This window comes from Panicum virgatum, chromosome 3K, assembly GCF_016808335.1.
Source record: "Panicum virgatum strain AP13 chromosome 3K, P.virgatum_v5, whole genome shotgun sequence".
Lineage (NCBI taxonomy): Eukaryota > Viridiplantae > Streptophyta > Magnoliopsida > Poales > Poaceae > Panicum > Panicum virgatum.
In genome coordinates this window covers 3,747,456-3,802,099 of record NC_053138.1, presented here as the reverse complement: position 1 = coordinate 3,802,099, position 54,644 = coordinate 3,747,456, and the positions used below count along the sequence as shown (strand labels likewise).

Genomic DNA, 54,644 nt, shown 5'->3' with positions numbered 1-54,644 from the left:
AGATCGGCCCAGTTCGTTGCCTCCACAGAAATTTATCCTTTTTCGTCTATTCTCTGAAAATGTACTCGGTCAGGTCATTTTAGTTTGAATCGTTTGCAAGAACAGTTACCAGTAGTAGTTTATTTACGTCTAAAAGTAGCTAGCTAGGTCTGTTTCAAGTCTACGTACACTTGTTTAATCAGTGGAAGGTTAAATAATGAAGACAATAATCCCTCAAGAACGGTACGTCTAAACCCACCATTCCTCTCAAATCAAATACGTATGGTAATGAACAATCAGGCCAACTCTCTTTTGGGGAGAGAGAGAGAGAGAGAGAGAGAGAGAGAGAGAGAGAGAGAGAGAGAGAGAGAGAGAGAGAGAGAAGGAAAACAGAGGAATCCGTAGGTAAGCACTCTCGTTTCGTTCACACTTGAGCTACTAGTCCAACAAGGAAACAAAGGTGTCTGCTGATGAGAGCACGGAATGGTAAAATCAGCAGTACACTGTACACCATATATGATCCTTGGTTCTTCCACCATTCTCCTCCACAGCTAGCTTGGGTGTTTGTTCTTCACGTCATTCCCTGTTCTTCAACGACAGCTGCACACGTACGCATGCTGCCAAGTTGCAGCAGGGACCTTTTCTGACGAATCGGTCCTGCAGCATCAGTACCATTTTCCCGTGGAGACCGACCACACAACCAACAGCAAAGTTCCAAACAGTTTCTTTACACACAAACCATTCCCATCCATCTGCAACTCAAGCCACCGTGTACTGACCACCTAATAATCGATGTGCATGCATGATAGATGTCGGGCCGGTTTTATATTCGCCGCATACATGCATGCTGCAGCTTTCTTACACCTTTTAATTTGGTTGGTGACCATTCCTATCCAAAATATCTACGATCGATCGAGACGAGGACAGAAGCTTTTGCAGGATCAGTAGCTAGCTAGTTGCACGCATGTGATCCATCTCTTTTTCTGCAATGCTATGGCATCTCTTTGGGAATGGGATATAGTAGTATGCATGAACAGAGCGATGACCAAATTATTCTTCGTCTATAGTAGTAGATAGATAGCGTACGTTGCTCTGTGTGTCGAGATGCATGGCCTTGATGATGTATTATCTCTTAGCTAGACAAGCGCATGCATGTCCATGATTGACATCGATCGAACTGCACTGCTTGTATTTTGGGTGTGTTTAGATCCGCGAAAAGCTGATAAAAAGGGTCACATCGGATACTGTAGTATATTGTAGCACTTTTCGTTTGTTTGTGGTAATATATTGTCCTACCATAGGCTAACTAGGATCAAAAGATTCGCCTCACAACATACATCAAAACTATGCAATTAGTTTTTTTTATTTAGCTATATTTAGTACTCCATGTATGAGTCATTTGATATATTTAATGTTTCGATGTAATGGAAAGTTTGAAAATTTTGATGGAAGTGAACACAGCCTTTCTTCGAACTGCATCCCACATGCAGATACTAGAGATCGATCCTACTGATGAAACATGGGCTACCATGCCATGCATGTACTCGATAGAGATAGATATTTCATGCCATCTCGATCGTGTGCATTACTGTAGCTAGAGATCTCGGATCGATCCATCTGCACTTTAGTAGGTGTGGTCGTGTGCAGCTTTTCCGCTGGTCAATGTAGAAAATATTGCATACTTCCAACAAGTCAACAATAAAAGCATTTTGCTTTCATCAGTTGATGAAGACGCAAGCAATCATATACTACATGTCTACATGCGGGTATGGGACTTCTTGTGGCATCTTGAAATAATAAAGTTGCTCGGAACTTTAGGGTTCGACAGCTAGCGACGGCTTTATTTGGACATTGGAATACCGGAACATGCATGCAACCAGCTGCTAGTACTACTACCCCCCGCTAGAAAACGGGCTATTCGTCCCTGCAACGGCTCCATTTTGTACCGGTCAAAAAATCGGAGGCTATTAGTACCGGCTCGTGGCTCCAGCCAGTACTAAAGAGACGGTACTAAATGGCTAGTAATTTTCTCGAAGCCATTTAGTACCGTCTGGAGACACTGTTGTCGGTCAAAATCCACCGGCGAGTACCGACAGGCAACACGAAGAGCCGGGAGGTCGCCGGGGCGCTGGCAGGCACTGCTCACTCGTCAACGACCCGCAATCCTGGCACACGCCGCGGCTTTTAAAACGCAGGGCGTGCCACCTAACCTATACCTGATCAGGAAGGTGTGGACGTGCTTGCAACGATTTGCCTGCATACACAAACACGTGTAAAGTCCGAGCTGTAGTCGGCTCCCCGGGACGACTCTTGCATCGGCTTTAAAGAGCCGATCGAGTCCCGGTGTCAGATTGGATCTGCATATCCAGATGATAATGGATAAAGCAAATAACTGTAAAGCTGCTTCAATCGAATCTAGCTAATCTAATCCACGACGGTAAAAGCTTCACTGCTAGATCGGAACATCCTACACGTAGTTAGGCCTAGCGAGCGTAATAAACAACCAAACCTTAACCAGAATAGAGGCCCAAGAATAAGCGAAAGCCGATTCCCGGATCAATTCCCTGTTAAGACTAAGGCAAAGCATCTAATACGTCGCCGGATCATCCAACCCGTTTGCAAGGCCTAAACTAGCAGATATTACGCCAATTCTTAAGTATAAGAACAAACCATAACAGATTAGATCTACTAAATAGAAAAGAAGTAGTGTGTTGTCTCCGCGCAACTAATTCTATGCAACGAAAATTAGCATAAGATTAAAACGTGACTGCACAGAAACAACATGATATTCGTAGATGATAAACAACCAAAGCACGATAAATCTACTAAAAGCCATGCTACGAATATCAGGATAACTAGCACTACTCGCCATAAAAAACGCTTCAGTACGAGTAATACCAAGGTAAAAGCAAGTACAATGCTGCCCTGATCGCAAGAAGCGATCAGGGCAGCATGGCGCTTACTTGGATGAAACCCTATAATTAGGGGTGGCGGTGCGTCGAGAGTTGTTGTTTGCGAAACGTGATGACGTTCTTCTTTTACAAATATCTCAGGGTACATATTTATAGTCCGGAGACTTGGAAAACAATCTAAACTAACGGGTCCATATCGGACTCTATCTCTAACTCAAACTGAACTAAATCTAAGGATACATGGCCCACACGGCCCAAATGCTCACGCAGGAGCCGATTCGCAAGCCTCCTTCAATTTCTTCATTAAGCCCAACTCACTCGCGGCCCATTAATTAACCTGTTAATTTATGGCGATAACACACGCGCCCTGGTTTTGGCAATGATAATTCCAAAACCACTCCGTCGCTTCACCTTCCCGTTGATGCTTCATTAAAACGCACAACAACCGCCATGGAAGACAACGTCTCTGCAACTGGCTTCTCGTAGAATGTGAAGCTGCCGATCTGTCTTCCACATTTTACTATTTAATCTCACCCCGAATCGAATCCTTTCACCACAAACTATCTTCTTCCTGAAGCCAAACAGCGCAGAAAACCCCAAACCTTCAGTAGCCTTGGCTAAATTAGGAGTCACGTCAACACCGACTGAACTTGAATTCAACTATAACAAGCCGGTACGAATATCGCACATCTACTTTCATTTATTCAAACAACATGAATGTTTCATAACATGTATATATGTATGTAGTGTTTGAGACAGAATCAAGGAACCAACCTCTGCGGATACTACGTATGTGAGCATATGCACTTTTTTGCAGAGAAACCAAGAGGGTAACACAAGAAAACTTTGAAGTACGTATAACATTAGTAACTATTTCTTGTATCTAATTCCATACAGGTACTAAATTAAAATATTGGTGTTTATTTGTTATTGACAGATTTAGAATATGAAAGAGAACCTCATCGAACCGGAAAGAATCAGGGCAATTCAAGAAGCACTCTGTGGATTCCTGTTGGATGAGGTGATAAATCCAAAAGGTGAATTTCATTCCGATCCAAGGATAAGTGTGGCTCGAGCTGACAAGAAACGCAGCAAGAAAGATGCCGGTGCCGATGATGATCAAGATGATTAGAATTATTGAAGAATTTGTCGGAAAAAACTTATGAGAATTCATACTTGTAAATATGATTGTATTTTATCCATGTGTGTATATAATTTCTAACATTTCTTTTATCCATGTATGCATATCATGGTTTTAAATAGCGGGCTATAGCCCCGCTATAGCCTTTTTAGAGGGTTCCCGCTATGCTATTTGTATTTGTGCCGCTTTGACAGCTATGGATGCTAAATTGGGCTATAGCGGTGCTAAATAACATAGCTTTAGCTCCGCTATAGCCGTTATCCTTAATTTAGTGCTACTGTTTTGGTCTTTTGGACAAATAAATATTTGATTGTATGATTTTTATTGCATTATCAACTTAAGTAATGTTCTCATAGCTCTAGAAATATATTTATGTTTATGAAATCAGCTAATTACTATATTTTTGTGCATCTATTACTTGTATTTTTCATGGTTTAGTAGTAAACTGCTATTTGTCATAGCCCGCTATAGCCTCCGCTATAGCCTCTTAGCTTCGAAAAAAATACGCCGCTATTTTTAAAACCATGATGCATATAATTTCTTTTATTTGCTTTGCTCCATATACAAATACGAATTCTAGATACGAGTACGAGTACGAATGCACAAACCGCTGCGAGTATGACTACTAATACTAATTAATTGAAATTGAAAGGAAAAGAGAACAAATACAAATGATCAAAAAGATACCGGTTGGTAATACCAACCGGTACTAAACTGTTTGGCCTAGCTGCTGGCGTGGCCAGCAGTTTAGTACCGGCTGGTGTTACCAACCGGTACTAAACATGCCGTTTAGTACCGGGCGGAAAATCGGTACTAACCGGGGGTTCCCACCCGGTGCTAATTACTAATGAGAGTTTTTCTAGCAGTGTACAGTCCAGCCATATGGTCAATGCTCTGTCACGTATATATAGAGCGTCGCGAGACACTTCACTGGAAATAAAACCTGATGGTCGATCATTTGGTTTCAAGCCATTGTTTTTGTTTAAGGGTCAAAGAGCTAGCGAGGGAAGTGGTTGATCACGTAATCAACAAGCAGCTAACACGCTTTCATTCATTGTATACATTACTAGCGTTTTTTTGGCTTTTTGCCTACCAGCAAATTTAACGACAAGGCATTCTAAACAACTGCGCTAACCGTGTGTATGTATGTCGATCCCATCAGTATATGCTGCTGCCCATATGTATGTACTCCTACATTTTGATCTCAAGTGGCTTGATAGATGATCTGATGGTACCCCATCGAGGCTGGCTCTCTTCACAACACGCACCACGTGCACCACAAGAGATAGACGATGATGATGCGAGATGTGATGGCACCGCACAACTCGCTCGTTTCATGCGATCAGCTGATGATCTCGAGAGCTCTGATAATAAGCTAATTAAGCTGGTACTACTCGCTCGTGCCTAGCTAGCTATCGATCTTCATTTTGGCATAAATAATATATATAATAATTAAGCTGCACTACCAGAACTAGAACTAGAAGTCTAGAACGATGGCAGGTGAACGTCTTTTCTCACTCTGTTGAGGCTACCTAGCTAAAGACCCACAATATTGTGTCTGCCAATTTCACAAATTGCTCCCCCCAACACACACACAAAAGTGAGTCGATTGCATTGACTGGGACGCGAGAATAGAATAATAGATATATATAGAGTAGTCTCGCTCGAAGAGGATGTATGTGCACCAATCACCAATTATTCTTTGCTTGTATATATAGAAGATTAGAAGCTAATAAGCTCGAGGAAACCAAAGACAGTGTGCACGACTCGGGGTGATGGCGCATGGTCACTCGGTACGTATGATCGCCCACGACGCCTGTTTATTCTGAGGCTGGTTGGAGATAAAAAAAAAGGAAGAAGAAAAAGATGATGTGGGGCCCACACGTCAGCAAAGTAGTGAGAAGAGAGGAAGAGGGGGCATTTTGGACCATACAAAAAATACGAAGGCCTACGAGTGGACTAAAGAGCATCAAATATATACAAAATGACACATGTTAAGCAAAGAACGAATTGTAATGGCATATCCAAATAGAAGATGAATTGCAATGACAGATCGGTGATCTTAGAAAATTTAAAATTGTAATTGTATGGATACAATTAATCTTTTTTTTTCTCTGCGTGCGGTTGGTGGAGAATCGGAGTTGGTTAGGTTGATTATATTATTAGGACGCTAGAATAGAATGGAATAGCATACGACCGGTCATGAAAGGAGCAGAATTCTTACTTTATAGTTGTATGAGCGAGGTGTAGAGAACACAAAAGAAGAAATGAAAGAACTTGCTACGTTTCCATTAGTACAGTACTACTAGCTTGGTTGGTAGCATATATCGGTCGATCGATCAGCTGATGGAATGGAATCCGTACCGCAACAGATATTTTTTTCCCAATTCTACAGTATGGACGTCTGGAAATTTTTTTAAAAAAATCGAACGCTCCAACATATGTTGCAACGTTAAACAATATACTTTTTTCATATTACAAATAGTGATTTCTAATGTTGCATCAGAACATCCCATAGATCGGACGTGCAAACGCTAGCAGTGCGGTATCTTTTTTTTAGATCGAGGAAGAGGCAACATGCCTTGCCTCATCTTTGTAGGCGACGAATTGAAGCAGACGACGAGCTTCCACTGCACTTGTACAGGAATATTTGGGTCGCCCACCACAGGTCCACAGCCTTTTTGACTGATGGCATATGTAGCGTATGTACTGTAGTCTGTAGTGGCGTGAGCATATATACTACTGGGCCTCGGTATGCACACGCGGTCCCTGCTCATCTATATATTTGCAATCACCTCATCTGCATGCATGATTGAAATAAAAGATACTAGAAGAACAAAAAAGAAAAAAAACAATGTAAGCAAGAGGTCAAGCGTCAAGTCAAACCACGCGCAGCGCAGGCATGCACGCACGGTCAACCGGTCAACGCTGCGCTGTCTGGCATGCATGTGAGGAGCTAGCTAGCGAGTGCAGTGCAGTGCACAGTACCACTAGTGCTGTGCTGAGACCGCCGGGCCTCGATCTTATCAGTGATCGGGTACTACTGTACTTGATTCCATTCGGTGCCTACAGCCTAAAAAAGTAAAGGAAACGTGCGTGCGTGCCCCGGCCGGCCGTGTTGTGCGAACGAACGAACATCGACGACGCCGTAGTGATCGGTCAGGATCAGCTACAGTAGAGTAGTGCGTGGCTCATCAGTGCTAGTGCTGCAAGCTAATAAAGTGATCGATGCACACACCAGTGAGTGATGAGGCTATTCCCAGTGCAACGTTTCGCTGTGCAGTTTCCAAGGAGGCCACGTCATCCCATGAGGTGTGTTCTGATGAATGAAACAGGGAGCTCCAGTGCATGGTTTGAATTCACGGTTTCATAGACTGTACATAGCATTTATTAGTCACATGCTGTTGTGATCAGGTGTTTCATGTAATTATGTGATCACTTATATTTCTTCTAACTCGATCAAGCACTAGAATACTCGAATTATGATATGCATGAAGGATCTAGCAATATAGTGAAATTGAAATATCAACCAAAAAACATTAAACAAAGAGTAACTTAATAATGATACGAGATATATTGTATCACATATATAAAATATATTACATAGATAGTAACCCAAACTCAAGGATGCGCTTGACTGCCTGCAGTGTTCCAAAGCAGGGCAAAAGCAGGGCAAAAGAAAGATAACAAGGGACATATTTTGTTCCATAGCTGAGTTCCATAGCATGCTCACAAATAGCATGGCAGAACAGAAAGAAATAGCATGCTCACAATCAGCATGATAGATAACAGAAAGAAGTAGCATGTCAGATTGCTCAAGAATAAAACAAAAGCGCATCTCACTTCATCATTGTTACTGAATAGCTTCTTCTCAATCGCCGCCAATGTCTTATCTCTTCTAGCCTTTGATTCTTCTGTCATCTGACTTGTGTCTTGCTGAAGCAATGAATCATAAACTTGCAGCAGTTTTGCTTCCTTTTCATCTTGTGCTGACTTGAGTCTATTTCTTGAGATTTCAAGATGTGCCTCTGTGGTCTTCTCACGCGCCTGCTTGCGCTCTTGCGTTACTGCAACTATCTTGTCTATATTACCTCCTAAGATTGCAAAACCTTCAATAATCTCTTCAGTCTTCCGCTTGCCATTACGTCTTGTGCTTTCCTTGGCTGCATCCCTCCCAATTGGACGCTTAGTCCCTAAGTCATCATCAACATGTATGGGAATCTGCGATTGATTCTTTTCTTTCTCCATTTGGGCAACATATGCACACCATTTAGGTTGATTCTTGAGAGTCCTCCACCAATGGAACAAAGTGAAAGGCTTCTTATACCGTTCTGTATACAGTGCAAGTGCCTCATCCATCAACTGATCATCAGATGCCCCACTTTTATTCACTCTAGTCACCTTAGTATAACATCCATTGAAGTCGGCGATAACTGTCTTCAAGCGTGACCAATGAATCTTCAGTTGGTTAGTGTCCCTTTCACGACCTGCTGCTGCGTTCTTGTTGAACTCTGAAGTGATATCCTTCCAAAATGTATCGCCTTTCTTGTCATTCCCTCTTATTGGGTCATTAGAGTTGTTCAGCCAAGCACTCGCCTACAACAAGCAATCAGATAATCTTAATGAAAGGAACACAATTTAAGTAAGTTTTGAAGAACAAGACTATTACCAATCGAACTTCCTCTTCATGTGACCAATGCCTTCTCTTTGCTGTCCTACTTGTCTCGACAGCATTTTCGCCATCAATGTCAATGGGGACTTGATGTGAGGATTGTCCTTGTGCCGATGGTGGTGGTGGTGGTGACGGAGAGATTTGTGCAAAGTTATGAGTAAGCCCAACAAAATGGAAATTTTGGTCCGGTGCAGAAAATGGTGGTTGTTGGAAGAAATTAACATAACCTCCCCTAAAATATACATAAATGATATGGTCAGAACAGAAACTTTGCAGGTCGCACAAGACATTTTCGAGTCTGAAAACTGATAAAAGTTACACTTTGATGGAGTAATTCATTTACATCGTGATGGATGGCTTAGTGTTTGTTAGTCTGCAATAAAAAATATATTTAAAGCAACGACAAGAGCTTGAAAGAACCAGTACTTCATGCAAGAAAATGTCTGATTGCAGATGCATATGAACACTGACTAAAATTATGAAATGCTTGTGCTTGTACTAGATCATGCAAACTGTATGGGTGTCCACATCCAGTAAATTGCATGTATTCAGCATCATTATGTAACCTATGTGCCAGTTCATTAGGTTAGTTCCTTCCAAATTGTTTAATCAGAAACTCTCGACAGTACTCTCGACTGCACTACCGGCTAAAATCAAACATTGGAGGGAGCGTACCAGGGATTTGAGCATTGGTTTGCTTTAGGGGAATGAATCGCACCACTCCCACCAGGTACGGCTTGCCATCCTGCAGCAAGAGGTGCCGGCGGCGGTTGCCCAGCAAGACCCGAAGTGAACGGCGGCGGCGGCGGCGCTCCCGCTGGAACTGGTTGTGGTGGTGGTGCTGGTGATGGCGGCGGCGGCACCTTCCGCTTGCTCGCTCCACTTCTCTTCTCCCTGGTCGGCATCTGGTTCCGTCGGAGAAGCACCGGCGAGAGGAGCCACGATTGGAGCAGGGGTGGTGCGGATTGGGCCTGGATGGAAAAAGAAAGGGTGGGAGATATACGGGAGAATGGTGGGAGCGAGGGTCTGGGCGCGGGCGGGAAGAGCTCGCCCGGAGGAAATTTTCCCGCCGCCGCACCGGATCTGCGGAAGAAACACGATGAGCCCCAGTGCAGTTTCATCCGCGTACCAAGGCCTGGGTAACGGTGCCGGCCTCGTTTCATCTGGACGAAACTTGTATCCTCTCTCTCCTCTTCAATTTCTTGCCACATCACCGCAAAAGCTGATGTGTCATCACATTAATGCGCATGAAACCCTGATGAAACGTTGCACTGGGAATAGCGTGAAGGCGTGGAGCGATATGATGGAAGCTACCACCAAGGCACCAAGGCACCAAGGCACCCGGGCTGAGTTGAGTTGAGTGCGCTAAGCTAGCTCCGCTCCTCTGGGCTCTGGTGCAGGGCAGTGCGCGTACGTGCACGATCCATCATCGATCGGACCTGCACGTGCATGCCTGTCCACGGCTCGGGTGTTAATTTATTATTAATTTGGCACGAGGTCTATCGGCACCATGCATGTGCTTCCAATGAAAAGGTGTCCGCCCGTACGTTCTTCGACTAGCTACAACAATTACGTACGTAGTAGTAATAAGCATGCATGCATGCATGATGATGGTACAGTACATATATATTATAATAGGATAACTTACTTATCAACAAATAAATACCGTACCGGTTTGAAAACTAGAGGTAGGTCGTTTCCTTTCAAAAACACTGGATGCAGGCACTTAATTGAACAAGAGACTCCACGTGCAAGTGTTGCCACGGTGCTAGACAGTATATATAAATAAAGTCGCTTTATTTCCCTGCTAGGCTGCTACAATCACATTCCTATTGTGTTGAAAACGCCGAAATCCAATTCGGCCTCAAAAATTTGAAAAGCAACAAAAGCCCCCGTCCTTTAATTTATTTGGTCTTAACAAAAACGCAGCTAACATAATACATGATTAAACTCGTACTATCCTCCCCTCCACCACCCGTTTATCATGTTCCAAACCTAAATAAAGGATGGTCGAAATTGAATTGAATTGAGGGCCACGTGATTAACGACGACTAGTCCCCGCCGTGTTACCAGCTAGTATTATTCATGCTTATAGAGCATCCTAGAAACCAACGAGTTTAGTTTAATTTATATGCGCCCCATGCTATTCTACACTCTAGGTGTAGCTACATACACCCAACAAATCACTGAACAAATTTTCGGTAATAACCGCGGCGTGCGATTACTAAACACCATTTTACTGAACCTGATTTAGTAACTCGGTTCAGTAATTTCTGGTCAGTTTGGTCAGTAATTTAACTGCTGGGTGTACAATAAATGCTACACCTAAGGTGTAGAATAGTATTATTGTATATATAGATGGGCTCATAAGTAAACCTTAAAAGCGTAAAGCACTCATATGTAAACTGTAAAAGCGTAAAGTAGCGGTGCAAATTGTTTAATCAACATAGTATATGTATCATTTTCCCTCCACTTGCTAATGTCCAGCATCGTAGCTACGTGTAAAGAAAAGCGCATAGTACACTAGATTGTTAACTCATAAAGTTCCATGATGCGGTTGTTTATTAATGGGCATAGAATAAGACCGCCAACCATTCATTTTCGCCCCGGCCGTGGGATATCGATGATGTGGCGGCAGCAGAGACAATGCAAATCCCTCTCGTGGAGGAAAAGGAAACCAACCTAGCTCGATCGAGCTCGGCCTCGCCGGCGGCAGCCATGGCCAATACTGTTCACGCCGTCGACAGGAACGTACGTTTATTTACACTACACCGGCTGGTGGTGGCGTGCATCACTGCACGACGGAGCGGGACCTCGCTCCGCTCCAACATGATGCCATGTAACATCTCGGTTTGAATTTACAGAAGTTTCGGGTTCAAAACCGGAACATCTGGTTTTACTCTGCTCAGTGGGCAGAGCACGAATCGCGGCGCGCCCCACGTCACCACCGCCGCCGGCCAACCTCGCGCCAAGCGCCGGCCATCCTCGCGTGCCGTGCCGCCCTCCCACTCCTCTCCTCGCCCCTTAAAGCAAGCCAGCCCCCTTTTCCCTCAAACCCTAGCTCCCGTCCCCCCTCCACCATTGACGCCGACCCGAGCTCCACCCCGTCGATTCGTCGTCTCTGGTCGGCCTCTTCTTGATTCTTCGCGTGGGAAGCTTCTCCTCCCTCTCCTCGACCCGTTCCCCTCCTTATCCGGCCCTCTCTCTAGCCGTGCAGGCCGTTCGGCATCGCCCTCCGCCCACAGCCGCCGTTCGTCGTCGCGCCGCCCCGCCGTTGCTCCTCTCCGCTCGTGCCGCCGCAGGTGAGACTCGCCGCTGCCTAGGACAAGCCATGCGCGCGCCCCCTGCCCCTCTCCAACCCAGCCTCGCCGTGCCGCCTCGCGCCGCCGTCGCTGTGCGCGATGTGTGCGCACGCGCGCGCCACGCCACGCACCGTGAAACCGGAACTTCCGGTTTTGGCCTGGCAAGTGCCTAAAACCGGAACATCCGGTTTTGTAACTGGAACCTCCGCTTTTGTCAGGCCGGAACTTCCGGTTTTGTCAATCCGGAATCTCCGGTTTTGTCAGAGTTGCATATCCAAAACGTTGTTTCATGTACATCTTTTCGCGCATATCATTTCATGCAGTTTATTTTATGCATAAGCATAGCATCGCACTAATTCATGCATCGCATTCATGCATTATAATGGCCGGATCGTCGGAGAACGAACCCGTGGAGCCCGCCGAGTCCGTCGAGCCTGAACCCGGAGTCCAGTTCGCGGTCAAGCCCGAAGCTAACCGAGGCAAGCAGCTAAGCATGATTCCTTGCTCCTATTTAATCTGAGTTGCATAGTTATCTCACCGGGTTATGTTGGGGTTATATGTATATTATGTATGTATTGCATTCTTATACCTATTTGCGTGCATTATCCTTCCTTGATTTGTTATCCTCGTTTTTTGCACTTGTTAGTCAGTTAATCACTTAACCTGACTAGATGCTTAGCCCTGCTTAGAGTACTTCTTTTGCTCGCTAGATAGGAATAATTTGGAGGATCACATTTACCAGTTATCCTTGTTGCACTGGTTCGGCTTGGTGGTAAGAGTTTGGTAGTATCGAGATTCGAGTGGAATAGTAGGGCCTAGAGAATGAAGTCACATGGGCATAGTCCGCTTAGATTGATTAAGGACCGAGTGGATGACGTTGGTTTTGAGCACCTTTCCGTGCTACCACATATCCAATATAATGTTACGGATGAGCCAATTACCTTTTTTGACTTGATCATTGAGGCCCGGTTCCAGATACGTGGCCAAGGGCTATGCAGGGAGGCTTAGTGGGTCCCCGAGTGGAACTATGTAAAGGAAAAATTTAGAGATGTCCTCGGTAGAACTAAATCTCCACGCGCAAGCTGGGCGTACCCTCAACGGTTGAGCCTTGTTGGGAACGGATGACGTGAGTACCCCCTTACCCGACGTGATCGGTGGGGTGAGTCGCATGGTCCTCGCGTCGTGTGGGTAAAGTAGTACACCTTTGCAAGGTTTGAATCAATTCGAATTGGTGTACTCTTGGTTATGAGCACGCTCTTTATCTCATGAACTCATCGTAGAGTTACGGTCATGTTGAAGTGGGTTTTAGTAACTCGGGAATCACTATGTTATTTTTAATATGTTCTACTAAAATTTAATGGGGTTCGGGCAACATTAATTAATTTTGCTAGGTGTTAGTCTAGAGAGCTCATGCTTATGCAATAATTACTTAACCTTAAAGCTTTTACTTGAGCCTTTGCATGATCCTTACTTATTTAATCGTGTAAGTCTTGCGAGTACCTTTTGTACTCAGGTTGCTTTTTAAACCTAGTTGCAGGTGAACCGGGAGTGGTGTTCGGCCACTTCTACCCCGCCAATCCAAGTGCGGGGGAGGAGTAGGTCGTTGAGGCTGGGATGGTGTCCTTGAGCAAGACATCATCATCGTAGTAGGTTTTATCGTAATCGAGCTTCGTGAGAGCATGTAAATATAATAATCTTTAAGTTTCTGTATAATATGGTTTCCGTGAGCCCAAGGCTTGTAATGGTGAATAGTTTGAACTTTCCTATGCTGACCTGGTAATGTTAAGTTTTGAACTCAGGTAATGTAAAAGTGCTCTTTGTGGTTCTTTGGCGATGTATTCGATTGTAAACGGTATGTGTATATGCTGATTCTAGGCGTATGTTGGAACACATACTGGGACTACCGGATTTAATATTATTTTAGACGAATAACGTATCGGTTATTCGTGTCTATAGATGTGAGGTAACACGTGGCACGCTCTCTGGCAGGCACGTGTTAACTCTCATCTGAAAGACAATGACAGACGATTCATTTAAAATAGTATTAAATTGAGCGGTTCTCATGTCCCAATGCCAAGTGCACGTCCGTGTGCCGATCGAGTTGGCCTGGGTCTCAACTTCCAACATTCAAAAAAGTGGCGCGCGCGTGCATCCCGTCCCTTTGTGACAGATATGCTCATCACTTGGACTGCTTGGATTTTTCTTTCAACTGAGGCCAAGGTTAACCTAACCGGTGGGAACTGGTCCGGTTTGACCGGTTACCGGTCAAACCGGTCCGGTCCGGTTCCGGTTCCGGCCGGTACCCAACCGGCCAAAATTCAAATTTTAAATTTGAATTCAAAAAATGAAAAATTCCCAAAAAATTCCTAAAAATACTTCAAGGTGTGATGAATCTAATGGTGTCAAATTTTCTCAAAAATCCATTCATTTAGTATAGTTTGTGGGAATTTAAAGTTAAATCAAAAAAGAAAAAGAAAAAAAATGGGCCGGCCCATGAAGGCCCACCGATCAAACCGGTCAAACCGGCCGGTAAACCGGTCAAACCGGTCGGTAAACCGGTAAAACCGGCCGGTAAACCGGTTGCACGGGAGCGTTTGAATTTCAAACCGGTCAAACCGACCGGTAAACCGGTAAAACCGGCCGGTAAACCGGTCAAACCGGCCGGTAAACCGGTCGGAACCGGTTGCACGGGAAAATTTGAATTTATTTGAATTTGGATTTGAATTCAACCGGTTTCCACCGGTTACCGGCCTAACCGGTCCGGTAAACCGGTACCGGAGGGCGGCGGTAACCGGTTTCCGGTTGGGAAATAAAACCCTGACTGAGGCTAGCTGCAGCTATCACACTTGGACTGCTTGTGTGTCGTCGAATATTAGCGTTCCCACTGCCACTGGTAATAAGAGGTTAATTAACGAGCTAGCATGGACTTGGTTATCCAGCTACAGTTGTTTTTAATTTGCATTGGTCCCGTTTAGTTTGTATGTGCTAGTTCCTAGCACTAATTTCTTTTACATACTTTATTTGCATAATTTTTGAAGGAATGGGTGTGACTTTTCGCGACGAATATAATGATGGTAATTAATCAATGATTGATTATAATAATGCTACAGTAATCATCCTCTAATCGTGCGGTAAAAGACCTCGTTAGATTTTTCATGTTTCCTAGCGCAGGAGTTGTGAAGTTAGTTTTGCAAACTGTTTTTATTTAATACTTCTAATTAATGATCAAAGTTACTACAGTTTCTATCATAGCACAAACCCAAACAGGAGCCATCCTCTACCCCGCTGTCTACCTGCTTCTCTCAGATCTCCATGGGAAAATAAAGTCGCGTCCCGTGCTGTTAGACTAACACAGGAAATGGTTGAAAAGGCGTGGAGACACACAGAGGAAAAAACAGAGGACAGACACTGCGTGCGTGCAGTGCAGGTCTAATCAGGGCAAGTCATTAGGAAGCTCGCTCGATCGATCGCTGTAAACTTCGGATGCACCGCTTCCTTCCGCACCTTTTGTGTCTAATTACATCCTAATTAGGTTCATTAGATTCGTTTCGCGATTTATAATTCATTTGTGTAATACGATTCATTTTTCGACTACATTTAGTACATCATACAAGCGATTTACAAAATTTTTATATTGTGCGTTTATGTATCTAAACAAAACCGTAATTGCTCCTCTGTTCCATTTTCCTCGTCAGCTTTTTGTTTTCTCCAGCGTCAGGTGAGCAGGGAGCAAAATGATGGCCATGACCTGCCTGCCCCGGCGGCGACGACTTGCACCTCGTGTAGCTGCCTTCAAAATTTCAAACTTTTATAAGATTTCTCATCACATCAAATATTCCAACATATGCATAAAATATTAAATATAACTAAATAAAATAATTAATTTTATAGTTTCTTTATAATTTGCGAGACAATCTTTTAAACCTAATAAACTTATGACAAAATAATATTTATTAAATATAAAACGAAATTGCTACAGTATTTTATACTAAAAAATTACGCATGTAAACAGGGGCTCGAGCGACCCGGCACCTCGAGGACGCCGCGCCGCCCGAGATCGTGGGGCCGGCTCGACCCGCCTACCGACCGCGCGCGTTGACCCGACCCACCAGGCAGACCCCGCCAGATGTTGGCGCGGGCCCCACTGCAGCAGGCGTCCGGCGTCGTCGCTGCCTGCGTGAATTCGTAAACGTGGGCTGTGGCCTGTGGGAAACTGCAACCGTCATCCCCTCCTCACCTTCTCTGTTTCTTCTTCTAATTTCCTGGCCAAAGGCCACGTGGAATGACCATTTCGCCCTTGGGTCAAAATAGGGCTGAATCCATTACATTACAAAAAGAAAAGGAGCGCGCGCTCCAAATTTGTTGGATCAAACCCAGCAGCACAAACATACTTCAGAAAAATTGGCATGGCCTTTTTCAGATGTTGCACGGTCCAAGCGTATTCAGCGTGACAACTACTAATTTGAATCTGGTTTCGACAAAACACAACATCAACGCCATAAACTTCTCAACCATACCTGTCTGGCTGTCCAAGCATACAGCGCATGCGCCTGGTTGCTGGTGTGTGGCCACGCGGCTGTGCGCGTTGGGTCCGAGCCAAGGGCACAACAGACAAAGAACAAAACATTTTGTGCCCAGAAGAAAAAAAAAGGAATTTGTGGCATCCGATAGATTTCCCATGCTAATTAGTGGATTTCCTCTCTTGATTCGGAGGCATGGAAAACATGGTGCCTGAAACGAATCCTAATAATCATAGCTAGGTTCTCCCTATATTTGGCTGCCCTAGGGGTGCATGTCGTTTGGTCCTAGTACGATTTTTATTGGCTTTTTTCATATGTAACTTGCACGCACATGATATGTTTGGCAAATTCTGAGATGACAGAAATGCAGGTGTTCTTCGGTACCAAATACTCGACTCATATGATCATTCTTTCTTCTACTAGAAAAGAAAAGAAGGGGGTACCACTGCACTGATCAATAGTAGTTGTTAATATGATATATTTACAAAACATAGCACAAGAAAAAAAGATATTTTTAAGCATGAGCAACCTTGCTCTTTCATCTAAAGATTATATTTAGGATCTTTTCATTCTTACCTAAACAAAAGGCTAGTGTTTTAGTTTTCTTGACATCCACACGATCATCAGCACATCTAGTAGAAGAGCATCCGCGGTCTCCCAAAGCAAACTATCCCAAGAGTTTGTTTTGTCGTCCATGGAAGACACAATAATCTTAGCAAGTGTATGTACGCCGTGACCACACCACCATCCAGCAAGATAGAGCGATGTAGGCAGGCACTACACAATATTGCCGCCGAAAAAGAAAACAAAAAGAGGAAAAAGAAAAGAAATAAATGGACAGACGCGCAAACGCTAGCGCTGACCAGAAAGCAGAGACTTACTTCCTCTCTGCCTCCTCTGCTCTCGACTCGAGCTCTCACTCTATATATAGCCTGCTCCCTCCCCTCTCTTCTCCCACACAGGCACAGCAGCCTCTCCCGCCTCTCCTCACGGCCTCCTGTCCCGCAAACGGCAGCAGCATCACTTGCCTCCTCAGCTCTTCCGATTCCTCACTCCGACGAGGACGACGAAAGCCCACTAGCCCAGTGGCCATGGCAGTGCACGACGGAGTGAACAACAAGCACGAGGTGGCGCCGATGGAGGTGTCGGTGGAGGCCGGCAACTTCCAGGAGGCCGACCGGCTCGACGACGACGGCCGCCCCCGCCGCACGGGCACGGTCTGGACGGCCAGCGCTCACATCATCACCGCCGTCATCGGCTCCGGCGTGCTCTCGCTCGCCTGGGCCATCGCGCAGCTCGGCTGGGTCGCCGGCCCCGTCGCCATGCTGCTCTTCGCCTTCGTCACCTACTACACGGCCACGCTGCTCGCCGAGTGCTACCGCACCGGCGACCCGGAGACGGGCAAGCGCAACTACACCTACATGGACGCCGTGCGCTCCAACCTCGGCGGCGCCAAGGTTGTCTTCTGCGGCGTCATCCAGTACGCCAACCTCGTCGGCGTCGCCATCGGCTACACCATTGCATCGTCCATCAGCATGAAGGCCATCAGGAGAGCCGGGTGCTTCCACACCAATGGCCATGCCGACCCGTGCAAGAGCTCCAGCATCCCGTACATGATCCTCTTCGGAGTTGTGGAGATCCTCTTCTCGCAGATACCCGACTTTGATCAGATTTGGTGGCTTTCCATCGTCGCCGCCGTCATGTCCTTCACCTACTCTTCCATCGGCCTCGCCCTCGGAATCGCGCAGACCATTTGTAAGTTCTTGATTAGATAAGATTTTTGCCCAAAAAAATCTTGATCCATTCTTCAGTTCCTGATCAATAATTAATGCAATTGCAGCCAACGGTGGATTCAAGGGCAGCCTCACCGGCATCAGCATCGGCGCCGACGTCACCTCCACGCAGAAGATCTGGCACAGCCTGCAGGCTTTCGGCGACATCGCTTTCGCCTACTCCTTCTCCAACATCCTCATCGAAATCCAAGTAAGCAACACTCACTTCTACTGTTCTACTGCTATCTTCTCTTCAAGTCGATTCATCTGTTTCTAACCAGATCTACTCTGATTCAACTCTTCAGGACACCATCAAGGCCCCGCCGCCGTCTGAGGCGAAGGTGATGAAGAAAGCAACGAGCCTGAGCGTGGTAACAACCACCGTTTTCTACATGCTGTGCGGGTGCATGGGCTACGCCGCGTTCGGCGACAACGCGCCGGACAACCTCCTCACCGGGTTCGGCTTCTACGAGCCCTTCTGGCTGCTCGACGTCGCCAACGTCGCCATCGTCGTGCACCTCGTCGGCGCCTACCAGGTCTTCTGCCAGCCCATCTTCGCCTTCGTCGAGCGCCGCGCCGCCGCGGCCTGGCCGGACAGCGCCTTCATCTCCCGGGAGCTCCGCGTCGGCCCCTTCGCGCTCAGCGTGTTCCGCCTCACGTGGCGGTCGGCGTTCGTGTGCGTCACCACCGTCGTCGCCATGCTCCTCCCCTTCTTCGGCAACGTTGTCGGGTTCCTCGGCGCCGTCTCCTTCTGGCCGCTCACCGTCTACTTCCCCGTCGAGATGTACATCAAGCAGCGCCGCGTGCCGCGGGGCAGCACCAAGTGGATCTGCCTCCAGACGCTCAGCGTCTGCTGCCTCATCGTGTCCATCGCCGCCGCCGCCGGTTCCATCGCCGACGTGATCGACGCCCTCAAGGTCTACCGGCCGTTCAGCGGCTAACTGGATAAAAAAAACTCCCAAGGATCTGTCTAAAATGGAGGACCCTGAGCAGCTACACCAAATCACCAGACTATTTGCTTATACTAAGAGTGGAACAAGACCCTTTGTATTCCTCCAGTACGTGGTTCAAGTAGGCAGGATCTTGTTCTACCTGCAATTACGTCTTCCTAACTTGTTTTTGTAGCTTATTAGGTATATTCCTCGATCAGTAGCTAGATTAGCAGTAAGCTGCAATGCTTTTGGTCGCTTGTCATGTATCAATGAGCCTCTGATATATATATATATATATTTTTTGTGGGTGTCAGATTCAAACTCCAAAAAGAATTTTTCCCTTTCTCCCGACTGATATTTGCTCCAAAGTTTAAGAAAGTTAGTCTTATAACTTTATATAGCTACAAAAGAGGGCCTATATAGGATTACAAGAACTTCACACGAGTTTTATAGCATTTAATTTTTACAAGTATATAATGGCATAATCAAATAGCATACCATGCTTCAATAGAACTAGGCAAGAAAACTTTCAAGACGTACCTTGGGCCTTATACTCCGTGCATTCATCTTTTATGGTGTATTCTTACGGTCCAATGCAAGTTCACCATTTGGCCAGCGATTAGTCGAACAGCATGCGAATTGTGTCACAGTTAAAAATAGTTTTTTATGGTTATGATTTTTAAGTAAATAGAATATATATATATAATAGAAAAGAACTTATTGTCAAAGAGATCAAGATTTTGGATAGTCAAAGAGGGATTGATCTAATTCTTCCATCACTACGACATTATGGTTCTTCTTTGCTTGATCCGTTCATATGATTAAATCACCTTTTTGAGGTCTAGAAACATATTTTTTTAGTACTCATATGATTGAACTATGTGATGCCAATGCAAGTTGCCGTGACCTTTTTTGACGAATCCACATCATCACCTTTCGATCTCCCATGGAAAGCGACTATATTTATACTGCGGCACTACGTTTCAACAGCAAAGTTCAAAACCATTTCTTTACCAATTTGTCTGCATGCAGGTCACAACCTAATCGGTCGACTTTATACTCTCGGCAGTTTTCTTGGACCTTGATGATCTAGCAAAGTGTCTATCCAGAAGAAAAGGCGTGTGTCGTCCTTGTGATGCTTGCACGCATGTGGTTTCTTTTGTATACTGTATTCCATTTGGATGTAAGAACAGAGGGAGGGAGGACGAACGAAGCTGTTTGCATGGACTAATAACCGGAACAAAAAGTTTTCATCGGGCTGTCGGCTTGGTTGATTACTTATGTCCATTACATTAGTTTGCTATCTATCCTTTGTCAATCTCTTGACAAGTCAAAAGGCGCTCTGCTTCGGGTTAGTTCATGAAGCAATTATATGCGGCTACATTAGATGACAACTTTTTGTAAGTTGCTTGGAACTTTGCATTGGACAACGATGGATTTGGACATTGGAGCACTGGGACATGCACTAGCACTCTTGCACACTAGCTATCTATAGTTTCATATCCTGCTCAATTATTGAATGCAATGAATGCATTTTCAAGCTCGCTCATACGGTCAATGTTCGTGTCATAGGCGTCTAGCAACTTCACTTGAAAACCGGAGGATAGCATGGTTAAACTGATCTGATTATTCAAAAAGTAAGAAGAGAGTGTGGTCTATAGAAGTGACCAATTTTGTGGGTCGAGTGTGAGTGTGACTGCAGGACAGGTGGAGACGGTCCCTTGATGAGCTTCCTCCGCCTCCGCCTCCTGAAGTGGGCGTGGATATGACCGCATCTGCAAGAGGTCATCGTCGTGTTCCACTGCGGGCGGCGATGCAGGCGTGCGTGCCGTGCCGACTGCCGCGGCATCCGATCCATCAGTGGCGTTTGAATCAGGATGAAGGGTAGAGACAGACAGAGACGGTGACAGAATGAGGTGCTAGCTAGGAAGAAGAAAGAAGCGGGTGCACCATGTGCGCGCGTTTCCTGCCACGATGCGACGCTATCCTGACGAGACTCGAGCGGATGGAGGCGCATCGTTGTGGCGAACCGATGCAGCCGGGTCTGATCGACTCATCATGTAACGTCCAGTAGATGGCCAAACGGGCGGCCCGACACGGCCCGGCACGGGCCTGTTGAGACACAGCCCTTTTAGGCATGGTTAACGTACGGGCCGGGCCGTGCCTACCCATGGGCTGAGCTGCCGGGCCAGCCACGGCACGAAGGTGCCTTAAGTGTGCCATGCCAGTTGTTCGGCCTAACAGCCCAGTCGTGTATTAGGGTTTAGGGTCGGCCTGTCCTCTGGCGGCCGTTGTCCATGTTGTTGTCCCTGTTCGCCTGCGCTCGCCTCGCCACCGTCCTTCTCCCGCTTGAGCTCCGCCTCGACGCTGTCCTCCGCCCGCTCGGGCTCCCCTTGCCACCGTCCTCGCCCCGCGCAGCCGCATCTCGCCGTTGTCCCGTGCCGCCTGGCTGAGACTCGCGTCACCACCCACACCTCGCTGTCGTCCTCTGCATTGCACGACTGTGAAGATAGGGGCGGCGCCGCTGCTGTGCTGCACGACTACAAGGGAAGGCGTCGAGGTGGCTGCGACGCTGATCAGAAAGTGGCCGCGGCGCATGGAGGCGGCGGCTAGATGGGAGACTGGGAGAGAGATATGTGAAAAATAGGGTTAGAGAGAGAATAGAGCGGGCCTAGGCCGTGCAACCCATCATGCCCATCGGACTCTCTATTTCGGGCCGTGCTTGGACATGTCCAACATGCCGACCTAGAGCACAGGCACGTCCTGCCGATCGGGCCGTGCCGCCCTAGGCTCAAAAAGCCTCGTACAGGGCCGTACTTTGGGTCGGGCCATATAGGGCCGTGTCTCGTGCCCCCATGAGCCTCAAGCCTTTTGGCCATCTATAGCGTCCAATTCATGGGCTCGAATAGACTATAATTGGAGTACTATGATGCAGTTCAAAAATAATCTTAAATAGCCAACTCTAAAAAAATATTGCAATCTTAAGTTAATCTTTTAAGTGAAGCGAGAATTAAAGTGTAAGCAGATTGTAGTGTAGGTGTAGTCCACTCGGCATGTGGAGTAGACATGAGCCGTTTTTCTAAACTAGGTCGTTACACATCACTTCATCAGGCGGGTGACGCGCAGGTGGTGGCCCGGCCGGCGCGCGATGGATGATCGGACGGTCCTTGACCGCCGAGGCGAGCGAGACCACTTGTCTTGTCTGGCGCGTCGGCCGGCCGCCACTTGCTCGGCGATCGGAGGAGGCGGATGCCAAGTGTGCCGGGAAATGGCAGCTGGACTCCGCCGATCTCCCTGTCGGCACCGCACCCACCTTCAACTGAGTGGGGACTGATCGATGCGCCTGACTGCGCGTTGCCTAGCTTTTGGGACCACTGCACACATACTCGCCAGTTCACCACACTCAGCTCAGGTAGCTCGCGATCGACGCGCATCACACGCGCGTGCTAATTGGCACGTGACGCTTCCAGATTATCCTCCCAATTTTTTTTATTCTTTTGTTTTGTTTTCCTTGATCCAGAACACTCTACTACTTATTTGCAGGCGGCCGGCGCCAAACAGTACAGCTTATGGACCACTAAGCAAAAAGGAATTAATTTGGCGATCGATGCAGACAGTACAGTAGCTACCGTGCTGCTAAGAACACGAACTAGCCCCCCAGCTGTTTGACCTTGCTGCTTTCAGCCTCACCTCGGCACTGGACAGCACAGCAGTGCGTTGACTGACGACGACGACTGGCTTAAGCTACAATGATGGCAGTGGCAGCGCGTTGACACTGCAGTACCGCACGAGATCGAGGAGCGTCAAAGGATCGAGTTGCGTTAACTGCCGTTCTTGACTTGTCAATAAGTACGTCAAGATCGGTGCGGTGGATCGGAGAATCAGATCACTGCTTCTTCCACTAGGACACAAAGGGGATGTTGAGCTGGTTTTTGTCCCGGTTGGGAACCGCCGGGACTAAAGGGTACTCCCCCTCTGACCTAAAATAATTGTAACTATATAGTTTAAAGTTTGTTCACAAAAATTGCTAATTTTGATCTATTGAATTCGAGATCTCTTGCCTAGCATATAGCTCCCTTGCCACCTCACTTACACAACACATTTGACTTTAGTAGAGATGCTATCATTTTGAACTAACTTGTGGAAGTCCGGATTGATAACACCAGCTGGACTAAAGGGTCAGTCACCCTTCATCCAGGTTGGTGATACCAATTGGGATTAAATGTCTCTGCCCCCACCGGCCACCGAGCTAGCTGTTGGTTTCATTGTTCCCGGACCCAACGGCAATCGAGAAAAATATGTAGGATCAAAGATTCTTTCTGTACTACTCCCTCCGTTTCAAATTATGGGTCGTTTGACTTTTTGACCTGATCACTCGTCTTATTAAAAAATTTGTGCAAAATATCACTTCTTTTGTTGTGGATCACTTTATCAATACAAGATCTTCAAGAATAACTTAAATTTGACAATATTTACACAAAATTTTCGAATAAGACGAGTGGTCAAATTTAGAATGAAAATGTTAAATGAACTACAATTTAAAATGGAGGTAGTAGTATTCTTTGCTGATCAATAATCACCAAGTTATCAGCTAGCAATCGGCTGACTTGATCTATCCCCCTCCGGTGGTGTCCCACACGCTAGCTAGTGTACGTGGTGGGCATTTTGCCACTTTTCTGGCCCCTATATTTTTGCCACATGTATACGCGCAGTCTGTAAGGTTAGGATGTCTCAAGCATGCATACTGCGTGTGTGTGCGTGGGTATGCTACCTAATTTAGAAGGCCATTGATTGTATAGTGTGTGTTCGACGAAACAAACGTGCGGATTCTCTGTGTGTTGACGCTAGCTAGTGATCTAATCAGGTTCAGGTTTAGTGCTCACTTCACTCACCCTCGTGCAGCTGCTAGCTAGTAGTATAGCATGCATAATCAGTTGGTTATACATCAAGCTAATAATCATGAGAAGCTACACATATTCAATCCACAAAGAGCGCCCGGAAAGCGCGGGGATGGAAGAAAAGGGCTGCGCACATACTGACATACCCCGACACGATCGAAGTGAAGGAGGTGAAAGTGAGACGCGCGCACGCACACATCCATATCCCGTCAAGCTCCACTTGGCCTCGCAAACCATCTTACTATTACTAATTGGAGGTTTCTTTTGGTGAAGCCACCTAGAATCCTAGGTAGACAGTCTAAAAAAATAAAAAAAATCTATAAATTTTCATAAAAATCAGAAACATCCGGCTATCAATTCGGCAACTCTAATCATAATAGTCAATGGATCTGTTATTTTTTTCTAATAAATTACCCATTTTTGCCATTATAAAAATAGACTAAAGTAACACCCTAAATATGTATCTAAATTACCCACATCTGCCATTATAAAAGATAATCTAAAATAACTCCCTAATCTTCACCCACTTATGACATTATAAAATAATATCACATAACCCCCTAAATTTTCATATATATTATCCAATGGTAACATAATAAAAATTTAAAATAAACCCCCACATCTGAATCAAAATTATATTTATAATAAAATCTTAAAGCGTATCAATATAAAAGTCTAAATTACTATCTCTACCATTATTAATATACTATTTATGTTATTATTTATATAAAAATAATAATCAGAATGTGTGTGTCACCGTATATTCATGTATAAGAGAAGAGATAAGAATACTAATTTTTATGTTATTCACATAGCTCAAACAAAGTGTTCAATAAAATACATATCAAACATATATGGAGGTGTGATGCAAAGTGAGAAAAAATTGTTAGGTACTAAACCTACCACATTTATTACAATTACATAATGATAAATATTTATCTTTACAATACTGGATAAGAATATTTAATCAATTAAAGAGAGCGTGAGATATAATTATTAGATATCTCTAACTAGCCTGTGCGGGAGCACGAGTTGATAGACTAGCCGTCTTCAAACTTGGGAGAGAAATAAACATACCAAGAAAAAAAGGAGGGGATATATATATAAGTGCCGATTTTATTCTAAATCCAAAGTAGCAAGGGGGAGCAAGGCCACGTGTTTAACAACCTTCCACCATCCTACCATTTGCCTAGAGTATCCATAAAAAAAAGGTACGCACTCTAGATGGAGATGCTTTGGGTAGACTGTAAAAGTGCAAAGGGCAAATTGTTTAAGATATCCTCTAACATTATAGCGTGCGAAATATATAATATCTCTGAATAAGACTGCCATCAATTATCACATAGCCCACGATGTGGCTCCTTTGGGTTTTTTTTTAAAACACCCGGGAGCACTAGAGAGTCATGTAAAATTTTGGGCGCCCACGCTGACCGGACATGTAAAATTTTAGGCGCCCACGCTGACCGGACTCAACGCAGATGAAGCTGTCCGAGTAGTCTTGGAACGCGCCATACTGCAACACTCACCCCATCCCACACACGCACACCCTACACACACACTACAGTACCCATGGAAATCATGGGTTGAGCGATGCTCGAACCCACGATCAGCAGCCTCCACACCCGGAGCGCTAGCCGCCTGAGCTAACGCTCGGTTCCCGCTCCTTTGGTTTCCTACCGATCGACAGCAACCTAGCTAGCAATGATTAACAAGTCTTGTGTACTGTAGTAATTTCTGCAAATGATTTTTTTACTATGGTCCCATATTATTTAAACTTGGAACCAGCTATTGGTTTGAAAATATAAAATAAGTGTCAGCTTGTGCTATATTAGAAGGGAACTGTTTAATTTCTTATGGCGGTACTTGTCCATTCGGGGTTCGAGTCTTCGACTCGCTCTTATTTTTTAAGAAATTTATTGTCATATTTCTTAAGAAATTTATTTTAGAAATTATCAACGCTATTATTTCAGTGGTATGTGACGTATCCAAAGGCAACGCATTAGTTCTGATGTTTCTATGGACAATAACAAATTAACTCATGGAGGTGTGTTATGGTAGTTGGAATAGTACCAGGAGGTAACGGAGGTATTTTGGTGATATGTTTTCTATTTTGGTATGTGTTCCACTTATTTTGGTACCTATTGGTATCTTTTTCTAGGTACCTCTTATGTCTCGGCCATCGATTTGAGCATGATGGACGATTTTTATTTGTTTCAACCATTGTAAAATTCCTCGAACGATAACAGATCCTATATACCGGAGATCTTGGCTCCTATTAAGTGAAGAATGGCGTCCTTAAATAATTACCTCTCTGTGTACTTTGATGCGAATGCGTAGATTGCGACACGTTTGGGAGTTTGCTGTGTGACATGGGCTTTACTGCTTCAGTGACTCATATCCTTAAGTGCCTAACACACGGATTACTTTTAGCTGGTTGACTGTAACATGGACTTTGGACTGTGCTGCAGCCAAAATAACTGCAATCAAGAAGCGACAACTACCAATTTCACGCTCCTGCGGCTTGAAGCTCAGGCGCTCAGTTGCAGAGAGCCAACACAGCAGCGATGAGCAGTCAAAATATCTTGCAGTCAGAAGAAACAAAAAATGCTTAATTAGTTCCAAACTAGTCCATCTAGCACGGGTTATTAGCATTTGATGGTGATTTTGGCATTATATTTTGTTAAGAAATTTATCAAGATAAAGAATCGATTGAATTTACTGTGGTTGTTGTACGTGTTATTTTTTATGGCATCATAAGATGGTTTATTTACCTTCCTCAATTAGTGGTTTAAACTTTTCCATATAGACCTTATTGATAACTCCATGCATCATGGTTCCTTGATTTATCAACATCATTAATAATTTGTATAAACTAAAAAAATTAAAAAAATTGCAATAATAGTGAAATACTATTATACCTACTGATCAATAAGGATAATGTCAAGACTTAATTGTTCGCCACTACCCAGCAATATTGCATTCCATACTCTAGTTACCCTTGCCTTGATTTTCCAAAGTTCTTTTCCTATTCTAATTTCACTTAATGTTTTGCTCACCATTGCAACTTGTTCAACTGCATCAGCAAGGTGGTGATGGATCAAATTCAGCTATTTTTTCTATACAAAAGTTATCATATACACAATTATGGGACTGCAACCATTAGAAAAGAACAACGATCTTGCAAGATATATTTAGAAGGAATGTAAAATTGAACTATTTTCTATACAAAGAGTAATACCATTGCGAGATGATGAAACGAATCTAGAACTGCAAGCGACATTAGTTAACACTAAACTAATTGCATGTGTCTTTCGTTCGGTATTGATTCAACATGCTTACCTCTGTGTTGATCAAAGCGACGTTAGAACGGCCAGCGTACCTATGTGTTGATCGAAGCGACGTTAGAACGGCCGGTGTATGTTCCTGCTAGAGGGGAGTCGATGAACAGTGCCAACGTATGTTCCTGCCGGTGGACGGCCAGTGGTGTGCTTGTACGTGATTACGTGATCTGGTTTTGGAAATCTCCTTTTTATGTTTGTTAGTTGGAGATAGAGATTAGCCTTGGAGATAGAGACTCGCACGTGGTTACATGATCTGGTTTTGGAGCTATCCTTTTATGTTTGTAAGTTGGATATAGAGATTAGCCTTGGAGATATAGATTCTCTATTATTCAAATAATGATGAGATATAAGGAAATCAGTCAATATTAAACTGCATCCGTTACTTGGGGAGCTTTGCTTCCGTCCGTTCAGCTTTCAGCTAGGTGCTGTACAGGTGGATGTGTTTAGATCCAAAGGCTATTATAATTACATTATATAGATTGACGGCTAGATGTTTTATAAAAGAATTTCATTAATTTCTCTTATTGTCGTGGTGTGGCAAACCACAGCCGGGTGACGGAATGCACCCGCCTAAGCCCAGAGGGTGAGTACTCGGGGGTTAGCTAGGACTAGTTCGATCTCTTGGAAGAACACGATGAACACCTCCGGTTTAGAGTGGTTCGGGCCGCCGAAGCGTAATACCCTACGTCCACTGTGTGCTGTATTGCTTGAGTCTGGGTGAGCTTGGTGCTGAACCCAGCGTGCGTCTATGTGTGCTCGAGAGAGCCCCCCTGTGTACAGCGAGCGCCTCCCTTTTATATCTCAAGGGAGGCGCGTACATGGCCGTTGGGTCCCCGACAGGTGGGCCCAAATGATGTAGTATAAAATAACGTACTGTTCATACTTTATGGCGTTGCAGGTGAAGGAAATCTCATTCCTGGATTCCCTTGCCTGCTCCTGGAATCCTCCGTTCAGCATGTCCAGGCGCTGTCTTGTCGAAACGGCGTCAGGTGTAGTTTGCGGCGTCGCCTGCAGTGTAGCTGAACGGGCCATGTAGCTTGCGGCGTAGGCGGCATGATGGAAAAGTGTCGTGCCGTCGTATCCAATTTACGCGGCAGACGGGCTCTGCGCGGCTGCTGCGCAGGCGGCTACACTGTGTACCTCGGTAAAACACGGTCTACAGTGAGGCCTGACAAATGCTGCCCCGCGTGCCGCGGCGGTAGAGCACGCCTCAACCACCCGCATTGAATGCGGTGGGTGGGCGAGTCTTCCAGCTGAAGACTCGCGCCCGTGCCCGCGCCCGCGGGACACGTGGTGGCTCCGAACCCCCCCAGTGGTATGTTGGTTCTACCCGCGTGGGAGGTCCGGATGGACGCGGGAGGTCCCGGACCCCTACGGGGGGGGGGGGGTCCAAGCCTTCGGCTGTTGGTTCGGAGCTTCCCTTCCCCAGGGTCACGTGGCGTCACCGGACCCATCCCGGAGCGGGGAGCAGGTCCGGGGCCGTTGTAAGTGCCTGATCCGTGGGGCCCGGCTGCTCCACCCCTTAACGTGTAGTTACGGATGATTACAAGCGTCCTGCCTTGCTGCAGTAAGAGTGGGTAACCCTGCTACAGGGTACCGACAGTGGCTCCCAGGCCCACCTCGGGAGAGGTGACGAACTCGCAGGTGGGGCCACTACTGGGATTTGGCTTTGCATAACTTGAAGCCTCTTACTGCAGGAGTCTTGTCCGGTCTTGACCACCCATCGGGTTTTTCGTTACCTCATCACATCGCAACGGCTTACTGACTCGTGGCCCCCACGCACAGTGGTTCACCTAGTCACGCGTGCGACGCTCGGCATTGTAGCGGCCGGAGTAAACGGGATATTTACCACCGGCGCAGTTCCCGAAAAGCTAGGTCATGCTAGCGCTTAATGCGCGCACGTCAGCTCAGCTTCCGCCTCGCTTTGCGCGCGGGGCGACGGTTCAGATCCCGCCTTTTCACACCTTTGCTTGTTACCCGCCCTCCCTGACGGGCGGGCCTGGGCCCCCTTGTCATGGACTGGGCGGTTAACACCAGGCGTGAGCGTCGCTTGGGTTCCAGCGATGGTTCCGGGGCGCGCCGATTGGATTAGGCTTCATAAAGGGACGAACCACATACCGCGGTTACTTTCCCGCATTCGCCTTCTTCTTTCCAACCTTTGCGCCCCTTTGCCTTCGAGCCTCCTCGCACCTTGCTTTCCTGCGTAGATTGCTCCCCCACCTCCGTAGCGAAATGGCATCCCTTGGTCGTCCCCGACGTTTCCAGACTGAGGAGCTGAACACAGTGCACCGCCTGCTTGGGTGGAGTGCACAGAAGACTGCTTTGGGGATTCGAGCAGGCTCGCTTCCCCTCGGCAGCCTACGCGCCGGGGAGTTTTTGATGTTCATCTCGCATATCTCCACCGGCTTGGGGCTGCCGATCTCCTCATTCTTTCTGCTGCTGCTGGAAGATTTCGGCCTCCAGCTTCAACACGTCATGCCACACTCCATCCTCCTGACGGCCATCTTCGTGCACCTGTGCGAGATGTTCGTGGGGGTGCGGCCCTGCGTCCTCCTCTTCCGCCACTTCTTCGTCTTCGTGAAGTCCGGGAAGGGCAAAGACGAAGTGGGGGCGTACAATTTCTAAACGAGGAGCGACCTGCGGTCGCCATACATCCCCGGGCTCACTGGTGGGAAGTGGGAGGAGTGGCGCAGGGAGTGGGTGATCGCCACCACCGAAGCCAACGAGCGTCTGGTCATGCCGACCGGGGGACCCGCCTCCGACCGTCTGTCCTGGAGGGCCAAGCCGTCCCTGCCGCCGGATTTCGACTTCGTGCTGAGCAAGATCAGGTCGCTGGCGGAGAGCGGCCTCACCTCGCTGCACGTGCTCGGGGACTTCCTGAAGCGCCGAATCGCCCCCCTGAAGCAGCGGCCGCGTCCTGTTTGGAGCTTCACCGGCACCAACGACTGCAGCAGGACCCACCGCGGAGAGGGGAGCGACCTGACCCAGGAAGCCCTGGAGGTCCTGGTGCGGGCGGTGACGGGAGAAATCTTCATCCCGGAGCACCTGATCCTCCCTCAGGGTGTCGCCCCCCTCTGCGAGGACTCACGCCTGAGGATTGCGGTGCTGGCCACCCTGCCGACCCTCGACGACGGTGGGCTGGCAGCGCGCCAGACTGGAGGTGACCCGGACCGTGGGCTCCGGATCCCTGGTGCGTCCGGGGAACAAGCCGTGCCGAGCGTCGCGGGGTCCGGCCCCACTGTCAAGGGCAAGTAGGCCGTGGCTGGCAGCGCCGCCATGAGCAGTCCCAGCCAAGCCCGGAGCAGCTCCGGTGCGTCGTCGGGGGAAGCGGGCCGGCACAGGTTGCACCGGGGCGACGGGACCCTAGTTGTGGAGCCCGCAGTGAAGCATCAAAGGACCGCCGAGGACGCGGGCCAGGGTAGTTCCCGAGCCCCCAGACCTCACGGGACCTCCGGAGCTGCCGTGCCGCCCCCACCACCGCCAAGAGATACCTCCCCCCGGCAGCAACAGCAGCAGCGGCAGCCACGGGAGCAGCAGCAACAACAGGCGCGGGGTGCGCCTCCACCGCCAACGCGGGAGCAGCAGCAGCAGCAGCAGCAACAGCAGGAGCAGCCTCGGGTTGCGCCTCCGTCGCCGCCACGGGAGCAGCAGCAGCAGCAGAAGCAGTCGTCGAGCCTCCGTGGACGCTGGAGACCCGGCGCTTCAGGGTTAGTGTTATTCTGTTCACTCCCCTTATTCTCGGTGCTCCGCTTTTTGCTGAAGGCATAGTCACAAAGTACCAAGGTTGATCGGGTCGAGGTACGGGGTCGCGGGTCGAGGGTCGACACTTAAAAAATATGTGGTACGAAGGGGGTATACCCCTTGGTACGATGAACCAAAATTTGGTTCGCGACCCAATAACATTTGGGTCGATGACCCCGGTTCGGAACCAAGATTATTTATTTTTTACTGTATTCAATAAGATTGGTATTCAAATTCTAACTATATTCATTTTGTTTTCATATCCGATAAGATTTACATTCCAATTAAAAATAAAATATGGCAAAATTTGCTAATAATTGTAATTCCATGGGTATTGGATCCGAATACATCGAACATTTATACCTCTCCGAGTTGCCAATCTAGTCGACAGCTACAGAGACGGAATCACAGACTCTCTTCATAGATCTCTACCACAGAAGATCCTTATCGCAGAACCCTACCCTCCCTCAGCCTCCTCTCCCATCTCAGATCGATCTCAACTCTGAACCTCGTCTGAACCTCCGCCTCTTCGTCCGGCCTCCGGCGACCATGGCTCGACCTCCACCCCGGATCCTACCCCTCCTCGTCCTCCTCCTTGTCTCTCTCTTCGCCCCAGCCACAACCGCGGCCGCGTTCTCGGGCCTCGATGCCTTCCTCTCGTCGGCGGCGGCGCACGACCCGTCCGCCGGCAACGACACCTTCGCCGCCCTCCCCGCCGGCAACGACACCTTCGCTGCCCTCCCCGCCATCCATCTCCATCTTATCCCGTAAGATTACTGCACCTGCATCTTGTTCTCGCGAATCTCTCCATTCCTCTTCCTCGGTTCCTCCATGTTCTTCTCACCCGCTACCTCCACCTATATCTGTAATGGGCCGGTGAACCTCCGTTAGTTGGTACTCTATCCGCGTTCAACCACAGTCGAACTGGTTCAGCGACCCACCGTGGTTTGGGACGACGACCCGCGTCGATCCTAACCCTCGATCCGGTACGCCGACCCAGGATCGTGGATCGCGGCTTCGACCCCGAACCTTGTGACTATGGCTGAAGGCTTCTTCTCTTTGTTTGCCAGGGCATCTTGCCCAAGTAGTTCTTCCCCCACCGCTGGCTCGTCAGCGGGGGTCCAGGTGACAGGGACCTCGGTGGCGACGGGGGGAGCGACGGCGGGTGCAGGGAGCTCGGTGCGGCGACCTCTGCTAACCCGGTGGCGCCCAACGCGGCGGTGGCGGCTGCGCCAGCGTCAGGCACAGCAATGCCCGACACGGCAGCGGTGGATGCGCCAGTGCCGGGCGCAGCCACACCCGATGCGGGGGCTGCGGATGCGTCAGTGCCGGGCGCAGCCACACCCGACGCGGTGGCGGCGGGCGCGACAGTGCCAGGCGCAGCCCCACCCGACGCGGTGGCGGCGGGCGCGCCAGTGCCAGGCGCTGCCACACCCGACGCAGTGGCGACGGGCGCGCTAGTGCCAGGCGCAGCCATACCCGACGCGGTGTCCCCCGAGGCATCGGCTACGGCGACAGCCGCGCCGACACCTGACTTGGCGTCGGCGAGCGCAGCGGCGACGGGCGCGGCAACGGCGAGCACTGCAGCAGCAAGTGCGGCAACGGCGAGCTCCTCGGTTCCAGAGGTCCCGACGCCTATACTGGACGTCCCCTCCCCCAGTGCTCAACCTGCGGCAGAGGAAGAGCTGGGGGTGGTCTCCGGCAGGCGGCTCCTGCAGGGTCCTCCAGTGGAGGAAGCGGCTCCCCTCCCCCGGGTGCTGGTCCGGGTCCGGCAGTCGATAGAGGAGGCAACCTCTTCCGCCGAGGTGGCCTTTCGGCGGGAGTGGGCTGCTCTGGAGAGTGAACACCAGCGCCTCTTCGACTGGCACACCCGCCTGGAGGCGCACACGAGAAGCCTCCCATGCTGCGCATGCTCAGTCCAAGCTCAAGGCCGACCAAGAGGCCTATCGAGCCAATCTCCGGAAGGTGTTCGACCTGGAGGTTGCGGTAGCAAGCCGGGAAAGGCCCTGGCACTGCAGGAGGGGGCTTTTGGCAAGGAGGTGGCCAGTCTCGCGGTTCAGCGGTTCGAACTTGAGACTCGCCTTGCGGCCCAGCGGTCCGAGCTTGAGACTCGCTGCCAGGGTCTCGAGATCCGCAAGCAGGAGCTGGACAAGCTCTCTGAGACCCTGCAAGGGTGGCACGTGCAGCTGTAGGAGGCCGCCAGCAAGCAGGCTGTTGCTGAGTTGGAACTTGAGGAGGATAGGAAGTCCCTCGCGAGGCGGGAATCCCTTACTGCCAACATAGAGCTCCAGCTCGAGCGCCAGCGCGAGTCCCTCAATAAGCTGAAGGAGTCGGCGGCGAAGATGAAGGCCGAGCTCGAAGAGAGGACCCACAAGGTGGAGGCGACCAAGGCAGCACTGGACACCCGAGTGCATGAGGCGGTCCGGAAGCTGCAGGAGGACCAGCGCGTGGGGGCCCAGCGAATCGTCGACTGGGCGTGCGAGGCGAGCTTAGCGCTTGTGCCACTTGGAATGAGCCCAATCCAAGTGGCAGAGCCGCCAGCTTCGATTGCTGATGCCCTCCCAGTGCTGAACTCCGCTTCGGATAGGCTCCGGCATCTGGAGCCGGTCCTTGCTGGCCAGCTTGAAGCCGAGGGCCGCGAGCTGATCCAGATGGTGGCGGAACACATTCTGACCTGCCTCCGGAGCCACAATCCGGCCATCTCGCTAGCCCCCGTGGTGGATGGTCCAGTGGCGGAGACAGAGGCCGCCGCCCGGGAAGGCGTGCGGGACGTCGTCAACTTTGTCGCCGCCTACTTCAAGCGGGAGCCTGCAGACTCCTGAGCTGGACATTGTACTTTTGTTTTGTTTTTTGTGTTATGTAACAAAACATTGTACTTGTTGAAACTTAATATAAGAACATTTCAACTTAGTTGGTTGTCAATTGCTGGTTTGCGGTATGCAGCACCCCGGCGCCCTGGCACCCTGGCAGATAGGTTCAGTTGTTCGGACCTATCTGCCATCCGAGCCGTAGAAGACACTCCGGACCCCCGTATGCAGTTGAGCAAGTGTCCTTGGGGATAGGTGTAGCATAGATTGCAAGTCGAACGAGCGTCTTATTCTCTGTGTAGCAGGAAGAACTACAGAGGAGGAGAATCAAACTCGCATGTATGGTAGTAATGATACTGCAACTTAGCTGTTTGACGCACGCAGAATGGATCCTTGGTGTCTGGCTCAAAGCAAACGCTCCGGGCCCCCTGGAAGACAGGCTCAGTTGTTTTGAGTCTGTCTACCGCCGAGACTGGACCTCGATCTGCATGAAGCCATTAAAGCGGATGCCGGGACCCCCTGGTAGGTAGGCTCAATGATTTGAGGCTAGCTACCACCAGTCAAGGCTAAACCTGCGTACCGCTCAAAGTCACAGCTTAGTAGCAGGCCCGCGGGACTTATTCTGGACCGGCCCCCAGGCTAGTACGAGGTCCGGAGCTCCGGATACACAGGTCCAGGCAGTTCAATGCTTGTTACAGAGTGGTGGAGTATGTAGACTTAGGGCGCGAACCCAGACTAAGGCACTACACAGGGCTCCAGACCATTCCAGGAAACAAACACGACTTTACCGGACCTGGCTCTGACGCTCCAGACCCCCCCAAGCAGTGGGTGAGGTCATTCTGTCGTACTCGATCCTTTGAGATATGGAGCTGGACCTGCCGTGTAGGACTTAGGAATCCAACCCTTGAGTTAGAACGAGGTCCGGGCCCCTAATTACCCGGCTCCGGGTACTAGAGCACTCGTTACAGGGTGGTGGAGTGTGTAGGCTTTGGGTACGGAACCGGCTAAGCGGCTACACAGGACTCCAGACCACCCCAGGAAACAAGCACCCCCTCTCCAGAGCAGGTCTCTAGGGGTCCGGACCCCTCTCCCACTCTCCCAGCAGCAAGAGGGTCCGGACCTATACGGCAGTCCAGCAACTCAATACAGATCTTAGCTGTAGCGACCAGAGTGGAAGTCCGCGCGGGGGTTAGAAAAGTAAAATCTCGAGAATCAAAATGCGAAATAAAATTTTGACACAAAGACAGAACCAAGACAATTGCAACCTGATATACATGGCTTGCGCGATGGAATCCAGAGGCCGGGTTTACGAGGGCGGACCTCTACCGTTTTGGGCCACGCATTAATGCTAGCCGACGGTGCGATGGATGCCAGAGGCCGGGTTTACGAGGGCGGACCCCAACCGCTCTGGGCCGCACGCTGATTCTATCTTATTACAAAGGAAAGTTTCATTTCCCAGCTCTGTCTAAGTGTAAAACTTACGCATATGCTCTATATTTCATTGGTTGGGAAGGAGTCCATTCCGCTATGAAATCAGCCAGGATTTGGCTCTTAGATGCATGGCCCCCTACCTGGCGCGCCAAATGTCGTGGTGTGGCAAACCACAGCTGGGTGGCGGAATGCACCCGCCTAAGCCCAGAGGGTGAGTACTCGGGGGTTAGCTAGGATTAGTTCGATCTCTTGGAAGAACACGATGAACACCTCCGATTTAGAGTGGTTCGGGCCGCCGGAGCGTAATACCCTACGTCCACTATGTGCTGTATTGCTTGAGTCTTGGTGAGCTTGGTGCTGAACCCAGCGTGCGTCTGTGTGTGCTCGAGAGAGCCCCCTGTGTACAGCGAGCGCCTCCCTTTTATATCTCAAGGGAGGCGCGTACATGGCCGTTGGGTCCCCGACAGGTGGGCCCAAACGATGTAGTATAAAATAACGTACTGTTCATATATTATGGCGTTGCAGCGAAGGAAATCTCATTCCTGGATTCCCTTGCCTGCTCCTGGAATCCTCCGTTCAGCATGTCCAGGCGCTGTCTTGTCGAAACGGCGCCAGGTGTAGCTTGCGGCGTAGGCGACATGATGGAAAAGTGTCGTGCCGTCGTATCCAATTAATGCGGCAGATGGGTTCTGCGCGGCTGCGGCGCAGGCGGCTGCACTGTGTACCTCGGTAAAACGTGGTCTACAGTGAGGCCTGACAAAGGCTGCCCCACGTGCCGCGGCGACAGAGCACGCCTCAACCACCCGCATTGAATGCGGTGGGTGGACGAGTCTTCCAGCGGAAGACTCGCGCCCGTGCCTGCGCCCGCGGGACACGTGGCGGCTCCGGACCCCCCTGTGGTATGTTGGTTCTACCCGCGTGGGAGGTCCGGATGGACGCGGGAGGTCCCGGACCCCTACGGGGGGTCCGAGCCTTCAGCTGTTGGTTCGGAGCTTCCCTTCCCCAGGGTCACGTGGCGTCACCGGACCCGTCCCGGAGCGGGGAGCGGGTCTGGGGCCGTTGGCCCGGTGAGGTAAGTGCCTGACCCGTGGGGCCCGGCTGCTCCGCCCCTTAAGGCGTAGTTACGGATGATTACGCGCATCCTGTCTTGCTGCAGTAATAGTGAGTATCCCTGCTATAAGGTACCGACACTTATTTTTTAGGATGTCCACCTAGGATTCTAGGTGGCTTCACGTAAGAATTTCTTTGATTTCTCTTATTTTTTTATTATGTCTACTTAGGATTCTAGATGGCTTCACGTAAAGACTTCAAAAGGAGCCTCCAATTAGTAATAGTAAGATGCCAAGTTACATTGAACTTGTGTACTGAAAGAGTTTTGACGCGAAGTGTACTGAAAGAGTTATATACTTTCATAATGAAAAAAAGAATCCAAAGTCTTATTGTACTTCCCCATATAATTCAGAAGGCTTTGGCGTCTACTGAAAAGGCAAAAAAAAAATCGATGAATCAGATTCTCTAGTGTATTATTGCATTGAATGTGATTGAGTGGCTAATTCAGTGGGAGTATTTTCGGAGCACCAAATCCAATCGAACGGCACAGTATGAACTCAAAACCATTTTGTACAGCCACATGCATCCAAAGGTCATGAGAGTCTCACAACTCACACTCTCACGAGCGCTTGTTTTTTTTCCTCCCCGGGCATCTTAAATTTTTCAGCACACCATGACCTGACCTCACCAGCGGCGTCTCCAGCAAGATAGAGTGATGTCGTGTTCACATATTTCTATTTTATTTTGCCGCTCAAAACAAAACGAGAAAATTTCTTCAAAGAAAAAAAAAGAGGGGAGAGAGAGAGAGAGAGAGAGAGAGACGCCCCGCCCGCCGCTGACCGGCCTCCACGCGCTCCCGCCGTCCCGCGGCGAGAGACAGGACTCTTGCCTACCCTGCTGTCTGTCTTCGTCTATATAAAGCCTCCCCTCTCCCCTTCCGCCACCACACACCACCGCTCGCTCACCTCGCCGGACACCACAGCCTCGATCAGCAACCGCGAGCACCCAAGGACAAGCACCCCCTAGGCCCCTAGCCCAGCTTGCTCCTCGGTTCCAGCAGCCGCGCTCGGTTGCTCGCTCGGAGGAGGAGACAAGAAACCAGAGGGTGCGAGCTCGGCAGTATGGCGCCGCACAACGGCCCCAAGCACGTGCCGCCGATGGAGGTGTCAGTGGAGGCCGGAAACGCCGGCGCCGCCGATTGGCTTGACGACGACGGCCGCCCCCGCCGCACGGGCACGTTCTGGACTGCCAGCGCCCACATCATCACCGCCGTCATCGGCTCCGGCGTGCTCTCGCTCGCCTGGGCCATCGCGCAGCTCGGCTGGGTCGCCGGCCCCGCCGCCATGCTGCTCTTCGCCTTCGTCACCTACTACACGGCCACGCTGCTCGCCGAGTGCTACCGCACCGGCGACCCGGAGACGGGCAAGCGCAACTACACCTACATGGACGCCGTGCGCTCCAACCTCGGCGGCGCCAAGGTTGTCTTCTGCGGCGTCATCCAGTACGCCAACCTCGTCGGCGTCGCCATCGGCTACACCATCGCGTCGTCCATCAGCATGCAGGCCATCAGGAGGGCGGGGTGCTTCCACAAGAACGGCCACGGCGACCCGTGCAAGAGCTCCAGCAACCCCTACATGATCCTCTTCGGCATCGTGCAGATCCTCTTCTCTCAGATACCCGACTTCGATCAGATTTGGTGGCTGTCCATCGTAGCCGCCGTCATGTCCTTCACCTACTCTTCCATCGGCCTCGCCCTCGGAATCGCACAGACCGTCTGTAAGTTCACGATTCAATCGGACTGCTTAAAAATTTCGCCTTTCGTATCGATCGATCGATTCTTATTTAGTTACTGACGGGTGCTAAATCCGTGGAATTGCAGCAAATGGTAAATTCATGGGCAGCCTCACCGGCATCAGCATCGGCGCCGACGTCTCCTCGACGCAGAAGATCTGGCACAGCCTGCAGGCCTTCGGCGACATCGCCTTCGCCTACTCCTTCTCCAACATCCTCATCGAAATCCAAGTAACAAAAAGCCTCCTGCGATCTGCTCAGATTTCTTCAACTTGATTGCTCTGTACCTAATCAAGGCTGCTCTGTTTCAATTCTTCTTTCAGGACACCATCAGAGCGCCGCCGCCGTCTGAGGCGAAGGTGATGCAGAAGGCGACGCGGCTGAGCGTGGCCACGACGACCATCTTCTACATGCTGTGCGGGTGCATGGGCTACGCCACGTTCGGCGACAACGCGCCGGACAACCTCCTCACCGGGTTCGGCTTCTACGAGCCCTTCTGGCTGCTCGACGTCGCCAACATCGCCATCGTCGTGCACCTCGTCGGCGCCTACCAGGTCTTCTGCCAGCCCATCTTCGCCTTCGTCGAGCGCCGCGCCGCCGCGGCCTGGCCGGACAGCGCCTTCATCTCCCGGGAGCTCCGCGTCGGCCCCTTCGCGCTCAGCGTGTTCCGCCTCACGTGGCGGTCGGCGTTCGTGTGCGTCACCACCGTCGTCGCCATGCTCCTGCCCTTCTTCGGCAACGTTGTCGGGTTCCTCGGCGCCGTCTCCTTCTGGCCGCTCACCGTCTACTTCCCCGTCGAGATGTACATCAAGCAGCGCCGCGTGCCGCGGGGAAGCACCAAATGGATCTGCCTCCAGACCCTCAGTATCAGCTGCCTCATTGTCTCCATCGCCGCCGCCGCCGGTTCCATTGCCGACGTCATCGACGCCCTCAAGGTCTACCGGCCGTTCAGCAGTTAATTGTCGCTGGCCGTACGTGCATGCAGCATTCATTGCGGTTAACGCCTTTAACCGTGTGTGATGTTTGCATTGAGGTATGGAAAAGAATTATTAAGGTGAAGGATTAGGCACCCTGGTGCACATGCTGGGAGCATTCCTCGTAAGGACAAGGGGTGTGAACTAACAGAATGCAGGAAGTGTTTGTTTATCATGAGTCTAATGTAGAGTGTCTGGAGTAAAAAATACAACTTTCCCTTTTTTAGACTTTTCTCTTTTTTTTTCTTTCATGGTCCTATTTTTGTAATTTTTTTGTGCAACCTGGTGTACAAGATAAAAGTATATGAAGAGAAGAAGAAAAAAAGCTTACATATGAAGCATATCGCTCTAATTTGTTTTGTTTAAGAAATTCCCTAAAAATGTATAAGTGGGAGATATCAAGTGGAAGCCAAAGATTCTCTAAAAATGGATGGTAAATATCATGCCTACTTCCATGTGCGTTTCTCCTACTTTTTGTAGAGTAAATCCTTTTACATGCATGCAGCTCAACTCTACAAAAAATCGATGAAGCCCTGTTATTTGGCTACATCCTCAAATTGTTTCAGTTATAACTTGTAAGCGTTCCAACAAAAATTTGGCTTCGTTGTCCGTCTCTCGTCTCATCTCTTCAATATAATGAGAAACTAGCCTTTAGAAAAGAGATTCCATGAAAAACCTTTAGAAAAAGGGCACTTCAATATGAGAGAAATTAGCTCTCTTTTTTTCCCTTGGTGGGTCGTCGTTTCCATTTCTCCGTCCTTTTATCAACCGTACATATCTCCAGCCACTTGCGCCAGGAACATATACCTCGACCGATGAAAGAGGGCCTTTAATTATTTCGTTGAAAAAAACAGGGCCTTCAGCAGTACAAATTTAATTCGCGAACAAGTGCCATGCTTCAGCTTGCAGACCATTTCTAGAGTTTGTGCACGTAGTTTTTTCCCTCTCTCTCGCTGGAGTCAGAAGTGACAACAATGTTCGTTGAAAAAAAAAACAAGAAGAGACCGCAACAACAACTGATCTCGAATAAAAATCCATGATCAGAAACTTTGCCCCTCATGTCAACTCAGCAGCAATAAGAAGATAGCTAGGGATTATTAGGCGATCGGGCACAGGCTGACAGGCAAAGGCTCTGGAAGCAATCATGCATCATTCAGCTGTGGAAGCCGGTGTAGCCGGCCTATAGCTTCCATTAATCTGCCGATGGAGGAACATGTCAATGTGAAAGTGGAGAATCTTAGGTATAGACAGAGGGATAGATATGATGATAAGGCTGGGTCCAAAGAGGAAACGGGTGGTGAGACGAGCCGGACGGGATGCAGTCATCAGGAACGGATCGGAAGCTCTCCTGGACCATGCTTTTTGGGTCCCCTTTCCTTGTTGTTCTTTCTTTTCTGGCGGCGAGGGGGATTATGCTTGCTTTTTCCGGCCAAAGGGGATCCGGATTAACGGACGGTTCGGGAGAGATTGGAATAATCCGCGCATGGGATGCATGCCCCGTGTGTTCGTCGATTTCGTTGTCGACTTGTCCTGTTCATGATGAGATCTTGGATTTGTATGTGGGGACTTTCTTGCGATTGGAAAAAGAGTTGGAAGGGATTCTTGATCGAGTCTAGAGATCGAGTACGGTGCCGCGCCACATTGGGCAAGTACTTTACTCCATGTCAGTGTTCTCATATTGTCTCATGCAGATTGACATAGTAGGGTTTTTTTATGACGTGGAGGAGAGAATGAGGCGGTTGTTTCGCGAAACAACCATCTTATGAGCTAAAATTAAAGACTATATATGATACCACTTACTCACAATTGTACAAGTTGTTGTTGTCATAATACTCATAATATTTTCTTACTAATTCGTCCCTTACTTTTTTTTTGGGAAAAAACAATATATTGTGACAACCCAAACAAGTAGCTAAGCCAGCCAGGCCATCAACCTGCTAGCTTTATTAGGAGACCTATCTATCTATCTATCTATCGCAGACGGCAGGCACGCGCCCGGCCCGGGATTCCTATTGCAGCTAAGTGGTGGACTACTGGAGGTGGAGCAACAAAGAAGGGGACGATGGCAACGGCACGGCCAATCATTCTCCGTCTTTCCCGTAGCCTAGGTTAACGCTCGTTGTCGCTAGAACACTAGCTAGTCTATCTAGCTGGGACAGCCAGACCGCAGCGCCAGCCGGTACCATTGCATGTGCCGGCGCACGGTGCAGTGGAGTCGCACACACTTGGGAGCAGCAGTGACGACTAGCTCCTACTTTTTTTCCAGTAAAGATAGCAAAAGGAGAGAGTAGCCAACGGTGGGTGGTCCGAGTCCGGCGACCCTTTCCTTTGGATCGGAGCGCACCTTTCGGAGGATCTGATCGACACTCCTGTGGGGTAGTATTTCGATCGGTGTTGGAGGTTAGAGATCAGTCAACTCCCACTGTTGGAGAAACATTTATCGGTACCAGCACGTTAGTGCCGGTCACAAGGGAGCCGGCACTAACGTGCATCTACAGTACACCACAGTCACGTTAGTACCGGCTAGACTCCCCAGCCGACATTAAAGTGTCACCCCCAACGGTCAACATCCTGCCCCCTAACGGTCAACAGCCAATTTAGTGCCGGCTGGACCCTCCAGCCGGCACTAACTGTCTACAGTTTGTGCCGGCTGAATTCACTGGCCGGCACTAAATTGCCCCGTATATACTGCCCCCTCCCTTCTTCCCCAGCCCGACCCATCCATTTGGCCGAGCTTCTCTTCTCTCCCATGGCGTGTTAGAAGGGAGGTGCTGCCCATTTTCTCCAAAATTTATGAGGATTTTGCCCATCCAAGTGCATTAAAGGTTAGCAGCTTCTTCCACTCTTCTTTCACAGTGTTTATTCTTTCGTTTCATGCTTTCTAGGTAAAGAAAATAGTGATTTTAAGGTTGAGGAACAATGAGCATAATTTTTCAATTTGTTCATTAATTTGAACAAAATAGAATTGATTTGTTGTGTTTTAGAGAAGGATTACTAGATAGTTTGAGTATGACACATTTAGATTATTTTTTTGAATTATTTCATGGGGACATGTCTTTATGTTATTATGCAAAATTTTAAGGATTTTAAGGATGAGGGAAAATGAACATGATTTATCAATTTGTTCATTAGTTTGAGCAAGGTAGAATTATTTGTTGTTTTTTAGAGAAAGTTTACTATATAGTTTGACTATCACATATTTAGAATGATTTTTTCGAATTATTTCATGGTGACATGTGTATATGTTATTGTGTCAATTTATTTTGCTATTTACTTTAGTTTTACTAGATAGGTGGCCTATGACACATTTACTATTTGTTTTCGAATTACTTCATAGTAACTTGTTTTGATATATGTAGAATTCATTTTTGTTTTTATACGGTAATTAATTACAGATGGACCGGCAATGGATACACGGCAGCCGGAGCACCTCGGCGTGGATTCAGGGTTTAGATTCTTTTCTCAAGACGGCAATGGCAAATAGGTCGCCAAAGGGTTTAATGTGTTGTCCATGCAGTATTTGCGAAAATAAAAAGGAATTCCGGAAAAGAGATACTCTATGGAATCACCTGGCCTTGAATGGATTCATGAGTAACTATACCCTTTGGACCAAGCACGGCGAAGTTGGAGTTATGATGGAAGATAATGAAGAAAATGCCGATGATGATAACAACCTTCCAGATTGGGCATGGGTTCATGAAGCAGGTGGCTTTCAAGATGAACCAATGGACGAGGGTGAAGCAAATGTTGCACAAGAGGAGCCACCTGACGAGCTAGGTCAGGTGTTACTTGATGCACAGAAAGACAGTGAGACTATGAAGGAGGCATTAAAGTTCGAGAAGATGTTGGAGGATCACAAAAGGCCGTTGTTCCCTAGTTGCAAACCGGAGCAAAAGAAGTTGGGTACCACGCTGGAGATGCTGAAATGGAAGGCAACTAATGGTGTCACCGATAAGGGATTTGGTGAGCTATTAAAGATTGTAAAGAACATGCTTCCTGAGGGTAATGAACTGCCGTCAACAACATACGAAGCTAAAAAGATGGTTTGCCCTCTTGGATTGGACGTGTAGAAGATTCACGCATGTCCTAACGACTGCATCCTGTATCGTGGCGAATACGAGAACTTGGAAGCTTGTCCTGTTTGCATCACATTGCGGTATAAGATTAGGCGAGATGATCCAGATGATGTTGATGGGCAGCCGGTAAAGAAGATTGTTCCCGCAAAGTTGGTGTGGTACTTCCCTATAATACCACGTCTGAAGCGCTTTTTCAAAAACAAGGATAACGCTAAGTTGATGCGGTGGCACAAAGAAGACCGTAAGGAGGATCACATGATCAGACACCCAGCAGATGGGTCCTAGTGGAGAAATCTTAACCGAGAGTATCCTCAATTTGACAACGACCCAAGGAATATAAGATTTGCTCTAAGTGCGGATGGAATGAATCCGTACGGTGAGTTTGGCAGCGCTCATAGTACATGGCCTGTGACCCTATGTATGTTCAACCTTCCTCCTTGGTTGTGCCTGAAGCATAAGTTCATCATGATGTCGGTGCTTATAGAAGGGCCAAAAGAATCTGGCAACGACATTGATGTGTTCCTGCAACCCTTGATGGATGATCTATTACTACTCTGGAAAGAAGAAGGTGTACGTGTGTGGGATGAGTATAAACAGGAGTCCTTCAACCTCCGAGCTTTGCTTTTTTGTATGCATCAATGATTGGCCTGCACTTGCAAAACTTTCAGGACAGTCGAACATGGGATACATGGCTTGCACCCACTGTTATGATGAGACCGATAGCATTTATTTGAAACACTGTAAGAAGTGCGTATACATGGGCCATCGTCGATTTCTTCCTACCGATCAGCCCCTAAGAACCGAAGGGAAGCATTTCAAAGGAGAGCCCAAAACTCGTCCAAAGCCTCTATTCCGTAATGTAAAGCGTGTGTTCTCGATGATCAAGGATGTGAAGGTAGTATTTGGAAAGGGTCCCGGTAGCCAACCTGTTCCCAAGGATGACCAGGGACATGTTCCAATGTGGAAGAAGAAGTTTATATTGTGGAACCTACCTTATTGGCAAGTCTTACAGGTTCGCAATGCAATTGATGTGATGCATCTGTCGAAGAATCTTTGTGTGAACCTACTAGGCTTCCTGGGAGTGTATGGTAAGTCAAAAGACACATTGGAAGCAAGGCGCGACATGCAACAGCTAGCTGGACGACAAGGCTTGCAACCCGAGAAGAGAGACAAAGGATGCCACTATTTAAAACCTGCCAGCTATAATCTGAGCAAAGAGGAGAAGGAAAGTATGTTCGATTGCTTGAACGGTATCAAGGTCCCGTCTGGGTACTCCTCAAATATACAGGGCATAATAAATGTGAAAGAGAAGAAAATCCAAAACTTGAAGTCACATGACTGCAACGTCCTGAAGACACAATTACTTCCGGTTATACTGAGGGGTGTTCTATCGGAAAATGTGAGATTGGCAGTTGTAAAGCTTTGTGCGTTCATGAATGAAATTTTGCAAAAAACAATTAATCCAAATAATCTAATGAAGCTGCAGAAAGACATTGTCGAATGTCTTGTCAGCTTCGAGATGGTCTTCCCACCTTCCTTCTTCAATATTATGACACACCTTCTAGTTCATATTGTGACAGAAATAACTATCCTGGGTCCTGTTTTTCTACACAATATGTTCCCTTTCGAGAGGTTCATGGCCGTATTGAAGAAGTACGTGCGCAAACATTCTCGCCCAGAAGGATGCATTGCTAAGGGCTATGGAACAGAGGAGGCCATTGAGTTTTGCGTTGACTATCTTCCTGATCTCAATCCGATTGGGCTCCCCGTGTCACACCATGAGGGGCGACTAAAGGGAAAAGACACACTAGGAAAGAAATGTAATAGGAACATCTCTTGTAGTGAATTCAGCCAAGCAAACTTCACGGTTCTTCAGAATTCATCCAAGGTGGCTCCCTATATTGATGAGCACATGAATATTATACGGTCCGAAAATCCACAGAAGAATTTTGCTTGGATTACACGCCAACATATAAAACTTTTGACGGCTGGTTCAGACGAAAATTATTGGGCAACAACACAGTTGATCAAGAACATTCAATGGCTGGCCAGGGGACCATCACTAACCGTCCAGCAATACCTAGGGTACGAAATCAATGGGTATACATTTTACACGAGAGCTCAAGATAAAAAAAGCACCAACCAAAACAGTGGTGTCCGTATGTGTATAGTAAATAGTAATGGAGAAAAGAACAACTACTATGGTGTCATAGAGGAGATATGGGAACTTGAATATGGACCCATAGTTGTCCCTCTGTTTCGTTGCGAATGGGTGGCTGGAGGAGGCGTAACGAAGGACCGGTATGGGATGACCATAGTCGATTTTAAAAAGATTGGATATAAAGATGAACCATTCGTTCTAGCCAAGGATGTGACACAAGTGTTCTATGTGAAGGACATGTCGAGCAAACCGAAGAAAAAATCGGATAAGACGTCTCAAGCAGACAAGGCTGGAAATGAGCCGAAACGGCACATAGTTCTTCCAGGTAAAAGAAAAGTTGTTGGAGTCGAGAATATTTCGGACAATTCGGAAGATTATGACCAGATTGATGACCTTCCTCCATTCTCAGTTGACGTTGACCCCAGCATCCTCTTATCCAAAGAGGACACGCCTTACTTACGCCGTGATCACGTCCAAGACACTTTCATCAAAAGGAAGATTATCAATGTTCCAGTAGATAATGATGATGAGTAGTAATTTTATATAAATTATATATTGTATTTTCTCATTAAGTGATGTAATGTAACGCACCGCGTCGTATTTGTCTCAATTCTCGATACTATTCGTCCAATTAGGACACAATATCATCTTCAGATAATATTATATTTTTTCATGGTATAAATATTATTTACTTTCACTAATTTTGCATTACTAGGAGTGTTGAAACATTAAATTACAAATAAATAATCAAGTAATTTGCGAATTGATTACATCATTGTATAGGCTATTACTGAAAAGACTTTTGAATATTTTTGCATGGATCAATCTGAATTTTTTTCGATTTATTACGAATAATAGAAGCATACTAACATATAAACCCTATAAACTACACATAATTGATAATAGTAGCATATTTGTTAATTTACTTCAATTGCTATTATTATTGTGTAGATATAATTACTATAATTATTGTGTAGCTAAAAAATTAAGATATAAATTTTTGTTTTATTATTTTAATTATTAAGCCTATTATGAATAAATTTATGAATATTAAAAATTTATTGTAAATGGGAACTGGCGTGGTGAATTTACAATTCCCGCCAGATGGGACACATTAGTGCCGGCTGGTAATACCAGCCGGCACTAACCGAGCCACCCCCCAACAAATTACCCCCTTCGCCGCCCAATTCAGATCGACGTCGCCCCGCCACCCCGACTTCTTCTTGCCGCCCCTGCTCGCTCGCCCGCGTGCGCCGCCGCGTTCTTCCCCGGCCGTGCGTGGGTCCCCGGCCAGCGCTCGACCGTGGCCGCCCTCAAGGTCGTCCCCAGCCCGCCGTCCCTCCTCGTCGTCCCCAGGCCGGCCGCCCCCACGCCTCGTCGTCGTCCTCGCCGGCCCGGCCCGCGCCGCCGCGCACCTCGGCGTCCTCGCCCTGTCCGTGGAGCCGCCCGTCGAGTCATCCCGCGCCATCGCGGCCACCCGGCTGCCCCCACGCCGCCCCGGCCCCGACCACGCCGCCCCTGCCTCCGCCGACAAGGTGTGTAACCTTGCCTAGTTCTCACTGTGACAAAGCCCAACCTCAGTGCCAAATAGTCTGACCTTTTGATGGAAACCTTCACATACATGATTTTTATTACCCATTATATTGAGTGTCCAATGACATTCTTAGATGTCATTCTCTTATGAAACATTGGCCAGTGCATTCTTGCTGCAATGAAATGCATCAAAACAAAGCACTGCTTCTTATGAAACAATGGTATGTGTTGTAGTTCAAACAATGTTTTTCTAGATGTAGCTACAGGCATGGAAGGCATCGGGACTTCTTATGTGAACTGTCTCATATATATTCATTGTTCACAAAATTTTGGTGACTGCTTATATATATATACACCCTTCTCAGTTCTCACTCAAAATACAAGTTTTCGCACTTGCCATTTGCAAGATGCACATTTGATCGAGTAATTAACATGTATATATACCTGCTATTAGTTTCGTGAATAACATGGATCGAGTGTACATCTAAGGTGCCATCAAGATCATGTTTACATCTTATAACAGAACTGGATGCACTTGATTTCAGAAGTGGTTACTTTTTGGTTGACCAAGAACCTCCAAGATCGTAGGATGATAGATCTTGACCTTGATGAATTCATCACATATGTTTTGCTATCAACAAGCAATAAGTCGTGTAACATTGAATGAACATAGCATTTTTTTATTCCTATAATAAATTTAGAAAAATATGTTTCATGAGTCTTACTCTTTTTTTCATTTGGCATCGAGTCAAAATAGGCCTAAGTCAGCACATGGACTACTACTCATCTTCTATACCTATCGTATCATAGAACATATTTGATACCAAGGATTTCATAATTTGAGCCAGCTCTAGATTGTTTTTTGTTTGTTTACTTAGATTCACTAACATAACCTTCCTTGATGAGCTTTCCTCGTCCTGCCCGCATGGGGAACCTCATGTTATCAATTGCTTGCTCGTTATAACAAGAACAAGCATGCAAATACAGGCCAACCACATCCAGTTTCGAGGTTATATTAGGTAGGCAAGAGAAAGGATTGCCGAACATCCAAACACACCTTTGATTGTACCTTAATTTTTTATTTATTAGATATTCATATTGTATTCACCTAATATTTTGACAAACCTATATGTCCACTCTATGCACAAAATATCTCATCTTTTGTTAAAGAAAGGTAGGCTTTTCTTTATTGGGGTGGTGAAAAGAGTCTGGTATGCTAAAAGCAACTTTTATTCTAAAAGGATTAAATTACTTTTTAGGGAAGTTTGTCCGAACTTGGGTATTTTGTTATGTTAAGCCTAGTGAAAAATAGACATACACCAATTTAACGTTGTCGCCAATGCTTACCCTAAAAAGTTTATAAACATTGGAGCAACCTCTCTTGCGTTATAAGCAACTTGATGCCACGCTAAGGTATTTTCTGCGAGGCATCATAGAATCCTCTGGTTTTATAAATTTCATTCAGCCTGTTTCGTTCTTGTTACTAATAAGCACCATTTTAGCGGCATTTTTTACAAGCACTGGTACTAGCAGTAACAATAATGGGACTGGAATAATATTGAACATCTAACATTTTAGCGGCATTCTTAGATGTCATTCTCGATGAACATCTAACATGTGTTCAAGTAAAACTAACAATGACTGAATGACATGGGCAAATAAGGCATTTTGAAGTCTTTTACCATTTAGCATGCTTATCAGGTACAAAATAATACAATCAGAACTGGTTACATATCTGACCAAGGAACGATAAAGGAATCTTACCATCCAAATAAGTATTTTGTTTTTGCTCCATGGATGAGAAGCATGGTGATAAATAATCCTTTCCGAAGAATGAAAAATAATCAAAGTTAATATAATGGCAAACCATCATATGTCCACCACTGATAACAGACATTTCCAAGGTGAAACTGTCCCTTCAAGATTGAGGCCACTTCACCTCGATAAATAATTACCATTTCTTTGTGAAAGAGGGCAGCAATGCTAATTTCCGACAGGATAACCATATGCATGAGTCCTTTCGCACTACCTTAAAGTAGTAGCTAGGGGCCTCCACACTAAAGAATTATAAACATATTTTCTGGACCCCCATAGTTTTCTTATGTGTTAATCTGTGTTCAGTTAACTGGATCCTCTTTGCTCTCATATGTGCTATCATCATTATAAAAACAGAAGTAGGACACCTTACCTTAAATAAAAACAGTTGGTATGTTTGATTGTACAATCTATCGATCTAGCAACCAGTTGGTATGTTTGATTGTACAATCTATTAAATAAAAACAGAAAGATAGAAGTAGGACACCTTACCTTACAACCAACTATATCCAGCAGAGATGGGTCTGAAAATGGATGCTCAAACACTCCATAAATGAACTTGACCCTCAGATAGTATGTGGCTTGCTGTTTTTTTATTGTTTCAGGTAGTGGAAATGGATCCTACGGACAACCAAGACGAGTTAATGCACGACCTCATTCGTGATAGTACTGCGTACGTAGCTCCAGAGTTTGATGAGGACGAGAACGATGGCAGCCAATTTTTAAACTTGCATTATCATGATGACGAGGACCAAGATATTAGTGGGGAGGACCAAGATGTCGAGGAAGCCGAGGTATAAAAGTTTAGTGATTCTTTCAGGCATCAGGATAAACATTTTCTCAATATATGTGTTACGCATACCTGCCGCGACGTCCACTAGTTGCTAGCAACCCGCTTGATAAATTTGCGATTCTTTCAGGCATCAGGATCGACGAAGCCTAAACGGAAATGTGGCTCCAAGAGGAAGATGGTAGGATGTACGACCATCACGGAGATCAACGAAGCAACCGGCGAGCCACTAGCCCCTGGTCAAATTAAGACGACATTTGTAAATCAATTGGGATATCTTGTTAGGGAATCCGTCCCCATAAAGTACAAGCTTTGGAAGAGAAATAAAGTCTCTGATCGACCTGAAGATATCGTGCCAGATTCAGAGAAAGATTTGTTATGGAAAGAGGTATTGTTGCACTTCAACTTTCCCTCAGGCAAAGCTGACAAAGTAAAGGGATGGGCATTTAAGAAGATGGCAACTCAGTTCGGCTCGTTCAAGAAAAAATTGGTGGCAAACTTTGTCAACAAGGGCCTCACACCAGATTTTGATAAAGTCTGGAAGAAGCAACGAGAGTGGTGGAATGAATTCGTGAATTACAAGCACAGTTCTGACAGCATGGCAGCCTCGATTCAAGGCAAAATGAATGCTAGCAAAAAGAAAAACTTCCATAGACTTGGGCCTGGAGGTTATAAGGTTGCTATTCCGAAATGGGAAAAGATGGAAAATAATTTAATTGTAAAAGGAATCGTACCGCAGACCTTGAGTTGGCCCAAACGAGCAAGGTATTACTTCTATGCTCATGGAGGCACACTAGACCCCGACACTGGAATGTTTGTGACTAGCGACGTACTAAGAGAGGCTGCCCAAAGACTCGAGGACGCAATGAGGCGTACCGAAGAAGGAACCTTCCAGCCCAACAGAGAGAATGACGAGCTGACTTACGCTCTTGGGAATGCGGAACACACTGGACGGACCCGAGGCGTAGGCGTAGTTTCATGGAAATATGGCTTTTCCGGAGATCTCGAAACCTACCGAACCCGATGCAGAAGCAAGGCAGTAGTGGCAGAGAAGATCCATAGCCTAGAAAATCGGATAATGTCACTTGAGGCAGCAGTTGGGCAACGCTCGGACCAACCAGCTGCCAATATGGAGATCAGCCCCCCTTCTCAGCGTCATAGCAGTGTTGCTTCCACGGAGCACCCTAATTTGGGTGCCGACAGGCCGAGGGACCCCATTGACGACATCACCGTTAGGACCCAATGTGAGCTTCTGGTTCTTTATGGGAAAATGCTCAAAGTTTGTGCTGAGGGTTATGCGGAAGTCCAAGAAGAGGGCGGGACAATACATTGCCAGCCAATTCCTGAAGGATTCGCCAGAGTCTTTGTTGACCGAATTACGGAAGAACGCTGGGAAGACATGGACCTCCCGATCCCTATAAGTCCTGAAGAAACAGAACTACAACATGCCGTACACACATGGATCGCGTGGCCAAAGCGCGACATAAAATTGGTGCAAGCAGACACAGATTTCGCTCGGTGCTCAAGGCAAAGATCACCAACGCCAGCTGACAGGAATCCTAGTGTTGGCCCACCTTCTCCACCGCCTGCACGGGACCCCAGCATGGATCCGCCATCACCAGACGCACAAAGCGAGCCAATTCCGGCATCATCACCAGCCGCACAACAGAATCAGAGTCAGCGACAGAAGGCATACACGATACCTTCGGTCCAGCCATCTCATAAGCAGCAAAGAAAGAAGAAAGCGAAGGCTCCAGAAGAGGAAGAGGCAGAAGAATCGTTTCAAACCTTCTTGCTGAAGCGCAAACTACTGAGGGAGGCTGCGAACAAGAAGCCAGAAATAGATCCGGTTGCAAAGTCACACTTCATTAAACACTTCATTAAAGATCCCACCAAGGAGAAAGAAAGGGAGTCGGATTATGATCGACAGATCAGAAAGTGCTACAGCAACCCCAAGAATCGGCGGATTAATGCAAAGACCGTTCCCCAGCTCGGAGAGCAGTCCAAACAATCGATCCCTCCGTTGATAGTGCCGCGTGAAGAATGTCCCGATGAATCAAGAGATCCGTTGACCATAGCTGGGATGATATTGCAAACTGATCTAACAAGGGCTCAATTGCTTGAGGAGGCCCTACAGAATGCCCGCAGCAAGAAAAAGTTTGTACTTGGTGAACCTTTGATATGACCAGAGTTGCTACCATTCCTACCAACGAGAATGGCCGAGTAACACAAATGGTATGCCGTGCAATCTAAAGCTAATCAATTAGAGATGTTCCCAGCTCGGATTAAAGATGAGCATTTCTGGCGGGGGGGAGATGATGTATATATCGAGTTTGCAGCACTTTACGATTTATACCATCAATATGCCCTTCACAAGTCCCTCGTCAGTGTATGGTGCATGTAAGTATTGTCTCTCGTTTCATTATTTTAGCCTTGTGTGTTGACTGATCCCCGTTTTTCTTGTGTCCCGTAGGTCAAAAATTCAAATTTGCCGAAAGAAGAACTTTCATAATGTCGGGTTCTTCAACCCCGATATTATACACGAGAAATCGGTAGCGCAAAATCCTGGAGACATAGTCAATGTTATATACAGGGGGTTGCGTAAAAATAGCATGTGTCCATTCATTCTCTTGCCATACAACCATTAGTGAGTCGTTCTTTGTTAGCTTTTTTTTCAATCCCTTCGTATTAATAATACTATTTAATAACTATTATAATCAACATTAATTGGTTATGCGTATGTATATGCATAGCTTTCATTGGATATTGCTTTGTATTCGGATTGAGGAGCACAAGGTCTTGGTTTACGACTCGTTAAGGCAAGATAAATCAAAGTACCAAGATATCATCGAGGTGGTAAATACTGCATGGAGTCGCTACCTCCACAAACACATAGGCTTGCCCATAGGTGAAATCGAGCCTCTTCATTGGGTGACTGATTTTCCGGTATGAATATACTCTCGCTACTAATGTCATTCGCAATAAACATCAGAAAAAATCTATATCGTAACCCACATTTGTCCATAGTGTTGGAGACAGGGCCAAGGAAACAACTTATGTGGATACTACGTATGCGAGTGGATCAACTCTTTTGCAAGTGAAAAAGGGCAAATGACAGTGGAGGCATTCAATGTACGTGAGCACAATCACATCTGCTCATTATTTTAATTCATTATTTTTTATTCTCATGTTTTTATCGAAAAATGTGACAGTGTTGGTGGATGAAAGAAGAACTCATTGAAATCGCTCGGATCAGCGCAATTCAAGAAGCTATATGCGGATTTCTACTCGATGAAGTCATAAATTCTAAGGGCGAATTTCATGGAGATCTCCGTATAAGCGTCGCCCAAGAAGATCCGACGACGAGGAAGTTGATACGTTACTATAGTTGATGTGCTTAATAATTTATAATATCTCATGTACTTTTGAACTCCTAAGTGTTCCATACATGACATATATATATATATATATATATATATATATATATATATATATATATATATATATATATATAATGTTAGTGTAATATGCTGTTCTAATAATACTGTGCAATGCAAAGAGTACGACTATGTAGTCACATACGGTAGAAATACGCATAGCCATACGTATAAAAACGAAAAGAAAAGAAACATAAAGAAGAAAAAACATTTAATGCCGGCTAGTTATATCAACCAGCACTAACCTTGCTGTCAGGACTTGGGCGGGGTCGGACACGTTAGTGCCGGCTGGTATTACGGACCGGCACTAACATACGCACGTTAGTGCCGGTCAGAGTAGCCAGCATTAACGTCTGTCACGTTAGTACCGGCCATTTAGTGCCGGCCACAGAGACCGACACTAATACGGCACTAATAATCCGTTCTCCAGCAGTGTCCAATTGCCGGCCATTGTCAACGCAACGAGCCTCTAATTTATTAGCAAGTCCGTCACGGGGTCAACGGCGACCGAGTATGCTGCGCGCGTGCCGGCCGGCGGCTGCGAGGGATCGGAGGCAGCATGCATGCAGGGCAACTGTGTGTGTACCGGCCGGTTGATAATGAATTAATGATGCTCCATGACTCCATCCGGTGCAAATCAAAATTATATTGGTGTGACTAGCCAATATTTCCTCCATTCCAAAGTGTAGATTGTTTTGACAAATTTAAATACACAGGTTTTGCTATGCGTCTTAGTAAACATTATATATATCTAGATATATAAAAAAAATTATGCATCTATATTTACCAAAACGATCTATATTTTGAAACGGAGGGAGTAACATTATTGCTCATTGTTTATTAAAAACCTACTACATTATTTCACTGCATGTGTTTATTTAAAGTTCCATGCATAACACTAGAGTAAACAAATAGAAAAAAAATGGCAGCACAGCTAGCTAGCGGAGACGACCTTCAATCAGATGTCAATCATCGCTGACACAACAAATTAAAATAACAAGCGATGGAACCGTGGAGGTAGTAGATGGATAGAAGAGCAGCACATGGCACGGATTTAGGACAGCGTCGTCGTCCTTGGTGCTGGACACTACGAGAAGTTAGGGTGCCGCGCGCACCAGCCGCAGGCCCTAGCCGGCTAGCCCGGCCACAAGCAGGGATAGATGATGTGTGCGTGCATTCTTTATTTGGCGGCAGGGGCGCTCAGCATGCATGAAAAATTAACCAAGCAGCATGCATGTACTCTCGATTAGTTTGTTCAAAAAAAAAAGTACTCTCGATTGGTCGCCGTCATTGGACGGCGGCCCGGCCGGGTTGGAAGGTCCGGTTAGCAGTACTGTTGCTTGTACTAGTTTGCACGGGTGGATTACGTTGTAGAGCCTTGCAAGCTTCATTCTTCTGTCGCTCCCCGTTGTCGTCGTGGTTTTCAGTTCTTGATTACTCTTTCCGTTTCAAATTATTAATCCTTTTAATTTTTTTACATATATTATTTTTACTAAACCTCCAAATATAATATATGTATCTATGCATAGTAAAATTATGCATCATTTAGTAGAAAAGCTAAAACGACTA

The 54,644-nt window shown here is 47.2% G+C and overlaps 3 protein-coding genes across 3 annotated transcripts; 2 read left to right on the top strand and 1 right to left on the bottom strand.

Moving 5' to 3' along the window:
• Positions 1-7,730: 7,730 nt before the first annotated feature.
• Positions 7,731-9,673, bottom strand: LOC120696873 (glutathione S-transferase T3-like). Its single transcript, XM_039979896.1, has 3 exons — positions 9,380-9,673; positions 8,702-8,936; positions 7,731-8,628 (listed from the first exon to the last, which is right to left on the bottom strand). Exons 1-3 carry the CDS (start codon positions 9,607-9,609, stop codon positions 7,762-7,764), a joined length of 1,332 nt encoding a protein of 443 aa, XP_039835830.1. The 5' UTR covers positions 9,610-9,673; the 3' UTR covers positions 7,731-7,761.
• A 7,800-nt stretch (positions 9,674-17,473) lies between these two features.
• On the top strand, positions 17,474-19,543 carry LOC120696872 (amino acid permease 3-like). Its single transcript, XM_039979895.1, has 3 exons — positions 17,474-18,281; positions 18,367-18,509; positions 18,604-19,543. The coding sequence occupies exons 1-3, from the start codon at positions 17,618-17,620 to the stop codon at positions 19,237-19,239; spliced, it is 1,443 nt and encodes a 480-aa protein (XP_039835829.1). The 5' UTR covers positions 17,474-17,617; the 3' UTR covers positions 19,240-19,543.
• Positions 19,544-37,445: 17,902 nt separating this feature from the next.
• LOC120696871 (amino acid permease 3-like) lies at positions 37,446-39,604 on the top strand. The gene is made up of 3 exons (XM_039979894.1): positions 37,446-38,274; positions 38,378-38,520; positions 38,613-39,604. The coding sequence occupies exons 1-3, from the start codon at positions 37,620-37,622 to the stop codon at positions 39,246-39,248; spliced, it is 1,434 nt and encodes a 477-aa protein (XP_039835828.1). The 5' UTR covers positions 37,446-37,619; the 3' UTR covers positions 39,249-39,604.
• The last annotated feature ends 15,040 nt before the right edge of the window (positions 39,605-54,644 follow it).

Excerpts from the sequence above, each read along its gene's own strand:
- LOC120696873 (XM_039979896.1), bottom strand. The coding sequence starts at position 9,609 with ATGCCGACCAGGGAGAAGAGAAGTGGAGCGAGCAAGCGGAAGGTGCCG. Across the intron at positions 8,937-9,379 it reads AACCAATGCTCAAATCCCTG|GGGAGGTTATGTTAATTTCT; the intron begins GTACGCTCCCTC and ends TGTATATTTTAG. Across the intron at positions 8,629-8,701 it reads ATGAAGAGGAAGTTCGATTG|GCGAGTGCTTGGCTGAACAA; the intron begins GTAATAGTCTTG and ends TGCTTGTTGTAG.
- LOC120696872 (XM_039979895.1), top strand. The coding sequence starts at position 17,618 with ATGGCAGTGCACGACGGAGTGAACAACAAGCACGAGGTGGCGCCGATG. Across the intron at positions 18,282-18,366 it reads CGGAATCGCGCAGACCATTT|CCAACGGTGGATTCAAGGGC; the intron begins GTAAGTTCTTGA and ends ATGCAATTGCAG. Across the intron at positions 18,510-18,603 it reads ACATCCTCATCGAAATCCAA|GACACCATCAAGGCCCCGCC; the intron begins GTAAGCAACACT and ends TCAACTCTTCAG.
- LOC120696871 (XM_039979894.1), top strand. The coding sequence starts at position 37,620 with ATGGCGCCGCACAACGGCCCCAAGCACGTGCCGCCGATGGAGGTGTCA. Across the intron at positions 38,275-38,377 it reads CGGAATCGCACAGACCGTCT|CAAATGGTAAATTCATGGGC; the intron begins GTAAGTTCACGA and ends GTGGAATTGCAG. Across the intron at positions 38,521-38,612 it reads ACATCCTCATCGAAATCCAA|GACACCATCAGAGCGCCGCC; the intron begins GTAACAAAAAGC and ends TTCTTCTTTCAG.